This window comes from Calonectris borealis, chromosome 4 (assembly GCF_964195595.1).
Source record: "Calonectris borealis chromosome 4, bCalBor7.hap1.2, whole genome shotgun sequence".
NCBI lineage: Eukaryota > Metazoa > Chordata > Aves > Procellariiformes > Procellariidae > Calonectris > Calonectris borealis.
In genome coordinates this window covers 29642504-29696625 of record NC_134315.1, presented here as the reverse complement: position 1 = coordinate 29696625, position 54122 = coordinate 29642504, and the positions used below count along the sequence as shown (strand labels likewise).

Here is a 54122-nt window from a genome sequence, read left to right as displayed (position 1 = left end):
GAAGGGGAGAGAGCTGAGCCCTGCACTCCCTCAGGTCACTGCGAGTCCCAGAGCTCCTCCATGAGAGCTCAACGTACCTCAGTCATGGAGTCACAGACCTGTAGAACCATAGAACAGAATAATCTGTTCTCTGTGGCCACGAGAGAGGCCATAGATTTAAGGTGCAGAAGAAACATTCAGGTGGGACAACAGAAACCAAAACAATATTCGTCTTTGAGGGCAGGAAAGCACTGGCCTGGCCTGCTTCTCTAGAGCTTTTTACAACAGAACATCTGCCAGGAATGGTAAGGGTAAAGCCGAACCTGCCTTGGGGCTGTGGAGCAGAGCAGATGATTTCATTGAGTCCCAGCAAGTCTGCTCCTGTACAATTCTGCCCTTGTACCAGCTAATCCCTCTGCACAACTTGCTGGCCATTTTGCATCTTCTTCTTGGACACCTCGCAGTTCCCGTGGCTTGTAGAGAAAGCTGAGATGTTTCACTCGGGACACCTGGAGTCCGCTCCTGGCAAGGTGCCCCCCGCAGCAAGAAGGATGCTACAGACAAACATCTGAAAATTGTAACTGCAAATCAACACGCTCGACATGATCTCTTAGAATTTGAGTGTCTGCCATCACTTCAAATGTCCCCACTAACCTTATGTTAGAACTTACCAAAAATATTTTGTCATATGTTGAACCAAATTAAAAAAAAAAAACATTTGCAGAAATGGCTGTCATCGCTGGCTCCTTCCACTGTTTTTCTTCTACAGGCTAAACAAAAAGGGTATTTTTCTCCTCACCAACACCAGGGAAGGAGTCAGCCCTCATGACATTCTACCTTTCGAAAACAGAACCCTTTTAAACTTTTGATAACATGTGGTGACCTGCATTTGAATGAACTTAGCATGCCCTCAGTTTCTGCCCTGCATAGCAGCAGCTGTCTCAGACCTCACAGCATTTGTTTAAATTCTTTCAGAGATCTTAAAAGATGTGGAATATGTAATCTTGATCATTGACATGGAAAGCTCATAGTTCAATTAAAAAGCAAAGCCCTTGTCCCAAACACGGTGCCTAAAAATAAACACACAAATCTTGGCAATTCGAAAGCAGAGTTTTAGAAAGAAACAGAACCAAAAAATGGGCTCAATACTAATAATTCATTAGCAGCTACAGTTTGAGGGAACTGTTTATTTCAACAGGTGCTAGTGGATACAAACAATTTCCTAAGTTCCTCCATAAATTGGCCATGTAACTTTTTGGGGAAGGAAGTAAAAAGGAGGCAATATTTTAGACAGTCTGGAATCAAGAAGTAGCCACATGCACTTCAGCCAGCTTTTGCAGAGTGTGCAGAACAGTGGGAAACTGGCAGAGGCAGGACATCTTCAAGACAGATGAGCAACAGAGCTCAAATTTGGGAGGTGCAATGGGTTACACCTTCTTTTGAGCAGCCTTTAGAGATACTTAAGCTCTTTACTGTAAAAGTCTGGAGGAATGTAAAAACACCTGAGAGTGAAGAGGAGTAATGTCATCAGCTAGAAGCTATTTATAAGAGAAGACCTGAAGACAGACAAGCTACCCACTGCCACTGGCAGACAATTCTGCAGTGCAGGCATGAGGTAGAGTTTAGAGAAAAGTCAGGCAGCCAACACCTAAGTTGGGTGAGGAGGAAAAGAAGTCCCGTCAGGCGAATGACATGAAATGGCACATGGAGACAAAAAGGAGGGATGTAGCAGGAGTATGAACTATCATGGAGAACAAAAGGCTGCAGTAGGATTTGCTCTTTTTGTGGAAGAGGAAGGTGAGGGAGACACGTGATTCATCTGGGTTGCTCTTCTGATGGTCAAAATTGTGTTTGGCCAGCACTGACGTGGCCCATGCAATAGCCTGGTGAACAAACTGGACACAATGGTTAGAACAATTACTGTATACACATACTGGAGGAGTCTTGCAACAAGCCAACCAGTAATGCTACATCCCAGCCCTTCTGCTTACTTCATACTTTAGCAAGTGGTGAATCCCAGGGAATGCTAGGATTTTAGGATAGCAGTGCAAGGGAGCAGGTTGGCTTACTTGAACTGGATCCTGCAAATCCATATTCGTGCCATGTCCTGTCCATAACATCACGAGGTATCATGCAATGTTGCATACAAGAAATAAGCAGTATGCAAAGTATACTGTGTGAAAAAATATAAAAAACAACCCAGCCATTTAGATCTTGAACATCTCAATAACTTATCGAAAAGCTTTATAAACAAAAAAGCTTTTAAGGAAATGTGTGCATCGTCTAACTTGGCTGAAGAAAACAAAACCACAAGGTCTCATAAATCAGCAGTTATTACTCCTGGGTTTTAAACAGTTAGCGTTCCAACTTTGTAAAATACATGAAAGCATCTTCTTCACACAAAACAGAATTCAAACCTGCTTTGTGTGCTAGAGAAACAGCACTGCTGCCTTCTTCAGAAGCACACACAGAGACTTTGGCACATGAGTTACTATTGCCAAATGTGTCTGAATTAGTTTCCTTTGATGAATTCCAAAATACAGTCTTTTCAGAGTTCAAGCCATTTGTATTCTCAGACTCATCCTGAATGTCTGGTAAGAAGGAGGTGTCCGCTACTAACCCATCTCTTGAACAGGCCTGAAAAGGTGTTTTAGATGTTCGCAAAACACTGGCAATGCCTTCATCAATGCTCATACAGCACCTGTGGCTGAGCTGGAAGACCCAGAAGTAGCCTGGAACTCCGCTCTACAGTTTACAATGCAGTCATCTTTCCATCTCTTAATTGCTTCCCTCTGCTCCTCGGGGCTCAGTCTGTCAAGGTGCTTGGCTCTCAACACCGGAGACGGAAACAATGTTCCTTGGAGAACTCTCAGCAAATATCTACAAAATAAACACAGCTTCAAATAAGCTGTTTAGAAGCAGACTCAAAACTGTTTCCAGCAACACTAACGGAAACCAAACACCATTCAAGTAACCCTGCGGCTGCAGCAGCCTCTGAAACAATTTTTGCAGGTGCCATTTTGTGAACATAAACTGTGAGGCCAGCAATTGCACCAGAACGTGTTTTAAAACTGGCATTTTCAAAGACAAATACTGATCTCGGGTGCTTCCATTTTTCTGTCCAGAACACGGTTCTCCCACAGACTAGTTACTGCAGCAATGTGCACTTGCAACTTCAATGAAGGGCCGGGGTCCCAACTACACTGAAAGTGGAACTTTCTGCATATAGTGTCAGACCCCAGAAAAAAGGCATCAAAATCAGTGTGCAGTTTAGAGTTTCCCTGGCACTTCAGTGTGCGTATAAGGAGTTAAGAGCTATTGTGGAAAAAATCAGGCCTAGAAAAATTCATGCTTCCAACTGAGAAGCTGTTTATCACTGCTGTTTTGCACTGATCATGTAGCACTAATATAGCCCTAGAAAGCTAAGAAGAGTAGGCAGAGCATCATTCTAAAATTCTTAACTTTTGCACCAGAAGCAAGAATGAATAGGAAAGCAAAGGCCAAAGAAACAAAACATCACATGCAGTAAGAGGAATATGGAGTACAAGTAATGTTCCAAGTAATTAAACTCTAGGCATACTTCATACTAGAACTGACTTAACTGGCAACTTAGGTTGGGCAAAGGTTTTAATCATAGATTTTTGCAGTGAATTTTCAGTCGACAGGGCATCCAACATCTGTCCCTCTGTAGAGAACTACTCCTTAAAAACTCCAGCGAAAGCTCAGGCTAGAAGGTGCAGAGCACCCTTTAGCTTCACAGTCCCCGCTGAGTGGAGGCTTTTCAGCACCTCACAAAGGATTACATCAGAAATAAGCAAGGAAAAAAACATATGAGTGACAGCAGTGCTTCCATAATAGGCACTTCTATTTCAAATGACTGAAGTAGAAAAGCTTGAATTAGCCACAATAGCCACAAATCTTCCGAGGTATTGGCACAGGGAGAGTGCAAATGAATTTCACTGGTAAGTCTAAATACTTTGCATTTAATTAACCATGAAAAACACTGTCGTCTTCAAAATTGAACACCTGTACATCGGAAGCAGTCATCAAGCTGAAAGCTTTCTCCTACCTAGGCTCTCTACAGCCCTACCAAAAGGTCCTAAAACAGCATTTATCTATTTATTTGTCGTGTAAGGGAGATTTACTGTGTGTGAAAGAAAAGGCTCTGCTGTCACCACCTGAAGCCAAGCTGACAGCAAGGATGGGGAGGGAAGAGCGTACATGTTTCTTGCACTTCACCGTTTGTCCTTCTGCTGAATTGAAGTGTGAACCAAAGCGATCACTCATGACCTCTGGTGAGCGCGGCAAAACCCTGGCTGATGTGCTTAAGACACAGACGGGGACATTGGCAACTCATGCAGCCTGTACTGCAGCACTTGATCCAGAAAGTGTGCTCAGACTGTGCCTAACGGTATAAAATGATGTCAGGTAAGGAGGAAACAGCAGTTATTCTCCTCGCACTTCTCTCAGTATCTGTCTGTGCAATTCAGTTTCAAGTCTGAAACTCTTTCTGAAATGATATGAGAGGGAAAGAAAGAGACATAACACAGAAGAATGAATAAATTAGCACTGGAGGCACTTCGCTAATAGGCTGCACACTTGAGTTCATGTTCAGCCAGTGAAAGGAAGATGGCTGTGGCTACTAAATAGAGCTAGACCGAGAGTTTGATGAAGTCTCTTTCACTGGTTGTCACACACTTCGTTTTTCTCTGTTGGCTCGCTCAGGTGTCTCCCTGCTCAGCACGCTGGTGTCTGGGACCTCCTCCAACGATCCTGCCTTTCCAGGGCGAATGAGTTATCGAACTTGGAGTTATGACTTCTTCAGTGAGGTAAAGCACTTAAACATTAGGCATGATAAAAACACAACTCAGGACCCCTTGTGAATCTAGTCAGCATGTTTCCACCCCACAAAGAAGCCTGTACATGCATTCTTCATTCCAAATATTCTTATATATAATCATGACATTAATTTCAAACAGAAAATGGTTTCACAAATAAACACAGATTAAGCACAGTACTTCTATGTCTAGTACATGTTCAACTTTGATCACTGATTTGACTGACTTGTATATAAATTATAAACTCTGTGGTTACAGAGATTACTTTTTCCCCCTCCAAAGACAATATTTAATATAATATAAATAATTTAATATAATATAAATCACAACAGAAATTTTCTATTTACTGAAATTTACTTTGAGAACATGTCACTAAAGAGCTGTCCTCACATGGCTTGGTCTGGTAGAGTTATGAAATTTTCTTTACATTGGGGGCAAGGTGAGGAGGAAGACCTCTAGCCAGAGAGATTTATAGCATCACTGACCCAAAGAAAACTAATTTTGTTAACAACAGCAATCTGCAATTATAAAACAGAAACGCACCTGGGTAGCAGAGCAACACAAGTAGTCAGGAGGCAAACTAAGTAAAATACTGGGTCTGTCATGTGCTTTTCCATGATCCAGTAAGGATTTGATGGTGGGTTGTGGGTTTTGCAGGTTGCCCCAAAAGCCAGAGCGAAGACAAAGTAAAACAGGATGCTGCCAACTATAACTACTGTATGTATCCAAGTCTGCAATTCAGAAAAGGAAAGAAATCAGATGTACACATGCATGCATGAATATGCACACGATCTTCCTCCAAGGACACCTGCTTAATGTAACAGAGGATAGATCTGCTTAGATAATATTCTGAAAAAAAAAGACAATATTTTGTAATTTTATTTATTTTTAAATACTTAAAACTTAAACTGCTTAGTAAAGAACACTTTTTCATGGAAAAATTTCTCATATTTCAAAAGTAAATAAAATTAAATAATTTCACATTGGTCTCAGTGCTAAATAAAAAGCTGAATTTCAGTCTGAATTGAAGTGAAATTCTGTCTGTTGTTTTCTGTTGTGGTGAAAAATTGAAAAATAAGTATTTGGGAAGAAATACAAAATCTGTACAATTTTTTAAATCCAAAATACTCGGTCAGTTCAGTATGTGTTGTGATAAACCCTCTAAAAGCTGGACGATTTTTGTATATAGCTATAGTCTATGTAATCATATAGACTTCTAGCTGTTGCATTTATTTTGCTCTTATTCTCTTTATTATCAATTATGTCTTATCTGAATTAAATTATTAGCATGTAGACAGGCTCTTACTCCATGTTTGTGCAATACTTAACCTAATTGTCCCCATTCTTCCTTCAGATGTTGGTATGCAAAAAATAAAATAAAATAAAATTTAAAAAAAAAAAAATCCTCCCTTCTGTTGTTGTCTTTGAGATGCAAGCTTTGGGAACTAATGAAGGCTCAGTAGATCACTGGTTGATTTTACCATTTGCAAAACTAAACAGACATCCCCCAAATCACTGTACAAGGCAGGATCCTTTCACTATTCACAAATAATTCTGAGGCCAAATTTTGTTCATTTTAGTCATACGAGTGGCTCCAATGACAGGTACATCAGGAGAGCTCACATGGTCACATAAACAAAATATTTAGGTCTTGGCCCTTTTATACTTATTCTGTTTTGTATATGAAACTCTTTCTTCTATTTAATTTTAATGAAAGCTCTATGCACATACTCTGTTAGGAATATACTCTTTTGGAAACAAAGTACTCACCACAGACTTGCACTCAATGAGAAGGTGAAACAGTATTATGAAGAGCGCTGCTGTGTTTATAGGGTTTCCAAAAGAAAAAATGTCTATGTCTGAGCCATAGTAAGTCTGTAAAGGAAGACAGCAATCAGCATAATATACTCTTTATGTATAGTCCTAATACACAAAGTGGCTTGAATAGTTTCAATACCATACATATTTGCACGCACACAGTTCAGCTTAGTTCCAGTGACAATCCTGTTAGTACACATTTATATATGAGGAAGTAAAATCAAACACTTCATTTTATTCTCTAATTTGCCTGGGTTTTTAGTAAAAATGTATAAATGTCCAGCACTTACAAAGTAAGGCACAAAAAAGCAAACAAGACTTTGGTAAAACGCATCCAGCAAGGTTATCCAGAAAGTTGTAGGCAAGTAAGCCTGTAAGAAAAAAACATAATGGCATTGAAACAAACTGAACAAATTGCTGCATCCTTAATTAGCATTAATTTGGATTTGGGGAAAGATTATCTGCAGAAGTAATTCTAGTTAGTTTCCCAGTGAAGAGGCATCTTTTGTGTTATAAGAACAAAGAGCTCCACACATGTAGCTAACTGTTAGTATTTAAATCAGCAGCCAGATCTGGGAACTCTGATCTTACAGCTGTTTCTGCCAGAGCCTTACCTAACTCAGTACTAAGGAAGGGGGTGTGGGGGGGTGGGGGACAGTGAATTACCCTAGCAGTTTACCATCACTGAATGCCAAGACCCACTTTTGCTGGAATAACACATTGCTGTTTTAGTGAGTTGAATCAGCTCCTGGAAGGATCTGATGGGACAACTGAGCTGGCACAAGGAAGGTAGTGGGTGAAAACAGGGAACGGGAAGAAAAGAAGGGAGAAGAGGAGAAGGAATGAGCCTTCCTCACTCAGTGGCAGCAAACTGCTATGACAGCTCAACCGCTTATGAAACCATAGCTGCATGTACCCTGGCTCAGATATATGCCATTCCTTCAGGCACTAAATTAAGACACATAGGTGAGCAGCCTAGTCACCCAGGACTTCCTCTACAATTAGTGGAGAGAGAGGGGTTTCTCCAAAAAGCCATTCAGCCCTTTCAAGAACTGAACTGCTCTCTGGAGGTGGTGTGGGAAACTTGTCTTCTTACTTGCCTGTCAGGGAAGTGCTTTAAATTACTGAAGATGAATCCAAGTTACTGTCCGTTCTTATAACTTGTACAGAGCTTTGCACTTGTGATGTCATGTGCAATATTGTGATACTACATCTTTTAAAGCATTTCTCTTTCTTCTATACTGCACTTAATTCAAAGCAATTATTTCACTGCCCTTCCATGCAAGAAAGGAAATGATATACTACTTAACAATTCCAACCACAGAGCAAGGCAATGCTGTGCTGAACAAAAGAGAAAAACTTTGTTAAAAGTTAAGGAAAAAAAAAAGAGAAAGAGAAAAACCATTGTGTAATGCAGTAATTCTGATTATGTTGCCTCAAAACCTTCATCTCAGCTCAGATCACCTTACATATCCTGAAGATCAAAACAAAGGGCCAAATCCTGAGGCCCTGTAACATTTACTTAGTCAAAACTCTCTGTGACTGACAAAGCACAGACGTGCTCCAACCAGTCTACAGAGGCTCGGATTGGTACCAAAAGAGTACTTAGTTTTGCAAAAATATCGTAAACCAAGCAACATAAAATATTTAAGGGTATGTAAAAAGAAATGTAAAAGTCCACAAACAAACAAAACAAATCGTCCCTTCACTGTATGACCTTCTTTCCCTTCTAAACCAGACCTAGACTTCTGCCAGGTCGTACAGATGAGACTATACAACTAGTATGCAACATGTTGTAGCTCATTTTTTTTTTAAATAGTATTTGTTAGAATAGGATAGAACAGAACAGAATATTTCAGTTGGAAGGGGCCTACAATGATCATCTAGTCCAACTATCTGACCACTTCACGACTGACCAAAAGTTAAAGCCTATTATTAAAGGCATTGTCCAAATGCCTCTTAAACACTGACAGGTTCAGGGCATCGACCACCTCTCTAAGAAGCCTGTTCTAGTGTTTAACATCCTCTCTGTAAAGAAATGCTTCCTCATGTCCAGTCTGTTATTGAAAGGCTATGATCGAAAGGCTAATCATAAAGATCATAAAGAAAATGGTGAGTGTTAGGTGAATCATATGCTCAATGTTTCCTCTCTCTGGGCTACTAGTATCTATTCTGTCTCAGGCTCAGTATGTCACCGCCTTCAATTGTTATAATAAAAATATTGTTTTAACTAAGTGTTAAATTGAAAAAAATTATAACATTAAAATTATGCTAGAATTCATGCTGAGAAAAGCAGAAACTAGGGAAAAGCTTACTGATTTATATAATTTTGATTTAGTAACTAACCCCCACTCCCTGTGGTTTTCTGTGCTAAATGTTTGGACAGAATTTACTTATAGAGCATATGAGGGACAGTATGGGAGAAAAGCGCCACCAGCAAATTCCAGAACATACCCATAAGGGGCAAAGAACCCTGAATGACAGAACTTTCTCGAGGGTTATTTGAAAGGAATCTGCTCTGGTTCTTACCCATTCCTGACTACTTTGGCAGTGGAGACCCTTATATGACAGTGGAAAAACAGTAGCTAGTGCCCTTATCCTTAGAAGTAAGCCCAGATGCTCAAAAGAAACCCATTTTGAGGAACCACATCGACAGCTGAGGCAGTGAATGAAGTGAACATGCTGGTAACGATGTTTATCTAGGACATTGATTCAGCTGAAGTCCTTAATTTCTCTTATCATCCAAATGTCTGATAAGATTAGGTGTATGGCTGAAAAGAGCCTACAAAAAACTTTTGAAAAAACAGCTTTTATTTGTGCACATACATTTGTGCACAGGCCTAGATGTTTTTCTAATAGAGACAGTGGTTTTAAACTTCATGTTTGCCTGATGTGAACCATGAAGGAAAGACAGACAGATATGGCTCAAATAGTGACCATTTCAATTTGCTTCAGGCCAAGCCTTCTTTAACCTACTACAGATTTCTGGCTCGTCACGTAGAGCTGTGGGAGCTGCATCAGTATCTCCGCAGACACATCTTTGTCCAAGACACCATAAATGATGGGTGGCACCGATGTAAAAAGGAGATTGAAAAGAATCAAGATCCAATAGTCAGTCATTGATGTGCCTGAAAACCCACAGAAGAACTGGTACCAGAACAGGAGGTTCACGTAGGCCTGAAAAGTTGAAGGTGACATGATAAAATGTTACCCGCAGACAAGTGTTTTAAAAGCCAGGAGGAAAACAAGCAGATCTTAGGTCTGGTTACAGTAATCTGTGGAAAATTAAGTATAAATGCTGTGGAGTTCATGCCAATCCCACACTTTGAAATTGTATTTGACTAGCACACAGCTTTACCTTTCAAAATTGGACACGACTTGTTTAAATTGTCATGTTGCCACCACATTAGTAATGCCCGTTACGCACTGTTTAATCAAATCAAACAATGGCTTTGAGTGGGAAATTCAGTCCAAGGAATAAGAGTCTCTGGTCTCTGCAGACATAAATGGGAAACTGAATTGTTTGACATATGCTTTTTCTGTCTTTTTGAACCCATTCACAATAGAAACTAAAAAAGAATATAAAGCCCCATTAAATCCTTCAGCACTCTCAAATAGGCAAACTGTGATTTCCCTGGGATGGGACAGCTACATACCACGTTCTTGTAGAAGAAGTAAAGCACCATGTTGGTAAGTCTGGTATAACACCAGTGACCATGGACAAGCAGCAGCTTCCTGAGATGTCTAAACTGAGAGATTGCAAAGTCACTTGCCATCACAGCCTGCAACGCACATGAAAGACAGGATATGTTATATCCAAACTGTTAAAGATAGGCTTCAGATACTGCCAAGTGAGCAACTTGCCTACTGTTGGAAATTCTTATTTTATGATTTTTTTATACATAGTGCTTATGGTCTTACCCTCACTCAGATCTGAGCCCCTCCATACAACATTTTACACTAACACACACGGCTCAGCCCATCACAACACAGGCAGGAGCATGGCTGGCTTTATTATTACCACACAACTGCACAGGAATCACTGATGCTTAGGCTGCTTGTTTCCTGGCAGGAACATAAGTAATAGACAGTTCGGTGACAGGCAGCAAGCTCAGTTGTTTGGAGTTTGAAACCCTGCAGCATTCAGCTTCTGAGTGCTCCTGGAAGAGCGCTGAGGCCCAGCTGTGGGCTCAGGCTGCAAACTCTTGCCTGTGTATGGTAATGGACTGTGGAGCCACTGGGCCTCCAAGGTGAACTCTGAACAGATTTAAAATGGAATCTGATGTCATTTGCAGCTGGCTTTGTATACACTACCTGCATGCCTTCTTGGCCCAATATTCCCACACCAGCGTCAGCCACCTGGATCATACTGACATCATTGGCACCATCGCCTTCAGAGAAAAGAAAAGAGGAAAAATCAAAACTAACCTCTCTTATTTGGAAGGCAACCTGGAGGCAGCTTTGCTGGCTATCACATCGCCATGGAGGTGGCAGGAAAAGACAAATATACAAGAACACCAGAGAGTTCAGAGAAAAACATTCTTATGGCCAACAGTGCAGCCTATGGAAAACTCTACAGAAAGCAGGATTAGTAAGCGGAAGGTCTGACTGAACTGAGCTATATTCTCCAGATGGGTATTAGCTGTTCCTTTTGTCAGAATTTAGTTGGTATGCTGGAACAGAAAAGATGGGTGTTTTGAATCATAGCCTATCATCTCCCCTCTCCCTCCCTATTTTGGGGAGTTGTGATGAGGAATGACAAGGGAAATCCTCTTACTTGCTCCTTTGGGAGCCTCCTATGTTACATAATACTGTGCATGACTGCTGCTGTTCTTGTTGCTGTAGATTACCATGAGTAAGTTTATGGACTAAATTTGCTAGTTCAGAAGACTAACATCATCTTATGCCAGAGACAACTATGATTCAAAGGATTATCTTCCTTGTAAAGTAAATTTTGTGACAGACAGTAACAAAAACATAGGAGAGAAGAAACTACCCTCTACTACTTTTTCAGAGAAAAGAAGATAACCACAGGACTCACCTACAGCTAATGTCATTGCCTTCAGCTTATTTCGCACCAGTCTGACCAGGACGCTCTTTTGCAGTGGTGTGGCTCGGCAGCAGACCACAGCCCGACATTTTTCTGTGAGTTCCAAAAAAATATTCTGCAGGCTGTCATGAAGGAGATGCTCTAAAGTCCTTCCATCAATAACCAGGCCTGCACTGAACCCTTGAGCTTGGGTGGAGGGACTTGCGGAGACATTCCCAAGTTTCTGACTGGTTTTTTTTTTGGCAGAAGTGTTCTTCTGGATGCCTTCTAAAATTCTGCTCATCACCAAGGCACAGGCATCCTAATTAAAGACAAGAGAAAGGCAACTTACTAAATACTGTTTATGTTCTGGCTCCCTTTTCAATTTATAAAATACACATGGAGAAAAGGTCAAATGCTGCCCTTGTGTATGTCCTGGTTTTGGCTGGGATGGAGTTGATTTTCTTCCTATTAACTGGTATAGTGCTGTGTTTTGGATGTAGTGTGAGAATAATGTTGATAACACGCTGATGTTTTGGTTGTTGCTAGGTATTGTTTACGCTAGTCAAGGACTTTTCAGCTTCCCATGCCCTGCCAGGTGTGCAGGGGGCTGGGAGGGAGCATGGCTGGGACGGCTGGCCCAGCTGGCCAATGGGCTATTCCATACCATATGACGTCATGCTCAGCATATAAGGCTGGGTGAAGAAGAAGGAGGGGGGGCGTTCGGAGCGATGGCGTTTGTCTTCCCAAGTAACCGTTACGCGTGATGGAGCCCTGCTTTCCTGGCGATGGCTGAACACCTGCCTGCCGATGGGAAGTGGTGAATGAATTCCTTGTTTTGCTTTGCTTGCGTGCGCGGCTTTTGCTTTCCCTATTAAACTGTCTTTATCTCAACCCGCGAGTTTTTCTCACTTTTACCCTTCTGATTCTCTCCCCCATCCCACCCAGCGGGGGGGTGAGCGAGCGGCTGCGTGGTGCTCAGTGGCCAGCTGGGGTTAAACCACAACAGTGTAGCATTTCACTTGAATCCAGAAAGGCTCAGACATGAGGCTGAATACCCTTTAAAATCACAAAGGATGCAGCCTGTTGTTAATAAAAGGGCCTTTTTTCCCTTCTCCTTGTACTAGAAGAAGGGAAAAAACTGAAGCAAATCAGAAAATGTTCATAGACTAGCAGAAAAAACAACCATTAAGGATTCTGTAATATAAATACAGCTTTGATAGAAGACTTTTGCTCTCTACATTTCTTTTGTCTGGCATGCAAAGCCAAAAGTGCATTTCAAATCAGATTATAGGTGAGCTGCAATGAATTACTGAAGACCTGGCCTTGTGGAATTTTTTACCTTATATTTATCAATATAAGATGCCTAAAAGATTCTTCATATCAATACATGTAATGCGCATGCTATATAGAAGAAAATACATATTCTTAAATCTTCTCATTATTTTACTTTGGAATGCAACAGTATCAAATCCTGCCTTTTTATTTCAAAGCCCAGTTAGAGGGAGGATGAGCACTTCTGCAAAAGGGGCTCAGTTTTCACTGTCAAGTAAGACACTCATTCCCCAGTAGGAAAAAAGGAAGAGAAAAGTGTTAGTGAAAATCAAACCCCAAGTTTTCCTCAAACACAACTGGACTAAAAATCCTTTCTTTTTCACTTTATTTTCCCCACAGTTACCACTTGCCACACAATCCTTTATGGCAGATACAACTTGCATTTCTAAAATAACATATAAGCAGAGAAAAAAAGAAAAACAAAAAGGTCTTAGAAAAATCCTCCAGTCCTTTAGAGAAGTGTGATTTCATGCCTCTGCTCTGAGGAGAGTGTCATGGCTTAACCCAGCAGGCAGCCAAACACCACGCAGTTGCTCGCTCACTCCCCCGCCCCAGTGGGACAGGGAGAGAATCGGAAGGGTAAGAGTGAGAAAAACTCATGGGTTGAGATAACGACAGTTTAATAGAACAGAAAAGGAAGGGGGGGCGAGGGGAGGGGAATGATAGAATATATGAAATGAGTGATGCACAATGCAATTGTTCACGACCCACGTTGACGAATACCCAAGTAGTGATTGCTACTTCCTGGATCACGCCTACCATGCACATACTGAGCATGATGTCACATAGTATGGAATACGCCGTTGACCAGCTGGGCCAGCTGTCCTGGCTATGCTCCTTCCCAGCCTCCTCCAGATCATGGAAGCTGAATGTCCTTGACTAGCAGGGTACTTAGCAACAACTGAAAACATCAGTGTGTTATCAACATTCTTCTCATACTAAATCCAAAACACAGCACTAGGAAGAAATTTAACCCTATCCCAGCTGAAACCAGGACAGAGAGACATTTCATACGTTGGCTTTACCAGTTACAGTTAGTAATTTCTCTCTTAAGAAACCCAAAATTGATAAAAATCAAGATTTGAAAAACAGCTGGTTATAAGCATCCACAAAAGGACGTAACAATCAAGTAAGATTAAACTTGCCTCCCAAACCAGCAGCATTTTTAACCACTCTATCACGTGACTCAATTACTGGGTGGTGGGGAGAAGGTGACTTTTTCACTGATAGAATTGTTGGCAGATTAGTTTTCTTGAATAGCGTGCAATGTACTTTAATGAGACAATTCTTTGTACAGTTATGCAAGACAAGCAGGGCTGAGGGAATATATTACACAAAGCAGCACAAAACTTATTTCAGTAGAATTTGCATGACAATAACTCTTACATTGCTAATACGCTGTATCTCACAAGCTGTTTGAATCATGTCAACTCTCTAATCTACCAAAAAGAGAGATTAAGCAGTCTATTCAATTAAAATAATTAATCATCATTTAGGGACTGTATATAAAGAAACAGATGTTGCACACATATAAAAGATTTCATATTTTACACGCAAAGAAACAAACCGTTGGTTTTCCACTATTTTCATCTTCTAAGAAATCATGCTGTCTTTGGTCGGTTGGGAAAGCAGAGAGCATTTTATTTTTCTGTATTGCCCTCTGATATAGCCTGACTGAATTTTTCAGCAGAGAAAAAAATTTTAAAAGTGTAATTTTCCACTTACCCTACTCTGTGATTTGAGAGTGAAGATTCTGTCATCTGGTTCCAGCAGTTTACAAGCATAGGCAATGTTGACAGCTGTCTCTCTCTTGTCACCTGTCAGCATCCATATTTTTATTCCTGCTTTCCGTAATGCCTGTATTGTGTCTGGAACACCCTCCTGCAGGCGATCTTCAATGCCAGTGGCACCTTAATTTAGACAAGCAGAAGGATTAGTGCTGCTGTATTTCAAAACCAAAATGCTGCAAGAGTGACAGGACAAGATGGTCCTCCCACATCTCAAAACAGACACCCTACTGGGATATGCTTGGGAATTCCTCCCTTCCGCATCCTTCTGTGCCCAGAGCCCATCACATTCAAGATTGTTGACACATACCCTCGTTATCTCAGGGGCCTCCAACTCTTCACAAGACTCTTTTAAGCCAACTTTTCTCATTCTCACGGTTGTTTCATCCCATAGTGGCTGTGGGACACAGACTCCCAGGCTTCTCAAGACTATCTCAGACTGCCCCAAACCTTCTTTCATGTATCACCTTGATCCTTCCTATCTCAAGGTCCACTTCTCTTCCTTATTCTCAACTCTGCTCCAGGCTGAATTCTCTGTACCTCTTGTCCCAAGCCCGCACCTTTCCACACCAAAATCCCCTCTTCTTACATCATATTTTTGCACACTGCTGCAAAGACCTGCCATTCATCATCAGGTTTCTCAACGACTCATCGCTGCAGTACCTCCTGTCCCAGGTCCTTTCAATTCATAACACTAAACTCTGTGTTTTGCCCTTCCTCCTGCCTGCACTGCCAACCTTGACATATTCCCCCACAGGGAGGAAACACCTGCACACACCCCTTAGTGGTTACAGAAAAGACTTTCAACAAAAAAATACAGCGACTTTAACAGAGATATCCTCTTCTCTGGTGTGCACAGCAGGCAGACCTATATCCCTAAAACCAGCTTACAAAATCTTCTGTTTCGGTAACAATGAAGTAACACAACATCAGCATAAAGCAGAACCATCTCTGAAAAGCTGCAGTGCCAGTGATTTACTACGGTACAGGACATTTTCATGGCTTTTTCACAATACAAATGGTACTAAATCATAACCAGGACACGTGGTTTGGCTTGTGGGATTCTCAGGCTAAGAGAGTTTCTCAGAAAGAAACTTCAGCCAGTTGCAGGTAGGTTCATTCTGAAAGACAAACAATAAAAAAATTCAAAGCGAAGTTTTCCCTCCTAGCATGTTTCTAGTGCGGGAATCTAGCCAGCAATTTTTATATAAAGCACTGACTGTCATATGGGGATGGATAAGAGCCAAAAGGTCAGGCAAATTTCTGATGCTACAGCAATTCCTTCAGTAAGTAGCTGCCAACAGGGCAGAGAGCTCATGGCCCCTGGTCACCAGGAAGACAAAAACCTCCAGGTCCTTGATCTGCACTCTGCCTGCATTTTGATGCAAGTCAACAAAAGAGGAAGGAAGGAAGGAAGGAAAATGCTGGGATCTATTTGATGCAAGCTTCTTTGAGAGACACTGCTAGGCATCGAGGGAAGAGAGAAAAATGTTGTTTCAACTTGGGCACTCTAACATTCCCCTTCTGAGGTACTTAATCACTTCGTAATCCAACAGAAGCCAAGTTTCAATATCTATACTGCTGAGATCCAGATCTGTGCTTATTTAAGTACTGCACGTTAGGACTATTCTTTCCAGAAATAGATTTCCATTCAAATAAAGGCCTGAGGCTTTATATATGGCCATATGGATTTCATACCTGCCTACGCAGTGGACTACAAACCACTGCTGTGCTCCATGATCCTGGCAATACTGAGATGATTTGAATTTTTGCTTGTTGTTCTTTGAGGACAAAGTCTTCATTCCTCAGTCCTAAGAGGACAGTCGGAGTTACAGCTGCAGCTACACCAGGTAATGTTTATTAAGAAAGCAACAGAAGGCTCAGAGAAGCAGAATAAGAAGTGCTGTAAGTAATTCTACTCTGCAGGTCACAACGTACATATGCCTGAGGCAGGGGTAACTAAGCTAGCAGAGGTTCTGAAACCAAGCACCTTGGCAGTATGAAGCCATTTACTGTTCTTATTCTCACTCCCATTTAATGTTAGGGCCAACCCATATCGCTTACTGTCCCACCAGAGACACGAGACAAAAAAATGCCTTGGCCTGCAGGACAGCAGGTCTCCACAGCAACTAGATTTCCCTCTGCTGACTCCAGTGCAAAAGGGTACCTGTATAGCACATCATCCCTTAAAACTACAGCAGCTAGCAGCACTGCTTTGGCTTCTCTCCAGAAACTGAAGCCAGTAATCCCAGAATTCCTTTTAGTATCAACGTTTATGGCATTTGCCCTGAGCAGATGTGGCACAAAATGAGGGAAGTAACACCTTTCCACGCAACAGGATCTGTCTCTCTTCAGCTTCTAGCATGAGCTGCCTTTACCATCACAGTCAGGTCTTTGCACTTTGCTTTCCAAATGTTATTTGCTGGGCAGTGGTCTAGAGCTATAATCCCAGACTGCCTGCAGTTTACCTTTTCCACATCTACACCAAATGTTTTTCATTTTGTTCTGGCCTCCCCATTCCTGCGCAGCTGAATGACCATCAGAGGAATGATTCTTGCAGAAGCACGCCTGACTTCTTATCTCCATGTTATTAGAGGAGGACACAGCACAAGCATACCTGCTGAGCCACAAATGCAACAGTGATGGAAAACATGCCCAGAAGAGGGATCCCCGTGAATGTTTGCTCAGGCAGGCCTGTGATTTGTTATTATCATTTCACATGCTCATTATGATGACGCTTAAAAGCTCTAGTGAGCACAAAAAAGAAACCCAATTAAACAAAAAAAAAAATCAGTAGAACTTTACCCTTTACAAACAACAGAAAAGCACTAGCTGCCTTCAGTGTGTTTCACAACTAGTACAAACTTACCAGCAAGATTTATGAAAATTCAGGAGTCACAATAAATTCCAGGTCTGTAGAAAGCTATGTGTTACACAAATTGAGTTTAGCACAGCTCTCTGCAGGTAAATTCCAATTACCATAAGCAGTTTCCTGGGAGTTACAGCATTTTCTACCTACCGAGCAAAGTTAGTTTGGTCTCAAGCCTGATGGCAGATTCAAGCAGCAGCTCCTCCCTATTGTCAATACTGGTTTCTGCTAAAAAATGATGCTTTAACCACTCTGCATATTCTGCATCACTCATCACCTACAGAGGGAGAGAAAACATACGGCACGTATCTATATTGTGTTTTCAAAGGCACCTCAAAAGTGTCCTCACAGTTACTCCTGCTGTCCATCTACTTGAACCTACAAGCGCAGCCCCTGGCAGTGCATTACATGCCCCAACACGTCCATGGATTTAGTACAATGTTCATAGTGTTAGATTACTTTGCCAGGCTTCACAAGCCAGGTTACTCACCGGCACCCTGCAGGTTCCTGGAGCTGCCTGACAGATTTCTGTTTAGATGGAAGGTAGGCAGGCCAGTGAGCATAGTATACTCTCTTTAATTGCAGCATTGGCACAGCCACAGAATCACTGCACAGCTGTGTACTGCTTGATGACTGTACAGCTGCACTTTGCATAAGGCTTTGTAAAGAGGCTTCTTGCCTGTTTCAACCCCTATGGAATTTTACTTCTGAGCAGCTTTGAATTTAAAATGGAATCTCAAAACATCACTTAAGTTTTGCATCCAGAGCTTGTAACACTGCAAACTGTTTGTGAAACCCAATAAAACAGGTCTGACTTCATTTGTTTTCTGTGTCTGGAATTCCAAGCAGGGTAAATTTCACATAAGGAGACCTGCTCAGGACTCTTGAAGAAAAATCAGGCTATTTGACAACCCCCGTTTTAGAATTAGGCTATTAGGCTGCTTGGCATCCTAAACTGACAACAACGATGGCAATCTAATGGAAGTCAGGAATTTATTTGGGTCAACTTACAAATTCCTCCTGAGAGAACATAAGGATAAACAAAATGTGGCAATGGAAGCATCTGTTTAGAAGCGGTGATGTCTGCTCCATTGGTGATATGACTCAGGTTGGTCACAGACCGCAAACATTCTTAAAAATATGTATTAAAAGGAATACCTTCTTAGCAATACACAGAGTGCGCAGTCCTCTTCTGGCATAGTCATCCAAATGCTTCTGAGTTCTCTCTTTAATCTTCTTTTGTTCCATTTCTGAATTATTAATACCTACTATCACACATAAAGCAAAGAAAGCAAATTAAATATGCATTCTTAGGCTAAATTTAGAGGAAAATTTTGAAGGTCTAAATACGTTTTAAAAATACCAAAATGTTAATAGGTTTTATTTTAACTATGAATGTATCTTCATGTTTGCACAATGTACTGTGGCTGTATCTATAGTGAGCATGCAGTGCGCCAGTCTGCACAAGCAGAGAGGGGGAATGCATCTGGTACTGATACATCTTTGGATGCCACTAGTATAGCAAAATGTTTTTCTAAGATAAAATCATTTTCTAAAATAAACTGGGCCACAGACATCCAAGCAGCTTTACTGTCACTGGTCTAGTGCGACAGAGCTAAAAGGGCACTCGCAGAAAAGGTTTTTTAAAAATAACTGTTACGGGGTGGACTATTCTGACAGGCTTTCAACTCACCTAACTTTGGACATGTGGAAGTTAGGTTCCAAGTTTACCTTGAGAATCAAAGTAAGGAGAGGCACCTCCAGACATGAAATTACCCCCCTGATGACAGATTTTGGGAGGCATTGTTTCTGCCCCATGGCCTACAGAGGCTTTTTGTCTAGCCTTTAGATGGCTAATGTTGGGCGAGTTAAAATCCACTCTTGGAATTGGAAATATCCCTCTTCCTCACTGAGATCAGCCAGCCATGGAACACACAAACCAAACTCCCTTTTGCAGAAAGCAAGCCTTTAAAAATAATTCCTTTATATTACTTTCCAAACCATTAAAAAAAACCCTTGGAACATCTTCTGAACTTCAATATATTTAGGTATTTATTTCTAACATACACAGATAATACTTTCTCTCTACTGCCTTCAGTTAAAAAATCAATGACTGTTTGCTACAGTGTATGAATAAATCAGTTAGTGCTTAAACAACATGGTGCATCCCTCCTGTGGCAGATTCAAAAAACGTTTACCCCCGAAAAACTGCGCCCAGCAGGAGGCACCACACAACTTTACAGATATTATTATTACACCTAGAAACACAGAAGTAGTCAGAAGTCAAGGGGAAAAAACCTCAGAAAGCACTGATAGGTGACACCTGCTAGCGATATCTCTCTCCAACAGCTCAGAAACACCAACATAGGTAAAGGCTACAAAGTATCTCATTCTAATAAATACCTCTCACTGTATAGCAAAAGCCAACTATTCAAGCAGATGACCTTACTTTATAATTGGAAATACTTCAGTTGGCTCCAAAGGGTCTGCTTAGACACCACTAAATCCTTTGAGTAACAGCTGCTTCTCTCCTCTCAGTTTCCACACCAGCACACAGCATAGCCCTATCTAGGTGACAAGCAATACTACCTTTCTTGGTTCCCTGTAAGGAAGTATTCACAGATAATAGTTCTGCTGGGTTACTTGTCTCTTTTCATGAATCAGGCCATCTGTTTAATTGTACTGAAGAATGACAAAGGTGAGCAAAGAATTAGAAGTTCTACAGATACCTTCAGATGCAGTTCTCAACAAATCCACCATGACAGAGTCGGCACCTTTTGTGTACACCACCACTTTGTTGGAGACTGGATGCCGAACCACCACTGACATCCTTTTCCGCACTGAATCAAAAGGCAGGATATGCAAAAGCTGAAACGTTAAAGATCCCAGACCTGCGAAGTCCACAGTTACTTGATCTGGAGTCCTAGACTGTAAAATACATTTATAAGCCCTAGCCGCATGAACCAAGGCAGCTTCATCTGGACTCTCGGCTTCATAACATAGTTTAGGTAAGTGAGACAATTCAATAGATGATGCAGCACTGTTGTGTTCACAGCCAGCAGCTACATTGACCATATCTAGTTCTTGAGGCACTTGGGAATTTTCTGGGCTGTCAGTATTGGGAGGCTCAGCAGCCCTTTGAGCAGCTCCATCCAAAGCAGGTGAAGCCAGTTTCGTTCTGAAAATAGACAGTTTGCTCACAAAACTATTGGGGCTTTCAGATGATGACTCTTTTACACTTGGAAGTGGGGAGGAACTTAGTCTCCGGACTGACAACCTCTGGAACATCTGCCTGATTTCCTCAAGCGATTTAATAGGCATCCTACTCAGTGAAGAGAGTCTCATCTGGAACAGAACAGTTAGAGAGAGGATTTATGTTAAATTCTTCACACCTTATTACATTAAAGAAGGACAGCTTACAAACTATGTATGCTTCTTAATGAATGTAGTATTTTAAAATTTACCATGAGTATGATTGCTTGTATTAAAGATGGCCAGCTCAATTAAACATATAACCATATGAGTACACTAAACAGCTTCTGTAAGAGCTTCATTATTCAAACCAAAAGAATTGTAAAACTACTTCAGATCTGAAAACCATATGCATTCCAAGTTTGATTCATGACTCCATGTAATACTTCTCTTTAGAACTGTTTCAGCAACAGTTAGTATGACATTTTAACTTTTAAAAGTTGTGGCAAATGGAACTAAACTCTTCAATTCTTGTTCTGAATTAGGCAAGATACTTGTGAAGAATAAACCCAACTCCATATCCCTCACAGCAACTAGCTACAAGTACTGTTAAAAATACATTACCTTATCAATACCTTTTAAATGTCTGAATTTAAAACAAAAGACAGTTCTCCTCTCATCAATGTTACAAAATAATTGGCATGCTGTTATTCAGAACAGTTAGGCAGCTAACAGCTTACAAAAAAGGAACAAGGCATGCAAGGCTGACATTCGCTTCTCATTATGGTGAAGAGTTAAGAATGAGTTATCACCAGGAAGCCTGTTCTCCTTTGCCACTGAAAAGCATACAGTAAGGGCAGATTCTGGCTTCAGTTCTACTGCAATTGCATGTAAGTTGCAATATGTCTCCATTCAGCATCATGAAAATAGAGACTAGGACCATCCTTTCATCGCCTCTCCCTAAGGCAACACCAGAACCTTCCGCTGCCTTGAGCTCTTTCATGTCATTCCCTAATCATGAACTCGGAAACCTCATGCCACATTGCCCCTCCCAACCTATCTACTAGTGATCTGGAGACCTTCTCCCCCGCTAGAAAGTCATCCAGAAATACTATTCTCAAAATAACGAGAATCTCGCCTGTATATTTTTCTACATCACCTTTAAGGAATGCCTGTTTAGTAACTACGAACACAGCTGCTCCATCCACACATGGACCTGTAGGCAGCCTACGACGCTTTCTGGGAATGCCTGGAAGCACACTAAAATACTAGGCTTATTTATATGCAGGATGTACTTTATACTCCACAGGATACCATTTGGGAATGTCTCCAGCCACAGTTGTAGGTTCACTGCCTAGGTGGACACCAAAATCTAGTCCTGCACATGTCATAAACATTTTTTTCAAATGACAAAGTCAACAAATGGAAATCACCAGGCGATAGGGGGAAGGAAATCAAAGCTGAACTTGGGAATTATCCTGCAACACAGTCAAAATTGGTAAAAGACGGGGTTATGAGAATCCTACCCTGAAGAAAAAAAAAGATTTGAAAAAGATAGTAGTATCTTTAAATAAATGTTAGGTTGTGGACTCTGAAAACAACAAGTGGTCTCAGGAAGACTTAAACACACTCCAGACCATTAAACCAGGACAGTCTAGCAAATGCACGGTACATTCAAGGTGAGACCACTTTATGTCATACTGCAAAGCTTTTTTTCTTCAGATTATTACACTTTCGTATTACACATATGAAACTTGATCTTCCATACTTTTGCTGAAGCTCTATTTGAATAGTCAGGGAACAGGAACGAGCATTCTCAGTTCCTATATTCTGGGAGTCTTCTGAGATTATTCTTATCTTTCAGCCAACAATAACCTATTTGTAAAGGTAACCTGAGTGCTAGGGTACTCTTAAAAGAAGCTATGCACATATCTGGAAAAAAATAACTAGAATATAGAAGAAAACACAATTGCAATTTAACCTCAAAATTTGTCTTGTAGAAGTTATAAACAGTCTATACACAGAAGCAAAAATATTGAAGCCAAGTTTTTCTGCATCAGAAAAACATTACCAGCATTATATTACACATTAACTCATTGCACTCTCTGGGTTTATAGTAATTCCCTTCTTTCTAACAGGACAAACCAATAGAGGAGAAAAGAATAATTTTTTAAATGTCAGTTAATTGTTTTCTCCTTTTGTAATCAAACCAAAGGGAGTTCATTTATTAATGAATATGGCGAAATAGCTAAAAATAAGGCCTTCTTACCTTCTGACGTGGCTGATTGGGGACTGAAACTACAACAGTATTACAGATTGCCAGAGCAAGAAAGAAGTCAGTGATGTACATTATCTCCAAAGATAACCTGCTGCTGGCTTCTTCTGATTGTTGATAGGAATGAGAAGAAATTTGACTGAACTTCTCTAGCAGTTGTGCGTCTGGTACAACATCTGTTTCCTATTGATGAAATGAACAAAACTGTCCATTAGGATATAAGCTTAATCTCAGTCTCTGGAAGTTAAATCAGTTACAGATGAATGAAGTGTAGAAGCTCATCCAACTTCCTTCCCGTCAGATGCTGAGTTGATTATAGTAGGAAACAGAGGAACATTCTGGTGTCTTCACTGCCTTGTGCTACCCCATTGAAAATAGCAAACTTCATGCCCAGACAGGTAAACAGTAGCGCCTTAGTTCATAGATACTTCAACAGAGATTAAATATGATAAATGCTATTTAGACACCTTCAGGTACAGAAGCAGAGTTTTTACCTCTCATAACCTCCAATAAAGACTGGTCATCTAGATATTTCCTATTAAAAACAAAAGAAAATGCTAGAAACAAAAGAACAAACTGTTATGAAGATGAAGCCGGTCATTTTAGCTGGAGTGATCATGGACTCACAGCAGCAAGAACCAAAGCATACACCTTTGTGACCCAACAAACACCTGCAATGTCAGCTGCAAATAGGATGCAATCATCAGAGGCTCTGGTTTTGATGGAAGAGAGAAAGGATTTCTTAAATGACAAGCACTCTGATCAAATGAGGGTAAAAAGATACTCCTTCATGAGTTACTTCAGAAATTTAGCATCAAAACCAACAGCTTTTACTTACAATGGGGCTGCTGAAAGCAACATGTCCTGAGCGGGGAACATCACCTGCTCCATCTTCCCTTCCTAATGCAGGGTAACTACCAGACAACTGATTCAAAGACTTTCTGTTCAAAGGTTCTTTCACAGCTCTGCTCTTGTGCCCCTGCCATTTTGACATATGGGTCGAAGAGCCACTCTGACGATCAGCTGAATCCTCATCCTCTGAATCCATCTCTTGATAGGATTCCAACCTCTTTGCTATGGAAAGGGAAACAAAATTATTGTTCCATGAGCAAAAAGAAACTTGCCTGGAGGCTCAGGAAACAAAATTTTAAAGTAAGGAATTTAGAACATAGTTAAGAATAATCCACCACTTATGAAAAACAAAACCCATAACAAGCCATCACACTGACTTCCTGCTTGGGACACTGCACTTCAAGAGCAACACTTCTCTGGAGTTAATCCAGAAGAGGGAGCAAGAATGATCAGGGTTCTAGACAACATGAGCCACATGGAAACAGTAAAATAAGCTGGAGTTACACAGCCTCCGGAAGGGCACATTGATAGGAGCCAAATAATAGTCTTCAAGTACATGAGAGGCAATTGCACAGAGAAAAGAAATAGCCTGTTTTATATGCACACTATGGGTAATAGAAGACACAATGGTCCTATATTGTGGCAAAACAGCCTCAGGCTAGGTATCAGCAAAACTTTGTCAGAGAAGACATGACATACTAGAACAGAATGCCTGAGAAAGCAATGAATTGGTCATCACTGGAGGTCCTGAAGAAGCAAAAAAAAAAAAAACATACAGAATAATAGCAACAATTCTGCCTTAGGCCAGAGAAACGGGACCAGATCACCTCCTGATATGTTTTCTAGCCTAATTATTTTATGATGGATCAGGATTGTATGCCAGTGGTTTGACAAGTACAGCTTCTAGCAGGAACTCATTGAAACTGTGTTTCTTATCATTTCTGTATTGGACACCACCTCACACACACATACACATTTTTTGAGTATTTAACTGAAAAGCAGGTTTCAATAATAAAACTTTGTATTGACATGTCTAACACCTTTGCACCAAAGATATAAATGCAGTTCTGTGCCCCACAAATCTAACTAGGAAGGTCAGTGGTGTAAAGAACCTCTGTAGCAAATAGAAACACGCCTATGCTATCATGTGCTTGTTAAGAACATACCCAAGTGTTTGCACTGGAGTTCTGGGACAGTGTTTGACCACATGCAAGAGGCTGCAATCTCAATCCAGACAGCACTGGATCACTGTACACTATTCAGCTTTCACGTTTTTACCTGTCACTGTGAAAATAGCATGCAATAAGCATATACTAGCAGTTCAATGTCTGCATCCACTGACAGCATAGAAAAACTGTTCCGAAAATTGTGCATTGCCTGTTGATTTCATTAAAGTGTGAATACAAACAATGGCATCCTAGGAAAAAACCAGTATTAACACACAGACATCTCTTGCCACACTAATTCCCTATTTTCTTATTTAAAACAGCAGCTACTGTACAGGAAAGAAGTGAAAAGTGGGATATTATTCTGTTTTATGTGAACAGGAAACCTATCCACAGTTCAGAGTCCCCAGCTCTGGTGCTCAAAATGAGATGGAAATAGGTTTATGATATCACTTGTGAGTCCTCTTCCTCCTAGCCAAGGCACAGGAGCTTAGCTATGTTCAGGAAATAAGCTACTGGATTTGCTAGCCTGTTAAGTTCTCCTTATTTCCTGTTGTCTGCTCTTTCTGGAACATAAATGAAAGCTTCCTGTCCCTCATCCTGCCATTCTGATGAGTCCAAGGAAAGCAGGGAGACCAGAGCTTACACCTTCCTTGGCAGGCCATCTCCCTGATGTCAACATGAACTTAATAAAATGGTTCTTTAAAAAAAAAGATAAGTGGGAACGTAACAAACTGTGGCTCTCCACAACTACCAAATATAATATCCCACATGTGGTATTGACACCTTTTACCAGAAAGCAGCAATAGTGACTTAGTGCATGTTTGTAGAGGCAGGTTTGGACAACACATGCTCATTCCACTATGCCTCCAGGCTGTTGAGAAGCCTGCACGCTCTGTCTGAACTAACATATGTGGCACCTCTTGTAACACCACACTGCTCTGCGGCCATGGTCCAAGAGGCACACGTTACTTTAGGCAGAACACTGCACGGGGGCACCTATACGGAGGATTATACTGAATCACAGTCATTGCTGTTGTGTGCTTCCCTCATGTGAATCCCTTTACCCTGGGCAATACAGATATAAATACAGAAATATATGTACAGACTAAGTGGCTTGTATGCAAAAGACTGTACTGTCTTGCACTGTAGCTCTTACTATATGTAGCAGGAGCCTTGCAAATAGCAGCTGTACGTAACTGAACAAATGTAAAACAGGACTGAAACACAGGACTGCCAACATTTTTCAAACTGATTTTCAGGGCTCACATAATTTCTAGATTTGTTAGGAAAAAGCACATGCTTACTCTCCAGGTAAAAGACAGGGCAGGAAATAATTATAAACATAATTAACACACTAATCTTTTTGAAAGATGTCTCTAAGTGAACTACTAGCAGAAGTAAGTGGTAGACATACTTCCCCTGGCACAATGAGACCTGGGTCAGCCACAGCTACACCATTTGCACTACTCTTTGGTTTATCTCTTCTGAAATACTTTTCCTTCCTTTAGAAAATGCTCTGAAAATACATTCTGCTTTTTATTTATGTTGTTCATTCACCAAGTTCAAAACTTAAAAATATTTCTTCTCACTTTGCTGTTGTCATCCTTCCCAGTATAATTATGCAAAGCCAAAGAAGCACCTGGACACCTGCACCATAAAATTTTCAAAATATGTGCAGAAATTACTGTAAAAACCATTTGTAACCATCTGCTCCTGCGGCACAACAAAAGAATGGTTGAACTGACTCATTGCTGTGGCCAGCAGGGTGTGCCTTTCGCTCACAGTTGTGAGCAGTTCCATCTGGCAGCAAAAGGGGGCTTTAATACACAGCTGTGCTTCACGTGTCCACCTGTCAGCACCTCACCTTTGATCTCGTATGGAATACTTGCATTGTTTACCAGCAAAATAGCATATGTCTGCAGCCACTAATAGTGGCTATATACGGTTTCTAATAGTGGCTATATATAGTTAACTATACAGCCAAATAGCACTGCAGTAACGTCTGCAGTAACGGTAATAAAAACCTTGTGGTTTTATCTAATTAATAAAATAGCTAATTGAATCAAAGACTTCATGTCACTCTGCCCAATTTTCTCTTGTGTCTGGAGTTGTATCTTCTCCTGGCTCCCAGAAGGCTTCAAGTAGGCTCTCAAGAAATGTATATTGAAAGATGCTACACTATTAGACAATGAGGCAGCAACTATCCAATACCAACCGCTTGTTGACTTTTTGGCTAACAATAAACAGGTGTGTAAGATATAAGTAAGAATACAACAGTCGTTATTTTTGATGGAGGTACTCATCTTTGCAGCCTTAACACACACGTACACACATCTGCTTGACTTGTACCTTAACATCACTGTTAAAGCTCTGACTTCAGCATGTATTTTATTTGGGTTTCTCTATCCTCAAGGGCCACAGTATGTCGAATCAGAGCCTTAAGATATGCTACATAAAGGTGGTACACTGCTATGGCAGTCAACAGGATGTCTGAACCCTAAAATCCTAGGTAAGCATTGGCACTCTAGTTGGAAAAAAAAAAGAGAGGAAAGACTAGATGGGCAATTTTCCAATGTTCTGGGTTCTGAATATTGCAAGGAGAGAAGCAAAACACAGTAGACATGACTTCTTCCGGAGTGAGTAAAGAATATTTTGTTTGTGGTATCAAATATGTTGGAACTTAACTAGCTGCAAAGCAGCACCTTGCATACAGCCTTCAAGTCTCTTAATGCACTATATATGAAGGGATCCAAATAATGGGGAAAGATGCATGACTATTAGTAGGATCAGTCTGAATTCATACCTTCCGTGAGTGTGTATTGCCACATAAATCTCATGAAATCCTCTGGACCCCTATCAAAACTTTCAGCTTCTCTGAGAAGAGAAAAACGACCCATTGTGAACACAGGTTTAGTGTCTTACCGTTTTCCTCATGGCAATACTCCTGTCCTGCAATGCTGCATCTCCGAAAAACCATCTTATTTTCAGTAAGGGTTCCAGTCTTGTCAGAGAAGATATACTGAATCTGGCCAAGGTCTTCAGCAATATTCAGTGCTCGACACTGAATTGTTGAGTCTGTTTTCTCATGGTAAAAATCAGTGTCATTCTGTATTAAATAAATTTGTCCCAGTTTGACAATTTCAATTGAAACATAGAGAGAAATTGGGATCAAGACCTATCAAAATAAAACATGGGTATTAAATAAAACCAAACTCTTTGGCCAGTTACAAACATGAAGTAACTCTACCGAAGCTGAAGAGTTACTTCAAGGATATTAATGAGATCAGAATATGACCCCTGTTCAAAGCAGATCGAAGTTACCTGCAATAAAATGATCATCGTCCAGAACATATTGAACCCTGCTAATGTTGGAGGAATTGATTTCCCATCTGGCTCAGGGATGTTAAAAAAAGGTATTTCCGAATACCTACTTAACCAAATTCCATGGCCTTGAAAACAAAAACAAGATAAAGTGAGTCAGTTGTATGTAAACTATCACAGTTCAGGGTCATGGTGTTAGCTGTTATACTCTGCAGTTCTTTCTAAGCTTTTAAACCACCATTTTATGTCTTGAGTTTTTCCTCAACAGGAACCCCATTAAAATTAATTAAGTATCAATGCACGCATGAATAAATACCTTACATGCATTTCTATCAACAGCACATCTATACAGCACATCTCAGAACTAAAGGAATACTAACTACACTTGATAAACACTTCCCCTCCTCCCCCCCAAAAAAAAAAACCCTCTGGCAATTAATTGTATTATCCTTGCTTGTCCAGGTTTTAGTTAACCTGTGATGACCATGTCATCATTATTAAGTGTAGTCTGAAGAAGTTTTTTTAAACATGTTTTAAGCACCTTTTTGATTTGTCATAAAAGTTAGTCTGTTTAGATTTACTCAAGCTTACTATATAATCAATCCCTAAAGTATCAAGTCCTTACAACTCTAGTCACAGTAGGCCTCTCCCCACAATGCTGTACATGCATCTCACGTTACCTGAAAAATCCTAAGAGAAAGTAGGAGTTTTTCAGAACAATCAGTGAGAGAAAAGAGAAATGAATCAGAGAAACAGGTTCCAGACCTAAGAACTCGCACCAGGAACTACTTCTTGACCACACTACAGATTAAACATGACAATATGACCTAAAACATGGCAGCATCCCCAGCTGCTAGGCAATTACACATGGATAAAAGCAGTTTCCGAGATAGGCTGTTAAAATGAATCAGCCCCAAAATAAAACACTAAGCATTGTAGGCTGAGAAAGGAAAAGAGCAGCTGTCTGCTGATTCTCACTTACCTATTGCACCAGTTAAACACATCAAAATTAGAAGCAGAACACACCAAAGAATATCAGTGTTCACTTTTCTTTCCAGTTTACTGCGCTTGTAATGAGGGCCACTGTTATTCAGCATGGCTTTGGTTTCATGACCTGTAACCACACAGGTTGAAATTCTCTAACAAGCAGGTATCAGAACCACAAGTGCTTTATATTTCTAAAGCTCTGGGAAACAGGACATTTCTGTTAACTAATATTTGAACAGAGATTATAAATATGAGCAAACTAACTGCTCCTACAATACATGAATTCTTACCTAAAGCAAACTGAACAAGCTAAACCAAAATTTGTCATGTACACATTAACTTTTACACTGTCAATAATATTCCTTCCTATAGAAACAATCTTATTCTTGATGTTTTCTATATTCTTTCTAGTATTTTCTACCAAATCCTGCACCTGCATCACAACTATCCAGCTGGATACATCATATTGGTTAGTTTAAAAACCTCTACCCTTTAATACAGAACACTGAAGAAGAGCACTAGCTTCAGTTTTGGACCAGAAAAAAATCCTAAGGAAGCCACGCATCTCCACGCCCATTTCAAAACCCGGGTTTACCATCGCAACTAACAGTTGAGGACAAGGACCTGTTCACATGGAACAGAGCTGGCCTCCCATGAATAATCAAACATATCAGTCCTTTACATTGTTAAAATAGAAACAAACTTAATCCAGACATGCATTCTTAACATTTCTAGCTACAGCTGCCTTCTGCTGGATTCAAGCTTTTACTCTCCCAATTCCCCTTTGTACGATATTGTTTCTTAGGGTACATAACTCTATCTTGCTTGCAAGGCAATCTCTGAAAGCCAGGGTGGTTCACTAACCTGCATATACCACTATGCCTACAACAGCTTCTGTGTTTCTTACTGTGCATCCTCGGAGCAGTAAGTTTTCCTTGCTGAGGCCCACTCGATCCTTGTTTGAATGCTCACTGAAAAAAAGGACATTACTTCAGCTGTAGGACTCCAGCAATTACCAGTCAGGCTTTGCAAAACCATTAGGGAGCAAATTTCCCAAAGAAGCTGCTAGTCACTGACTGCCATTCTGAAACTTCCGATCAGACTTTTCAAAAGAATGGGGTAACATGCACGCAGATCACCTTTGAAAATCCAGGCATGTAGGCACTGTATTAAAATTTTCTTGTGTTTACAAGCCTAGTATTTGCCAGCTGGCATATGAGACGTAGGCAACGCTGCTGAAAAGAGCTCAAGACAAACACTGAAAATCTGAAACCCTATGACTTCTGCTTGGATTGCCAACATCAGAAAAAATTCAAACAAAATATAAAATCCCATTTTAAATATACTGTGAGCATTGTTACTCCTGTGGCATATTTTCAGTGCAAGTAGGCTCACTGTCAAGGTGTTTCCTCAGACACTAAGATTTATATATATTTATTTTTCTTTTCATATTTCTAATGTGTCAGTGCCCACAGGGAAGAATATAGACATTATAACTCTCAAAAACTGAAAACCAGTCACCCCATGAAATAGTATTTTTTTTTCCTACTGTCTATCATAAACCCGTAAGAAGAAAAGACAGATAGGCACGCTGGTCAAAAGGAGTTTGATCAAGTCACTGAGGGTTACCCAAAACAAATCAGAGTAGGAGAGGAAGCCAGTCCTTCCCATTTCCAATTCTGAGCAATGCAGCTTGTCCAATCAGGCCATGGTCCAGACCAAATACTGTAGATATCATTGTTATTAAGAGCACTTTTGAAACAGCTATTTCAAATATGGAATACACAATTGCAAAACAACCTGAACTAAGATGTTGAAAACATTCAATACAAAATAAAAAGCACTAGTGGGCTTTCCCAGTTCACAATCTGCTGCTCAGAAAGTCCTTCTGGCTCTATCTGCTGAGATAAATGTATGTGGTACTCAGAAACGTAGTGGTGCAAACTGACTTCCATACATATTGTCATTATTTTTTAAAGGAAACATTACAAGCTCTCTGAAAATCAGTTAGAGCACCAAAGCACATGACAATAATTTAAAGAGCCACCAAGCCTACTTACACAAAGCCTCGGAAGCAACTGAGGTCGTTGTTAGGACTTTCACACTCTATTCTACTGGAAAATTTTTCTGGATCAATTTCAGAAACCTAAAGCCATAGAAAAAAAAAAAAAACCCAGAGAACTCAGACAAAATGTGATGGAACTTAAAAACATCATAAATTTATAGGTTCAAATATTACTGTCTAACAATTTAGCTTCGAAACTGTAAGTTGCTGGTGTTGTTGATGATCTGCTACCCAGTGTCAATCACACTTGCACAGCATGGAAGGACTTCCATGGTAAATACCAAACCCTGGCAAGTATCAGTTGAAAATAGGTGGAAGAGTGAGGAAGAAGAAAAAAAATGCAGTAAGAACATCTGAAAAGAGAGACTTCCCATAGTTTTTTTCATGACAGAAGCATTGTCTCTGCAAGCAGAATTTCTTCCAAACGGCCGTTGTTTCTGATACCATGACCAGGATGCTATCTGTGCTAACGCAAAGAAAGCGGGTAGAACTTTTTAATGATGTTTGAGCCTTACCAGTACCAAAAAAAGAGCTGTTATGAAACACTAGAAGTACATGTTGTGAATAAAGATGAGGTGAGCTCTTCAGTGAAGAGAAAAGCCAAGCAAAACAAATATCCTTTATTAATAAAGAATGAAACCTGTCAAGAAGTAAGAGAAAAACCAAAAGGCCTTATCTTTGGAATTACCTGCAATTGCACTTGCAATTTAATTTGAATTAATGGCGTATGAATATGCCTCTAGCATAACAGAGGCTAGCCTCTGGTATAACAGAGCCATTCGCAAGCCTTCCACTAACTCTTTGGAAAGTCATTTGTTCTGCTCTTTAGAAAAAAAGAATGACCAATTTAAGGTTTCAAACTCCAAGCATAAATCTGTAATTCACAGGTGTAATTGAATACATCTTCTACATAATTACAGGTGTCTGAAACGGCTGCACTCTCACAATTGGGTGATTTCTCACTGTCAGAATAGTAACTGTGAGGTTAAAACACAATCCTGTAAGTAGAATTTGAAACTCAGAAGACCTAGTATTATTAATACGTACTTTGCTGGCTTGATTAAAAAAATTTTTTTTGCTATGTTTTGCTGTATTTATTTGTCAGGTATTAACCTGAAGTCAGTATGAACACAGCCTTAGACAGACAGATACTTTCAGTCTCTTTGTAAATTTAATTAACTATGAAAGACTCTCTCTCCACTGACCTTTCTCATGTTTATTTGTACAGGAAGTACAAAATTTCTGTAAAATGTTAGACAGTATAATTGATTCACGCTTTCAGGAATTTCACATTGTACAATGATTACATAAAAAAGAGCACAAAGAGAATAAGAACTACCCCCAAAAGAAGAATAAGAACTGCCAAAGTGGTCGATTCTTTTCTTCTACAGCCTGGAAACTGTCTCCAGATACGTATTTCTGGTGAAAGCATCTCATTTTTGACGGACAACTAAACTATTTGACTTTGACAAACAATTTGTAATAGCAGTGAAGGTGTTGCTTCTTGCAATATGCCTTGAAATAGCAACCACAGAAACCTGGGGTGCAAGCTATAGTGGGCATAGAAGCTATGTCTACACTCTGCCAGTATAAAACAGAGGTGACAAAAACTATGTCCAAAAGCAGGTATCTTGATATGGGCACTCAGAACTTCCTGGACTGTAAGTTTATGTTCTATATTTCTTCATTATATAAATGTATATATGTTGTTATGGATAGCACCAAATCTCCCTGCTGCTGTGTTCAGCATGGTGTTTCAGCAGCAGAACTCAGTACCAGGTGTGCTGAAGATTGCAGAAATGCCAGGATTCTTTGTTCTTTTGGTATCATCTTCCTTGTGCCAGCCTCCAGCATTTTGTCTGCTAGGTATAACACTAAGTATTGTATGGAGGTAAAAATACATTTGCAATATGAAAAAACAGTGAAAGAGAGAAGATAATATCTGCTCCTCTAGGTCTTTATAGAGCACAGAACTCCCTTCTAAAAAAATTCCAATTTCTCACCCATGACATGATACGTGCTATAAATGACTTCTTGACATTTACCTGAATAGTTATTTTTACTGGCTTGCATTACTTGAAATAGATCTCTCTTTCTCTGGGTTAAGTGAACACACAAAGATTTGCTCCAAAGTAACTCAAGCAACAAATTAGAACTATGTTACCTAGTTATTTTGTTTTCAGATGGGGATTGCTGAGCTATCAAGAATTAGGCAATCTAGAGGGCTGAGTTGTTTGGTTTTTTTTAGTTGACCATATGTCATGTCAACTTTCTTACACCACTAGAAATGCACAATTATCACCTGCTCTGAATATCCTCTCACCACCTGCCTCTGCTTTAGATTGGTTTCTCCATCGAGGCCTGCTGTTTCAATGTAACAGATCCCATCCAGGTCACTAGAATATAACAGCACCATGTCAGCAGGAATGATTTCATTACGTGAAAGCCGGATGAAGTCCCCAACATTGACATTTTTCCAGCATTCATCTATGTATTTCTTCTCCTTCCTGAAATACATATAAAACCATTAATTTTTTACAAATGCATAAACCGAAAGCTCAGAGAAACATACTGTAACTAGAAAATGACTCTAATAGTTAATTTATGCTTCCAAGTCATTAAAAAAACTCTGACGAGATAGTCTATTAGCTCAAGGTGAATATAATTAGAAAGAATCAGCTCTGGGGTCCAAGCTCTGTTTTTCTGGGAATTACATGCCAGGCACCCTCCCAGAATTATTTTAGGTCTATTTAAAATTCAGCCCACTTGCTTCCTGTATTTTCATTATTCCCAGAAAGCAAGCAGTGTTTTCAGGATTTCTCTTTGGGTCACCACTTTTTCCTGCAATTATGCAACCAAGAATAGCAAATCTTTTTCCCTTCTGATAGGGCCTTTCAGAAATGTCTGTCTCCCAAGATGATGAACACCTACCAGTAAGCAAAGAATATTCAGCAACCACTTCACTGATGCCCTGAATATAAATAATTGTATTTACAGGCTTTTCAAATATCTTTGCCATTAATTTTGAACATAAGGCATCGAGACTCTATAATACTCAAGGAAGTCAATAAAAGCTCAGGCCCGTCAGCATTGAGTTGAAAGTCTTTATTAATAAGAAATATCCAGGCATGACGTACATAAGTCTGAACTGTTTTCAACTTTCCTTTTATAGCTGCTGTTCTGTCCTCAACCGAGATGAAGAATCTTCCTTTTATGTCATGACAGCAGTTTATTGCAAACACAGTCAGGTTTAGCGTGGTGAATAGGATGCAAAGTAATAAGCAACAAGGAGTGCTTGATGAGCTAGCCGGAGGCACACAGTAGTAGGCTACTGCAATATGGGTGATGAAACACACCTACAGTTGCTGTTACAAACACTGCACAGGTCTGGATGCAGTACGTTTTTGTACAAACTATTACTGCCCTCTGACTGCCTGGCCTTTCTGCCTTGCACAGACTAACCCTAGAGCTATGTTTAAAGAGAGGAGCATGTACTCTCCACAGTCTTCGTTTCTCAGTCATCCAGATTGGGGTATAGTCTGGGCTGCGCTAGGGGTGTCTTCCACGTTGTGCTTCCTTCCCTGGATCTCATTCTAAGCCGGCCGAGAAGCACACTCGCACCAGGGAGTTGGGAAGTGCACCTAGCTTCTACAGTGCAGACATAAGCTAACAAGCTTCACAACATGGCCATTATGTGTGGACTGGCACTTACCTACTACTTTAATCAAAGTGCTAGCTATGTAAAATGCTTCTGATAAATAGTGAAATAGAAACAGACACTTCTAATGACAAAGAAAATATCAGAAAAATATTCCATGTATCAAGCTTTGCACCCATACCTTTCAGACCTGCATTATCTGACAGCACCCTTTTGAAAATGCTTGTCTACAAAGAGAAGGCACAAAGCCCACTCAATTAATCAGTGTACTGATGACAATTTCTCCAGCGAAGATAAGGTGGAGGTGGTTATATCGCTTTCAAAGTGCAAACAAAGCAAAAACAGGAAGCAACAAAAGCTGACATAAAATTAAAGCGATATAAGGCACATCTGTTTTCTCCTTAAGATGCTCATCAGTGGTTTTCTACACATATGGAAAACTGGCACAATGGAAAGCATGTAAAACTTAAAGCTATGGCCATGTCTATCACAAGATGGATGGATTCAAAAAACACTGCAGGAATTAACTTTTCATACCAGTACATCTCCTTGAAATAAATAAATAAATAAATAAATAGAGTTGAAGGAAAAATTTCTGAAGTAAATTAACAAAAAACACTGTAATAATAGAGGTAAACAGGAAAAGGTAAGGAAGATTTGCTGAAACAGGATACGACTCTCAGTTACTGACAGTATGACTTAAGCTTTGATACCTGCAGAGGTGCTGACAAAGTAAATCTATTCAGGAGACTGAGCGAGCTTAAAACTAGTGATCTTTTTTTTTTGTTTAGAACTACCCCTCAGGTATTGAAAACTACGACTTTTTGTGTAGGCCAATTTACCCCGCTAGGAAGGCCAAGTGAGTCCAATGAGGGTACAACACCAGCCGGAGCAGAATGCCCTGGTCACTCCAAAACAGCATCCTTTTACCTCACCCTCCGAACAGGATGGAAAGGATTTGAGAACCCAGGAGGGCGGTGGGAGAAAATTACTTCCACGGCCAGCTTGTATCTACAAGAATTAGAGAAAGGATGGAAATGGAAAGGTAAGCAAGACAAAATAAGCTCATAAACAAAGCAAGCAATAGCATCACTAATGTAGTAAGATAAAAATATCAGGGGAAAAGTTGTAAATTTCTGCCACTGACTTCTACAGGATTTTTTCAAAGTGAATTGGAATTTGCAAAACCACAGAAATATTTGGAAATTAAAGATTTTATGACAAAGCAACCCTTTGATTTATCCTTGAAATAATTATTTACTAGAGATTAAAAAAAAGGAGAAGAATACTGATACTTTCACATCCTTGTATTTTTTCTAATTACCATGTATTTCACCAAGAACTACAAAAACCTATTTTTTCTGTGCTGCCAGTGTTGAGATTAGCCCTCAGGAGATGGCAAATATTTCTCTTTTAAATCACCACCTATTTAATAAACATGGGATGATGCTTCTTTTTACTTGATGCACTTGGACAAGTCCCACTTTCTTTTTGCCAGGCTGGAGTCTGGGAGAGGAAAGGAAAGCTAAAGGTAAGGAAGACTCTTGTAGAAAGGATTATTCTTTCCAGATCTCAATTCCATAAAGAAAAACTGGATATGAAATTATATCTGGATTTCAAATATATACAATCATTTGCATAAACATGCATTTGTAAAGAACAGTAATTATAACACATCTGCATGCAAGGCTTGGAATGAAACAGAAATATATTTGAGAGAGATGAAAAATATAACAGCCAGCAAAGTTATCCATTCTGCTGCTGATGCAGCAGATGGATCATGCACATATTCTTTATCCAGTTCAGCACAAAGTCAGACAAAAAGTTTAACCATCTTTAGTAGTAGGTCAGTAGGGGAATAAACGGATTTTTCCATCATAATCACCTCACACAGTTCTACTGAAACGACACAAACTATATGATTTTAACAGATGCTCAAAGAGAAATGCCTTATACTATGTGATTCAAGGCTATTTAAATAAGATCCTACCACTTTAAAATGGTAACTTGCTCAAAAGGCACAAAGACTTGATAACTAAGTATTTAGCATCATAGCAACAATTACAAACTAAATTAAAGTGCACATTAGCACATTTTATTGTTTATTGATATGTTTTATTACTCCAAAAGGGAAAGATGAGACAGAAAAAAACCATCCCAACATTTTACGCAACATCATCTTATCACATTTTCAAGACAGAAATAAGCTTTCCTGGAAAAATCAGCTTTAGGCTCTGTGTATTTAAGGCCAAATATAATAATTCTGATCTATCAAATGAATAAATTCCAGAACTCCAAGAAGTAGCAGGTTGAAAATTCTGAAACTATGGATGTCAGACATTTGCTATAAGCAAAAGCAAATGGGGGATGGGGGCAGAAATCAGATTTGTCAAAAAAGCACAGAAACGAGCATCTAGTTGCTCAGATACATTTATCAAGGCACTGAGACTGGCACATTTTGTCATGGATAACAGAGCACAGTGAAACTAGTTTCTATTACGAACACTTAACTTTGTATAAAAGCAAGCCTCGCAAGAGTTCAAGAAGCAAGGATCACTGGTCTTCCTGAAAATGCTTCATGCAAATTATCTTCAGATACAAACAGGAGGCCTATCAGCTTTCAAGCATGACAACTATTGCTTAGTTATGTTGAGATAGCAAGAAGAGCCATTATATTGGGCACTTGTCCCAGTAGCCACGTAGGTATCAGTATCTAATGCGTAAGTAAAATTATACAGACAGCATGTACAATGTATACAACTTCTCCAGAACAAAAAATGCACAGTAAGAAAATAACTGGAAATTGTATTCAACATTAGCTAGTTCTTCATCATGTTTACAATTGATACGACTATCCTTGATTAAATGCATGCACTGGAAAAGTGATTACAATTTCTAAGGGATTCTTGTTAAACAAGTTAAGAAATTCTGAACCCTAATGTAAGATTTAATTCTCCTGAACCATGCCTCCAAGCTTATTTTTAAAACCAGATTATACTATATAAAATAATTAATGATAAAGAAGGAGATAAAAAAGTTACAAAAACTAAATACTTATAGGCACAAGAAGAAATTTTTACGGATGACTAATATGGCCACATTTATTACACATTTTTAGTGATGGGGAAGGAATCAAGCCAGAAAAGAAGATCAGAAATTAATTCTGCTTCATTGACATTGGTATGAGACTGCAAGTAACACAGAGTTTTCAGGAATATGGATATTGAATACTTCAGCTTTCTGGCAAGGAATTCTTTCAGGGTACATGACAATTTATAGAGAAATAATCCAGTTTCTCCCTTAAGCCTTCTCTGCAGACATGAAAAAGAAAGAAAACGTTTATCTTCCCTAATAGCCCAATTACTTACTTATTTCAAGCTCAAATTCTTATGGGTTGAATAGAATATTTCTGGGAAAGCTGCTATATATATTCGTGTTTGCAGAACAAAAAGCTGTTTGTTTTTCCTTTGATGATACAAAATGATAGTCCAGACTTTTTCTATGGTTACGAGCTAGCTCTTGAAATACCGATAGAGTATGGCAAATGCCAGAAAGCTGGACATTCCATCTTCTGAGTAGTATCACAATATATTTAATGGTTATGTAGTACCAGATTGCAAACCTGCTGCATGGGCTGATTAAGGTCGTGTCTGCAGTACAGAGTTTAGGGTTTGGCATAACCAGCTAGCACATTAAGATTTTAGAAAAGTTTATTTTCAGTGTATTGCCTTCACTAGGAAAAGGTGTGTTATTCAGTAAGGTCTGAGCAGTAACATACAGTAGTTGCTGTAGCGCCAAACCATATTTAAAACTCCCTCTTTTCGTTGAAGTATCTAACTGCCAATCAATCCTCTCCTACAAGTGCTATTTGTGATGGCTACTACAACACATGAAAAGTGACATTTTTCAAAATACTTGCTTCCCTGCATGACCACAGAGCATGCAAGAAAGAAAAAGGGTCCACTATACTTCCTTTATCTTTGTATTTTACAGGCTTTGAATAATTCTTAGAATATCCTTTTATCACAGGTATAAAAGAAAAACAATGATGTGGGCAGCACTGACATGCACTAAAAGAAGTTTTTTGCCAGTTAATTTAGAATATGATCAGTTTGCATTCCTGTCTTTTTATTATGCATGCATAACAACTGCCTGTCAGCAAACCTCTCACCACTAGCATGCTCCACTCCTGACCTGACCTACAGTCTGTTATCCTGCAGTCCTGCACCGTGGAACAGAGGCTAACATTTGTACCAAACTATGTGATGCACTCAAATAGGAAATGATCTAATTCTGGTTGGGGAAATGTTACTACATTATGAGTACATCCCGATACCATTAATAAGCTTTATCAATATAGTGGTAAATTAGCAACTCTTGAATTTCCCTGCTGCTTACAGTGATTTTAGAGGAATTAAAAATACACCTTTCAAAACAAATGCTATGTACAACAATTACCTTGTTTAATACAGTACAAACTCATGCGTAAGCACTCTTGCCTCCACCGAAGAATACATTTTTTTAGCAAATTTTACACTAATTTGATATCCATTTAGCAAAACTGGTGATCAAGACTCAACCAGACTAGTCCCTGAGCAACCTAATCTAATTAGACCTGCTTTGAGCAGGGGGTTGGACTAGATGACTTCCAGAGATGCCTTCCAACTTAAATTATTTTATGATTCTATGAGTATCCAGAAAGTAAACCAAAAGATTTATCAACAACTTTTTTACATATACTCATAATCAAATAATAACAATAAACCTGAAAGACTGTTGTCTCTTACCTGCTATACACTTTGGTTAGTAAATTGTTTATCTGTTTATCCATTTTATACTTCGAGTAATCTTCCAGACCGTCTTTCACTGCAATAATTGTCAGAACCGCTATTAGAGGTAGCATTGTAATTTCTTTTTGGAAGGCTTCCACCAGAGGAACCCAATTTAGGACAACTAGAAATAGGAAATACAAATTGGCAACTCTGAAACAAAGAGAAAACATAGGAGTTAGCTGTGCTAGCAGACAGTCATCCTTATTCCCCCACTTCATGCTATATAGACACTTAAGTTAGCAGTATTTTATCTTTTCTTCCCCCCAGCTGCAATTTAACAACTAAGTATCCAGAACTCTCTTTTCACTCACCAGTCAATAGATTACTTAGCTGCACAGTTGCTTAATATGCATGATCAGAAGATGCAGAAACCAAGAATTTTGCTGTATTTTCAAACCTGTCCTCCAGGCATATGTCTTCTAGTGAAGCTTTGGTGAACTTGCACTCTCTCAAATTTCCAGGTCTTTTAAACTTAATTTTATCATCTCCTGGGGGAGATGACAAGTTTTTAAAAGGGAGCCATCCTACAACCTCCCTGCATAACTTTACAAATCAGCAGTCCTCCAAGCAGAAGGGGGATGGAAAAAATTGGCAACAGAGAAAGACATGAGGGAAGGGGAGAAACACATTCATAGGAAATGAGCTGAAAATCCTACTGCAGATTGTTGTGTGGCGGTGCTCCAAGAGTAAGGAATATTTCAATAACCCAAATAACAGAATGAGTGGAAATTACATAAACTATGGAGAAAAGATTAGCCCAGCACTGATGATACTCAAGAGACTTTGGCCAAATAACACAGACCTTTTCAGAAGTGATAGGCAGGTCAGGAGGAAGAATGATTTTTTAATACCCGTCTATATAGTAAAACACACATTTAAATAAAAGGATTCCATTTCAGAAGAACTACCACAATCAAAAGGAGTTCATTACCTGTGAAATTGTTCAAATAAATTCCGTGGTAAAAAATTCAATAAAGTATACTTAGTAGTCCGTATTTTGTTGTTCATGTACAGTTTTGATACTTTTTCATACTCTTCCTTAAAATGTCCCAAACAGGGTATCACTATCCGATGTTTGGCAATAGTTTTTGATGACTGATAGCACTCGTTACTTGAATTGCTGCTGCCGCTACCTTCTCCGCCCTCTGTAGATATCAGTCGCTGCCAACGGTATCGGGCCCAGCGGATGGGATCTGCCATTGCGCCTGAAACACTTTATAATCCAAGAAGCGTCCTCTATCTAGAAACATGTTAAAATACAGCAAGTTAAGTAATAATTCTGTAAAGGCTTTTCAACTAAAAAGTCACAGTTACAGTTCTGAATAAGCCTAGGAAAAAAGTCATTTCTATATTTTGATTTTAAAAAAAATGAGACAGTTAATAGATTATGTGAGGTCAGGAATCTCTGCTTCAAGAGTTGAATTTATCTGAATTTCATCCACCCTTTCAGGATCCTAGAGTTTGTTTACTCTGTTTAAAATGCACAATATTTTTGTAACAGCACCTCATGTAAGCAGCGCGCCCACCGGTTTCTCATGCTGAAAAAGCAGACAAGCTGCTAATTCTGCAGAGAACAGCATGTTGAAAGGAATCCTTATCTCAGACACTGTAGTCCTTGCCAGGTTAAACCACGACAACAACCTTTATTAAACTCGGGAGTCAACAATATAGCAACAGGCATCTGAGTACAGCCGTAGACCTGAAGAGAGGAATTGCCAGTGAAAGGCACTAAGTGGCTATCATGAACAAAAAATCTCTTCCTATTGAATTAGAAACAGGTTTGAGAATTTTTATCAGCTGATAGAGGATGAAAAAACTTCATGCCAATGCTTCTCCTTTATTCACCTTAGCTAAGCTCTAGCAATCTACCCAGGAATTGGTTTTCCTAAAGAAAGCCGAAGTTCATAAGTATAAGTGATACTCACTTTATCAAACCACCCGATGCAGTCAGAAAAGGACTTTTACACACACAAACCATGCTTTAATAGAAGTTCAAAACTTCTGTTTTTTACAATGAGTTTTTTTACAATTTACAATGAGTTTTTACAGTTAATAGTTGCTATATTTCTTGTACTACTTCTTCCATAGAACGGTTCATCTTATATTTGTTTAAAACTATAACTTGCATGAGGTCCAAATCATCAGTACAGCTACTTCTCACTGCAGATTACTTTCCTTCCATCTGGTATCTTACATTATAGCAAAATTTTTGACTAAATCCTCTTCCTAAATTCCCACACAAAAGCTGCCTCTAAAACTTGCTGGGTCTTTCTAAATTAAATCTCTTTACTACAGACTACCCTATGCAGTCATCAAACTAATTCTGATTTTGGCTTCAACTCAGACTTCTATTCATGTGGTATCTCTTTTTCTGCTATTGACAAATGCCACTCTGTGCTGCTCAGATTCCTCCAAAATTTTGCTGTAAAAAGTAATTTTCCAAACTATCAATTTGACACCATCAAATCTTCTCTTACATATCTTCCTTGATTTTTCCTTTCTTCTATTACAATTGCAGAAATCCTGAAACATGGGCACAGTGTCCTCAGCCGGTCCTCTAGCAATGAGGTAGTATTAATATCTACATCAACTCGTTCTGTTATTAAAAAGAGGAAGATTCTGCAAACTTCCTAAAAGCCTGGTCCACTGCGTTACTACCCTTTGGCTAGAAAGCTTTCCCCTAATGTCTAACTGGTCTCTTCCTCTCATCAAATTAAGATGGTACATTTTTGTCCCATCATCATTAGATGTGGATAATTATTGACTGTTACAATCTTAACGTCTTGGAAGACTGTTACCACATACATGAAACTCACATCTCCCTTTAGAAACCCTGATCTGCACGTGAAGGGAGAAGAGGAACAACGAGAGAAAAACAAACCTCTATATAGCATCCCCTCCCAGCATTCCCCGGCAGTTCCCACATGAACTACTGTTCTTCCAAGGCCCTTCTATAGTGCTCCCCCAGGCAATGTAAAGGACCAGCCTGAGAAAAAGAGACTTTCCTTTTTTCTCAGTGTTAAACCTCGTGGTCCCAGTAACTATCAGACTACCAAAGGCAAGCAACTGCTGCACAGGAAGACAACTATGTCTGGGACTTCTCAGAGAAATGAGAAGGAGATTGTGAAGATTTTCCAAAAAATATGGCATCTTCTCATTTTCACAGAATGTGGCATCTTCATGTCCTTACTCCCTCTAATCCCCAGAGGGACTGCCCTCTGCATAGAAGCTACTAACCCATTTTAGTCAGAGTTACTCTTTCCTCCGGAGATGGAAACTCCAACATCTAGAAGCAGCTACTTCACAGCAATGAACTACTTTTAAGGTATGGCTACCATATAGTCAGACATGTGAATATTGATCTGTACACACGTGAAAGAGATGCTTCAATTCATGTGCACCGAGTCTGAGAACAAGTCTAAAGCTTGGAAGGAAGCCAGGTGTTCAAAAATATTTAGGGACTGCAGAACCGGCTGCTAGTGGAGTCCATACTTTGCAGTACAGAGCTCTTCAATACACATTGGGCTCTTAAAAACCAAATGAACACCAACCCACCTACATGAGTCAGGACTGAAACAAAGTATTGAAAATTAGAGTTTAAAAAGCTGACTGGCTGAAAAAAAAATAGTACTTTCTCCTTTTGCAATCACAAATTCTGGCAGTTCAGTTCTTTAAAAAAAACTTCTAGGTTTTGGATGGCGCCCTTAAGGCTTGGCCATTTTGAGGAAACAACACTCCTCTTCAACTGTCTCTGCTGTGACGAATCAGTAATTTCACAAACAGGTCTTATGCAATGAGGGGCCTTTTTAAAGAAAAGTTTGCTTTAATTTGCTGGATTATCAGGGAGAGTTTTAACATGACTTATTCTTTGTCCTGTTAAGTTTATCAGCCTCTTTCAAGCTTCCATCTTTAGCATGAATCATACAGGGTGTGTCAATTAACCATACTTTTGCTGGAAATGATAATTCTTTGCCCAAGAGCAGTAATCTGACATATCTCTACATGCTGTTACAATGTACAATATCTTTGCAGAAAACTTAAGGAAGCAAATACCACAAAATTTTTCAAGATGCCATATGAACCAGGTATTTGAGAGCAGGTTAGATTTGCAGAGAAAATCATTTTTGTTTTCTAAGACCAAACAAACATCTGATATTGGTGACTTCTGTGATCAAAAGCAGCAGCAAAAGTAAAGAAACTCTTTCTCAAAGTAAACTCCAGGGCTAATGGGAATGCAAAGGGTTTAAATGGCAGATTCTGTTCACTCAGTGAAAATTATATAGACAAAATAACATATACAGCTAAACCACCTTTAAAAGCTTAAGAATTACATTATCATCAACATGCAAACAAAGATGGGAAGACAGAGTAAAGAATTGGCAAAAACAAAAGAGAAAACCTGACAAATTTCAAAACCTCCTAAAATTCTAACTCTTTCTTGTTTTCATAATTTATTACCTTTTGTAGCATTTGATACCTGGTGACCACTGTTAAAAAAAAGGGGGAGGGGAGTACTGGACATTTTAACGTGACAGCATGTTAAGACAGAATTCCTCACCATTGGATCTACAGCCGAAGGCTTAAACTGCATCCGCAGTGTTGCTGAAGAGCAGTCACCCCTCACTGCACACGCATCCCTGACTCCTGACACAGCTCCAAAACCTCTGCCCCACCCTTCCTCATCCTCCTTCAGAGAAGCAGAGCTTAAAAAGGAACAGGAAACCTCAGAGTCAGTTGTGTGCACTGCATACTTCTGCCAGTATCCTCAGCATTTTATTGTAACAACGTTTAAGAAAACTCTGAAGAAGATTGTATGGACAAGAAATAACTAACACAAAACCACCACCACTGTACCACATTGGAAACACTGTATGAGAGGAAACAAGTAAACTCCTATGGTCAAAAAGGTGAATCAGATAATTAACCAGCATCTTGGGAAATAAAGTATCTGGATTTCATACTCTGCCACAATGCCCTCTGACTCCCCTGGGATTTGACTGAGCTACTATTTGCAATTTTTTTTTTAAAGTCATTTGCATTTCCATTTTAAAAAAGGATTTATGAGGTTTCAAATTTCAGAAATCTCTTTTGCATTTTTTTTCTCTTTTGAATGTTTTCCTTCTTCTTACTCATTAAATTGGGATCATAAAGGAATGAGCACTTTTTCTTTGGTTAGCTAGGAGTTCAAAAGGAGATTCATCAACTTCATGTTAGATATTGTAAAGGATGAAGTTGACAAAGTTCAAATAAGTGCTGTTTTAAACAATTTTTCTAAGAAATCCTTTCTCTTAAAACATTATTTGACCTTCTTGTCATGTCATTTTTCATAGTAAATTCTTGAGTCCTCCAGCCTAAGGTGAATTTGAAGCAGTAATACAAAACAGCAGATGTTTCTGTAAACACTGGCAAAAGAACCACAAGATGCGTTACTTTTAAACAGATGTGAGAGATAGAACTTAACTCTGAAGCAGTATTTTTAAAGGTTTATTTTAAAAAATAAGTTTTTATTTAAAAAAGCCAAGAATAATGTTCACGTATTTGAAAATAAGAAGCCTAAATGATCATATTCTAAGTTTGAGGACTGTCACATAAGCTAGACTCTGTTCTCATTTTCACACTGTACACTCTAGTGAACACTACCTGATCTTGCTAAATAGCAACAGCTGACATCCAGAGCTAATCCAGATATGTCTTACATGCAAAAAGCCAAGTTTTTGTAGCAAGCTCACTAATGTCACATGATCATGATGAAATGTGGAAGGGAACTATGTGACACTGGACATATCACTTACTTTCTCTCTACCTCAGTTGCCTCATGTACTCTGACTCTTTCCTCTTCTTATAAAACACTTTGAGATATTCTAATGGAAAACTGGAAGGACTAGACACAGTTAACATGCAATAGCTGGCTGTCAAATCTTTGTAAAAGCAAGGCACAGCAGTGTCATTTTTACCACAGGGCAGATAAGCACCAGACACTATCCTTGTTTGATCATCCTATATCACAATAAAAAAGCCTTTAATAACACTCTGCTGCTGGTAATGCTGTGAAAACCCTTATTTTTAAATGCTGCATAGCCTGAGAGAAGGGCCTTTCATCATAAAGCCCAGTATAATCATTTTCTTGTATGTACATTTCATGTCCAAAAGTTGATTTCTTTTCCCATCACTTGCCTTTCATTGTCTCTTGTAAATTCTGTCAGCTTCCAGTTCTGTGAAGTATCTGCTTGCAAGCCTTTGCTCCTAGCTTTCCTGCAGGGAGATGGAGCTGAGACTGAAAAATCCTTAGTTCCAGTTATATTATTGGGTAGCCTTTGGCAAATCACTTGGCATTCGCTGACCTCTCCCATCCCAAATTCTTTCTAGAGATTGTCTGCGACACAGCTGTGTAGATAATTTAGCCAATGTTTATACTGCTCTGAAACTGCACCTTACTATTATGTTGTAGTTGTTTGTTTGTATGTCATGTGAAGTGCCCTAACATTTATCCCAGCGTCTCTTGACCACTTCCTCCCTTCTGACGACAACCCTCTCTTTTGCTGTGATCTCCAAATAGTTAGTCCTCATTCTTCTTTCAGAAAATTCTTTATTAAATACACTTGGTAAATGACATATTTCACAGGAATGTTCCTCAGACCTCTGGCACATGCATGTGTATGGTGCTTATTTCTACCCTGTTCCTGTTTAGGCAGAGTCTTCGGACATTTAGTGTGGCCAGCAGGAGTAGGGAGGTGATCGTGCCCCTGTACTCGGCACTGGTGAGGCCGCACCTCGAATACTGTGTTCAGTTTTGGGCCCCTCACTACAAGAAGGACATGGAGGTGCTGGAGCGTGTCCAGAGGAGGGCAACGAAGCTGGTGAAGGGCCTGGAGCACAAGTCTTATGAGGAGCGGCTGAGGGAACTGGGGTTGTTTAGCCTGGAGAAGAGGAGGCTGAGGGGAGACCTCATCGCGCTCTACAACTACCTGAAAGGAGGTTGTAGTGAGGTGGGTGTTGGTCTCTTCTCCCAAGTAACTAGCGATAGGACAAGAGGAAATGGCCTCAAGTTGCGCCAAGGGAGGTTCAGATTGAACATTAGGAAAAATTTCTTTACTGAAAGAGTGGTCAGGCCTTGGAACAGGCTGCCCAGGGAAGTGGTGGAGTCACCATCCCTGGAGGTATTTAAAAGACGTGTAGATGAGGCCCTTAGGGACATGGTGTAGTGGGCATGGTGGTGTTGGGTTGACGGTTGGACACGATGATCTTAGAGGTCTTTTCCAACCTGTATGATTCTATAATGTGCAGGATGCCTTCTGTGTCCTCTGGGTCTGTTTCCAGTAGGAAGTAATCAATCGATTCTTGGCAAACATATGTGCAATCAATAAAACTGCATTATCTTACCTGAAAAATGTCTACAGCACCTAAAAGGGAAGCAATTCAGACAACACATCGCTCTAACAACACCAATTTTCTTAGGTCCCTACCTGAATATTTCAGGGTGTTCTGTAGGTCTGAGGTTCTGTGGTAACCAGGGAAGATACAAAATACTAACCCCGATGGAGGTCACACTACGCAAAGCTATGGAACAGTGGTGATCTGATCCACACAAAGTCCCATTTAAACCTCTTAGCAAGTGTTACTGCACAGGCTCACTAGCACTTACGACTGGAATACACTGTCAGAACTATACAGGCTAAATGTTAAAAACGCTTCCTCATCATCTTTGACAACTCAGAAGCTATTAGACAATGGAGAAGCTTAAGGGAGCCATGGCCTAAAGTTTAACTTACACTCTGAAAAACAAGTACTTCTTTTCTCCTAAGGTTTGCTACTTTTTCTGTAAATGCAATTTCACAAGTTTGTAACATGTCTTTGCAAGCCAATATGAAATCTGCAGAGACACCCTAATATGCTAAATAGATCTGGATAAGAGACTTGTGCTGCCGATGTATGGTATGGGACAAGCAGCCAAAAACCTGCAGGAATCAAAACTTCAATTCTAAGAAAAATATGTGGTTATTTGCAACCACATATTCTGAGTTATATGCATAAACAGGATGCTAAGAACTCTTGGATTAAGAGTGGAAGGCAGATGTTACAATGGAAAGTAAAATGCTATGGCAATACTTTGCCATGCACTCCTACCTACAAAGTCTGATTTAGCATGGGCAACATTGAAAACCTGTAAGCCTTGAAATGCCTTATCTTGGAAAGGAAATTTCTTGGTTGTGAGCACTTTAAGCCAGCCATCAGCAGCTCTTCACAACTAAAAAACTATTAGCAGGGTGCATTAAAACCCAGGAAGTGCCAAGGCCCTGACACAAGGTCAATCGCAAGGTAATTTAATAGTAAACCATACATGCAGTAGTGCTGATTAATGTGCTACAGTGTGGGAGCAGTACATAAAAGCAGAAAATCTCCTGGGTAAAGTTATTTAGGATGCCAATCAGATCTTGTATCTACAGATACAACTGAACCATACAATACCAAATTTTAGATTTAAAACTCAGATGAATCCTGTATTTCTGCTACAGGTAACCAGTTTCAAAATAAAACTGTAGACTGCTGGAGAGCTATGGTTTGTGCAAATGTTTCCCATCCTCTTCTCCATTCATCAGAAAAGTTCCGCTTTATGTCCTGTTCTCATGTGCCACATCAGTCTCTCAAAACTGTAAAACAAAATCTTCTGGGTTAAGTCTTACTTTTTTATGACCATCTTTTCTCACAAGTATATCGTTAGCTTATAATCATGCAGCATTTAATTACTGCAGATGCTTTGATATGTATGAAATTCACATTAATTTAACAGTAAGACTAAGGTGTGGGCCATGTTAAAAAATTTATACTACTGTTCATATGATGCAAAGGGATGTGATTTTTTTGTAGTCAGTGGATGTTCCCTAAGTTAGAGTAAACAGTTTTAAAGGAAATGGATCCATATTGGCAGTATTGCTGGTTTTTAACTATTTCTTTAAAGGGCCAAAACTCTGTTGTGTAGACAAGGTCTAGGTTACTCATTGAAATTTGTACTGAAAGTACCTGGTACAGCAAGTAACTGTACTTGAGTTCCCAAAACTTAGGATCTAAGTCATATTCTTAGGTCTCTGACTAGTCATATTCTTCTGGTTTTCTAAGACACCTACATTACCAGCTCTTCAAGAGTTCCAGAAACTCCCAAGGCATCCAGAGGGGCTTTCAGATTTAATGCTCAAGGGTTCTTCAAAGGATCTGGGAAAGGAGGTTATACATATGGTTACAAAAAGAGCACAAATCCAAATCCAAAAAATCCTCCACAGCTCACTTCAAATGAAAATACTAGATTTGATTTTATCTTAAAGACCTTCTGGTTTTAAACAGACTTTTCTGCCAACACTGGAAGCCAGAAATGTGGATGCTACATGTGTGGGCATAACCTGGGCTACTTAATATCTAGATAACTAACAGCAGTTAAGCCACAAAGTACAGATTTCCACGAAGGTCTTCAAATACTGTGCAGACTTACATGGCTCATGTCAAGGCCTGTAGCAGTGCAGCTTCTCTGGTTTTTAGCCAAACAGATTAAAGCTACCTTAAGCATACTGCAATCATACCTACCAAAAGTGTATCTTAAATACGAACAATTTACATACAGCCTTTTGATTTTTAAGAAGCTGAAACAACAGCTACAACAGATGTGAGATACCTGCATATTTCAAAGGGATGGTAACGCTACAGCTGACAGCACCTTAATTGTCAATGCTGTTGTGCTGATCCAGTGTATTTCTGTTGTAGGTTCAGCAACAACTGCTGTGCATAAGCACAGCTCCTACTTTCTATCTTTCTCACATGCAGTCCAGCTGCAAATGACAGTGCTCTTTTAGAACATAAGCTGTGCATCATGTTTTTTCCTTGGCATTTTAAGATTTTCAGTTGGAGATCCCTTCCGAGAGGTAGTTCTGAGTGTCAGACGCAAACTACGCTGGTGTCTAGTTTTCATTTCAGCCTCATTAAATCCTTTGTGGCACTTCTATTTATTCTAGTATTGCTGCTTCTGTCCTTGCCTTTCTTACTCATCTCCACACCCATTTTCTTCTTACTTCTCTTCCAGTACTATTTATTATATTCAGTCTAAAATTAGGCTCAGATCTTGCAGACTTCACTTAATATTTCATGACACTGATTTCAACTATTAGCTGTCCAAGACAGGAATTGTGCATCATCCCTGTACTTGGAACACATAAATGTATTTTCATTTCATTAATGTGACAGCAGAAATTATGCCAGTATTTATAACCATTTTAAACACCATATCAGTATATATTGATGGTTTCTCACCTTATATGGACAAGACAGGGCTTTTAAAAGTCATTACAGAAACCACAATTAGGTGTGATACAAGCGGTCATCAGCCACAACACTGTTCAACAGAATTCACGACAGCAGTGAACATAATTTTCCAATACTGTAGTGAATTTTTGACAAAACTGACTCTTCTCTAACCTCAGGAATACAATCAGATATTCGCCATGGAGCAATAAAACCTGTCTACTGCTTGGGGATATTTTGACAGGAATAACCTGTGAATCCACTTTAACCACTAGAGAGTTTCTGCAACACTACAAAACATGCCTCTTGAGAGGGTATTTCAGGCCTGAAAGAGAGAAGTGTCCTACAGCAATTCAAGGTTCAACTACAAATGTGTATCTTTAAACGTTTTATTACTAAAAATGAAGCCTAAAGATATAGGAGCCTAGAAAAAAATGCAGGGGTTTAAGAATGCTCAAATTCTGACCCTAGTAATCTCAAAACTATTTAAGACACTGAAGAAGCAGTGCTGTGAATAGCTGAACTGATTTAAAAGCTAATGCTGACAGGAGTTGTTCTTGCTTCTCCTACCTCCTGCTCCTGGCTTTGTCCCCTCCTTGATAATTGATGTGACACTTACTGAACCTGGTTCAACTCACTGATCTGCAAGACCTTTTACTAACTGAAAGACAATAATGTTATTGGATTTCCCGATCCAGCTTACAGCTGTGTAAGTACTCATTTTGGCAGAAGGGGGTGGGACAGGAATGTCAAATTAGACTGAGTGTCTTTGAGTACTTATGCAGGGCACTCAGTCCTGATTTTGGTCTAGTTTTCATTAGAAATATGTATTAGCAGTGGCTATTGCCTTTGAAAGCCAGATCATCCACAATAGTGGCAATTAACAAAAGAATGTGATCCTTGTCTGTCAGTCTTAGCTTTTGCTCCTGTAAACAGTAACTGCCCACAGACTACCTGTAAAGATTCAGTTTAAAATGACAGCTTCGGATCAGCTTTTGGGGCACGCAAAGGAGTTAAGGGAATTAAATTCCACTCTGATCTTGGGGAAACCATTTAGCACCTCTCTGCTGCAATAGGGATAATGACACTTCTGTGATCTCATGGTGATGATATGAAGATAAATTTGTAGATGTGGTGCTTAGGGACATGGTTTAGTGGTGGACTTGGCAGTGCTAGGTTAACGGTTGGACTTGATGATCTTAAAGGTCTTTTCCAACCTAAACGATTCTATGATTCCATGTTTTTAAATAAGAGGTTTGTCAATACTATGGTCATTGACGAGACATGAATACCCTATTAAGTATTATTTTAGTACAAAAATAATAGTAATTTTTATATTAAAAGTACATTTTTCTTTAGTAGCTGTTCTTCTGACAGAACAACAATTTCCTTTTAGGAACTTTGATTTTTCTTCCCCACCCTTGTGAACATTTTTTCATCACTAAGCCCAGTAATTGTTATTGTGGCCTAATCCTGTAACTGACCGTGTGCACTATGCATCCCTCTGTACTTCCCTGAAGCTTCAGGGATTTCCCTGTGAGTTATATGGACCTAAGTCTACCTCCTTGCCATAAATCTGTAAAGTACGTAAAGGCTTACACTCTTCCCCTCAATCACCGTCATGAACTATTACAACAAAGGCTTTTGTTTCTGGAGTCAAGGTCTCAATTACCTTTTCCTTCTGGTCTGCTTCCAGAGCAGCTCAGTCGATGAGATTAACGTACGCCTGGCGGCCCAGGGGACATTTAAGAACATGACAGCACAAACAGCCCTTTTCCACTGCCCACGGCGCCCGCGGTACCACTGAGCTTCAGCCGCCGACGCGGCCAGAAGCCGCCGCCGGGTTTCGCGGGGGGCGGTTCGGCCTCCGCAGCACTTGCCCGGACCAGACCCCTCACGCCTTCAAAACGTCACCCGCGGCTCGGAAGGCGGGACCTCCCTCCACATCCGAGTCCGACTGGGAGATGAAAACGGACGGGCCGGTTGCGACGACCTTGCCTCTTCGCGCCGAGAACCGACCGCTTCACGCTCCCTTCAGGCTGAGGGGCGGCACCTACCCGGGAAAACTTCCCAGGCCGCCGGCAGGCCCGAGGCACCTCGCGGAGGGCCTGCAGGGCGGCGCCCCCCTGCAGGGCGGCAGCCTCGCCTCGCCTCGCCTCCGTCCCGGCGGCGGCGGACACCTGGCTGCCGGCGGCTGCCCGCGGAGCCGAGGCCGGCTGCGAGGCCCGAAGGCCGGTGGCCGCGACCCTGGCGCCAGGCCGGCAGCCGCAGACAGCCCCATTTTCCTGCCGGCGCATCTGTCCCCGTGGCCGTACGGCGACGCGGGCGGCCCCGCCACAGCCTCCTCCCGAACTAGCGCGGGTTCCTCCCACGACGGCTGCTTCCACGTTTCCCTCCCGTCAGGTCTCGGCCCAGGAGCCCGGCACCGGTGTCCTCCCGCCCCACCAGCCGCGCACCCGGCCCCGCAGGCAGGCTGCCTGCCTGACCCCCCGCCCGGCTTACCTGTGGCACTGCGCACATCCCGGCATCATGGCCGCGACGCGCTCGCCGCTCTCGCTCCGTCTCCGCGGCCGCCCCGCCCCGCCGGTGCTGCCCGGCCCCCCGCGGCTGCGCCGCGCCCTTCTGCCGCGCCGGCCCGGCACCGCCGCCTTCACCCGGCGCCCTTCGCCGCCCTCCACTCCTCACTCTGCCTTTACCGGCCTTTTGCCGGCCTTTTCTTCTCGCCTCTTGCCCGCTCTGGTGTTTCTCCCCCGGGGAGTGACTGAGGCAGGAGCCGCCGGGCCGGGCTGCGGCGGGGCCGCTTTTGGAAGGGTCCCCCCGGGTGAGGAAGCTTTGCTCGTTGCCGAAGGGGCCAGGCCTTTGGTTGCCGCTTCGGGAGGCGAGGTTAGGTACTGCCAACCAAGCCCTTTCCCCCAGCCAGGAGCAAACCCAGCCCCAAGCCAGCAAGGCGGACTGCGGGCAGGCAAAGGGCCATCGTGCCCAGGCGTCAGCGGTTGTGTGCCCGTTTTTCTCCTGCCATGCTCAGGAGCTGAGTTTTCAAAGTGAAAAACGAACAGAGCTGCTTTTACAATCTCCGTCAACTGCAGCGCTTGCCCATCCAAAGATTAGTTATTGTTTAAAGGCTTTTTTTCCTTGAGGCCTCAGCAGATGGAGACGGTGGCAGGAATGTGGCTGTGACAGAACCTGACGCCCTTGACAGCTTGTCAGGGAAATTGATGTTCTTGATCTTTTGCCAGGACAATCTGGCACTGAAGGCAGCGTGGCCTGTCTAAACATCAAATTTTCTAGCCACTGGGCTAATCAAGGTTAGCAAACACTCTGTCTTGTTTTCTAGGAAGTAAGCCTCTGGCTATTGAGAAACTGCCCAAATTGTCTTAAACAAATCACTGCCATCGGGAACCTCAGTGAGTTGTTTCATCAATAGCCCTTTTGAAGCCCCACGTTGTCCTTTTTGCTCTTACTGCCTTCCAGAGCACTCTTGAAGGCTGCCCCTTACAATGAAATCACACGGCCTTTTACACGAAAGTGAGAGGATTCCTACTCCAAAACTATCTTCTGAAAAAGGAAGAAAAAAAAACCCAGAAAAAGTTATTTGCAGAACCCTTGGTCCCTACTGAAATGGGCTGGAGTTACCAGTACTTGTCCAGTATCAACAATGCATTCCTAACAGAGAGCCAGGAGGGCTGTGCTGAGCAATGGCAGTTGGTTGCTCTCTCCTTCCCATGTGCATGGCATTGTTTTCCTCTGTTGTCCTGCATTTTAGCATGCTCCGTACCCCTGACCACACACTGAAAACACTTTGATTATGTTTCAGTGAACGGCAGCTGATGGT

General features: G+C 40.4%; 1 protein-coding gene across 1 annotated transcript; it reads right to left on the bottom strand.

The window, feature by feature from the left end:
• Positions 1 to 1142: 1142 nt before the first annotated feature.
• ATP10D (ATPase phospholipid transporting 10D (putative)) lies at positions 1143 to 52827 on the bottom strand. Its single transcript, XM_075149015.1, is given in 25 exon segments — positions 1143 to 2670; positions 2673 to 2859; positions 5361 to 5548; positions 6588 to 6692; positions 6926 to 7006; positions 9612 to 9812; positions 10292 to 10417; positions 10950 to 11026; positions 11677 to 11986; positions 14725 to 14909; positions 17806 to 17932; positions 18814 to 18920; positions 20385 to 21000; positions 23117 to 23305; positions 23961 to 24196; positions 28066 to 28318; positions 28465 to 28592; positions 29447 to 29578; positions 30316 to 30422; positions 31512 to 31597; positions 33819 to 34023; positions 39962 to 40156; positions 40938 to 41246; positions 49129 to 49213; positions 52793 to 52827. Coding segments are annotated over 23 exon segments (4446 nt in total). The 5' UTR covers positions 41207 to 41246; positions 49129 to 49213; positions 52793 to 52827; the 3' UTR covers positions 1143 to 2334.
• Between the last annotated feature and the right edge of the window lie 1295 nt (positions 52828 to 54122).